Source organism: Schistocerca piceifrons, chromosome 7 (genome assembly GCF_021461385.2).
Source record: "Schistocerca piceifrons isolate TAMUIC-IGC-003096 chromosome 7, iqSchPice1.1, whole genome shotgun sequence".
Taxonomy (NCBI): domain Eukaryota; kingdom Metazoa; phylum Arthropoda; class Insecta; order Orthoptera; family Acrididae; genus Schistocerca; species Schistocerca piceifrons.
Genome location: NC_060144.1, coordinates 35,290,207 through 35,351,154, shown reverse-complemented (window position 1 = coordinate 35,351,154; position 60,948 = coordinate 35,290,207). Strand labels below are relative to the sequence as shown.

Sequence of the window (60,948 nt, the reverse complement as noted above, 5' to 3'; positions counted from 1 at the left end):
GATGTTGTCGATGTTGTTCATGGTCAGCAGAGAACGCTAACACATCGTCCAGGTAGGCGAAACAAAATGGCAGCCCCTGGAGAACCGAGTTTATAAACCTGTGCCAGGTCTGAGCGGCATTACGTAAACCGAAAGTCATAAATTTGCTTTCAAATAAACCGAAAGGCGTTATTATTGCAGTCTTTGGAATGTCGCCATTGGCCACCGGAATCTGTGTATACGCTTTAGCACAGTCCAGAACAGTGAACACCGTGGCACCATGTAAAGCGTGATTATAATCCCTCAGTAACGGTACGGGATATCTGTTCGGCACTGTTCGCGCGTTAAGCGCACAGTAGTCACCGCAAGGGCGCCAAGCTCCACACTTCTTCGGAACAAGATGTAATGCAGAGGACCACGGGCTCTTAGATGGCCGCATTATGTCCTTGCGAATCATGGCGTCAAGTTCTGCCTTCTTCAATCGGTCCGGAGCGAGACGCCTGTAAAATTCCACTCGTACGGGCGACGTAGGCCGAGATTAAGCTCCATCCTCTGTGTGCCATATGTTGCGATGGAAGAATTGTTGGCAGCCGTAAGACAGAAGGCAGTTGGCGTCCGGCAACGATGTATGGCTGTTCGTGGTACGATACTCAGGTCCGACACAGTGTCAATTAAAAACTTTACGCCGGAGCACCTATCGGTAATGAACAGGCGCTTGGAGGATAACTGGCAGTCGGTTGCGCCTATTGTCGACCGCCGGTGGTGTTTGGGTGCGAGCATGGCGATGTGCACTTCCTTGCCTGATCGCCGAATCGTCGGTGGTACCAGCACAACGGTACCTCGCCTTGCGGAGTGGTAGTACCGCCGAAAGATCTGCTTCTCGAACGCCGCCGTCTGTATCGGCTTCTTCTATTGTTGTCGTCGTCACGTGCCAGCAGCGCACTGACCTGGGCGCACAAAAGCTCAACCTTGGCCGCGAGTGAATCACGGTCGTCCCGTGCTACAGACGCGGTACTGTTTGTACTGTTGTCCAACGCCGCGACTGCGCTGACCTGAGCCGGTGTTATCGCGTCCTGAATTCGGTCTGCTAGCTGCGCCAAATCATCCAGCGGCATGTCCGTTTGTGAGGCGATTATGGCTTTTATTTGCGGCGGCAACCTACTGCTCCACAGCGTTCTGAGCAGACTGTCTGGCACAGTAACCGTGTCAACTTTGCTGCGTAGATGTCTCAGGTATTGAGAAGGCTTCCTGTCGCCAACTTCTTCCTGTGTCAGAACCTGACGTATCCGGTCCTCTTGTGACGCAGCCACCCATCGTATCAACTCTGATTTTAGCCTGGCATAAGCTCCAGTCTCGGGCGGTGCTGTGATTATGTCCTGCACCTCGGCTGCACAACGTTGGTCGAGCTGGCTCACAATCAGCGCAAATTTAGTTGCTTCGACCGTTATTCCAGCGCAGCCAAAACTTGCCCCTGCCTGCGCGAACCAGAGTACCGGGTTGTCGGGCCAGAACGGCGGCAAACGGACTGCAATCCTGGAGATGGCCTGCTGTTCGGTCATTATGTGCTCGCTACTTACGTAGCTCACGCCTGCTTCTTCTTAATCACGTCGGTTTCTGCTTGAATCACGTCGGGGTCACCACTTGTCGGGTTCAGCTAAACTGGTGGCTGTCCGACCTTTGCTTAACGTGATTCAGAAGAATAAAGACCTTCAGTTCAGCAACAGTAACTTTATTGCGAGTGCGTATCTGACGACGCCCGGCATGCATGGACTGATTGGAGTTACAAAATTTGCTTCTGGCCTCTACAGAAGGATCCTTAATCCTCGGAAAACTTCCGTAGTTAGTCAAGAGAAAACAGTACTCGTCCACACAAGCCAGGAGGCACGGAACTACTCATTAACTCAAAAAAAACAAGGAATAATAATAATAAATAACAGAACGTATATAAAAGCTAGAAAACACAGCGCCTCTAGAGGCTGGGCGCGGAACTACACTGACGTCGTGTACAGTAATTACGACAGCACAGCAACAGCACTGCACTGGCACACGCGCACACACCACACACACACACACACACACACACACACACACCAGCGAGCTTGAATTAGCGCGCGGCAGCGTCGCTACACACTAATTGGTCGCCACATGTGGTGAAAAAGATGTGTTTTATGTGATGTACTGCAACTGCTGTCTGCACTGCGTATGTTTTCGTCATTTTAGATCTGTCAATTATCTGTTATAAAGCTTGCTGAAGAAGGATCGCAGTTAAAAAATTTTCTGGTGATTCAGCTCCTTTGTTCCATCGCCATGTACGAACTTCCTTTTCTTCTGGACTGTGATCCTTGCTGGGTGATGCTGAAATTTTAAGTCACAATGACTATTTCTAACCAATAAATAATCTCTGAACTACCATTTGCACTTGTTTGTATTTCAAGTCTTCAAGTCTCAAAATGACAGATCCCAATGACTGTAACTCAAAATAGTTTACCCAAACACTAATATATTCCGATACATATCGTCCAACCCTTAGGCCACACATCAAAGTCCTTTTTTAACATAAAAGCGATTAATTTGTTTTGGGTCCCTGTTAACAACCGAAATGCAGTACAATCACCCTAAATAGAATGTAGACATCGAATGGGTTATTCCTGCATGTCCTCATATATAAATAATAATAACAATAATAACAGTTATAGTAATAATAATACCAATAATAATGACAGTTTTGCAGCAGAATCAAATAATTTGCCACTGATAGTTTCACTTGGTACTTGTGATCTGTTGGAAACAGGGGGTTACTCTGACTGTGGGTTTAATCTCTCAAGTGACTTTTCTGCACATGTAGAAAAGTATCGATAAATAAGAAACAACTCTCCGAAAAATTAAATTGTGAAACTAAACAGCAAGATTTATGTAACAGATGTGGTATTAAATTACACAGCGTATTTATTTATGAAGTTTATTAGGTTTCTTGCCACGACAGAGACTACTCATATCCACAGAAAAGCGAGTCAATATCTGTGCTTTCGAGCAAACAAAGTCAGAAAGGGAACATATCCTCCTATCTCAAGGTCTTAGAGGCTAATATGGAAGCGCATGGAACACATTGTAACTTTTCTATTATGCACGACAGTGAGCCAGTAGAGTTTTCCATGCCCCTGTTGGCTGGCTCATGTGGAGATGGGTGTATGGATGTATAAGTTTTCACTACCTGTTGAGCCAGCTTAAATTCAATGGCATGTAACTTATTTGAATGTTGTACCAACTGACATGAGAGTTAGTATAAGTTTCCAGTGCCTCTTGGAATAGTGCTTCAGTTCTGTATGTATTAAGGGGTCTGCTCACGTTCATTATTTATTGACAGTACTATGTTTCAAACCTTCCATTTATAGAAGCAACCTCACATCATCATCGACAATACTGACAAAAATTGCCAGCTGACAAGGTTAAAACGTTACAAGATTAAAATATCAAACACCCAAAAGAAACCATGTTCTGCAGTTGTATTAGCTACTGCCTGCAAGCAACAGAAAACAACGAAAAAGAGGAAATGGGTCCGAGATGGTTGAAAATGAGAAGCGATTGGTTAGATGTTAATTTACTGCATGAAAGCAGAACCACAGACTCGAAAGATTTTATAAATTACTTGCCGATGATGCCTGCATTATGCAAGTCCTTAATGTTAAGAGATAAACAAGAGAAGCAAAATACCTTAATGAGAGAGTCACTCGCAGTCGACGAGAGATTATGAGAAACTTTGAGATTTCTTGTGGCATGCAGGTCATCAGAATGCTCGAAGTTTAACGCTGTAATATCAGCAAACACAATTAGCAAAATTCTATGGAAACCTATGAAGCAATTTTATCAGCTAGGCAGGGATATATCCAAGCAATTAATGTATTTTTTTACGTTTTATATTCATTTGGTGAAGCTGATATACATTTCACGGGCCTCCTGCTAGTCATTGCAGATATATAACGTCTTTTTCGAAGTGGAAGCACTTTTTCCAAACTATTTTATGTCTTAAAATAAATAAAGGAAGCACGGTCGTAGAGAATCCTCCGTTGACCATCATATTGCGGCATATACAATGTTTTACTCATGCATAGGTCTATTAAAAATACTTTGTATTAAAAGACTACTTGCAAAATTGAATCTGAGGCAGATATGCTGGAAGGCGAATTGAAAACATAAACTGTGGACGCTAACGCTGTGTGGTTTGTTCATCGAACTCTATCAACACCTGAAAGAACAAGATTGTCAAACCGTGAATACTTGGCCTCGCACGTTCATTATGAATTGACAATACTGAGAATATTTTAGAGCAATCAATACTGCTCGTCAGTATTTCTATTATTGACAATACGTGAATTCGCGCCCGCAGACATTCAAATACTGACGGTTTGAGCTCACTGTGTTGAAAGTAGACCATGATCTATGATGTGGGAACTAAAACCTGCGAAAATCTTTGCAGCGAAATACTAGTGATGTAAATAATGGCGAGATGTTTGTATGTGCCGGTTTGTAAATAAACTTTGTGTAGTAATGGGAAAGGTAGTTATAAAATTTGTTTTAGTAGCAACTGAAGAAAGTGATACTGTTGTGGTAAATGTTTGGTTGTTGTAAAGTCCGTAATAAATTTTATTTATAAAACTGCAAAGGGAAAAGAGGAACACGTGTTTTAATTTGTTACACTATTTCTAGAACGTTTCGATGGACATATTTATATGATAAGTGTAGAATGTCATGTTTTACCCATTTTCCAGCCACACACTAATTGTTTTTATGTTTACTGCAGAGGGTTAACATGACGTTTTGTTTTATTATGCCATGTTAAATGACGAGGGCTAGTTGTAATGTGGACTGAAAATGTCATTTGTATATTGTGGATTCCTCAGAATGAGTCAAAGCATCACCCAGTGCATATATTGAGGGAAATAAACGAATACGATAAGTATAGCAGCACAGATTCACAGGGACGATCATACTATACGAGTAAACAGATAGAGTTGTGCAAAAAGGCACAAAGAATTATTTTCATATTCCATGTTTGCAAACCAAAATTCTCATAGTTGCAAATGCTTTGATTTAATGTAAGTGTTGTGACCCAAGTTCACAATCAGGGATTAGTACAGGTTTTGTATTTGTTATTTTTGAGGTACTGCTGGAAGTTTGGGTAAATATTGATTACGAATTCCCATAATGGTCATTTTGCATTCAGTCAGTGACATTTTCCTCAGCAACCTATACTCCATTTTATATACTATACATATTTTTCAACATCGTTGCGTGCCTGTTTCGTGACATTGCCATGGCTGTTTTAACTTAGTAAAAAACTCATATCCTTGCTGCTTATATGGTAGTTTCATGTTCATGATGTGTGAGACATGGTGGCACGTGCCAATAACCTGGCCTTTCAGCATTTATGTAACTGAATTGTATTTGTTTTACGAATGTCATGTACACACATAAAAAAAAAGTTTTGCATCATCCTAATTCCCAGAACTCCTGAAGATAGACGTTGACTGTGGATATTGTATCACAGACACAGTCCCTTTGACTGTCCAGAGATGTCACTAAACCCGTCCAAAGATGTAAACAACTGTGCATGAGCAGTGCCAATTACACAGAGGGGTCCGACAGCCGATCAGTTCCAATCATTCCACCAGGAAGTAGGTACACAGCTCATGTTGTCTGTAGTTCAACCATGCCTAGATGGTCAATACCAGGGTTCGATCGCGTCCTCATTGTTATGTTGTGCCAGGAAGGGCTCTCAATAAGGGAAGTGTCCAGGAACTGTCAATGACTTGTCTCACTCGGGCTGCCCAAGGGCTGCTATTGCAGTGGATGACCGCTACCTACGGATTATGGCTCAGAGGAACCCTGACAGCAATGCCACCATGTTGAATAATGCTTTTCATGCAGCCACAGGATGTCATGTTATGACTCAAATTGTGCTGCACCATAGGCTGCATGATGCGCAGCTTCATTTCCGATGTCCACGGTGAGGTCCATCTTTGCAACCACAACACCATGCAGTGCGGTATAGATGAGCCCAACAACATGCTGAACGGACCATTCAGGAAGGCATCATGTTCTCTTCATCGATGAGTGTCGCATATGCCTTCAACCAGACACTCGTTGGAGACGTGTTTGGAGGCAACCTGATCAGGCTGAACGCCTTAGACACATTGTCCAGCAAGTGCAGCAAGGTGGAAGTTCCCTGCTGTTTTAGGATGGCATTATATGGAGCCAACATACGCCGCTGTTGGTCATGGAAGGTGGTGTAACATCTGTATGATACGTAAATGCCATCATCCGACTGATAGTACAACCATATTGGCAACATATTGGAGAGGCATTCATCTTCATGGACGACAATTCATGACCCCATCGTGCACATCTTGGGAGTGACTTCCTTCATGATAACGACATTGCTCGACTAGAGTGGCCAGCATGTTATCCAGACATGAACCCTATCGAACTTGCCTGGGATGGATTGAAAAAGGCTGTTTATGGATGATGTGACCCACCAACCACTTTGAGGGATCTACACCAAATCGCTGTTGAGGAATGGGATGATCTGAACCAACAGTGCTTTGATGGACTTGTGGATAGTATGCCACGATGAATACAGGTGTTCATCAGTGCAAGAGGAGGTGTTTCTGGGTATTAGAGGTACTGTTGTTTACAGCAATCTGGACTGAAAGTCTTGCTGTATGGTGGTATAACATGCAGTGTGTGATTTTCATGAACAATAAAAAGGCAGAAATGATGTTTATGTTGATCTTTATTCCAATTTTCTGTACAACTTCTGGAACTCTCAGAACTGAGGTGATGCAAAACTTTGTTTGATGTGTATTTATGTTTACATTTAATGTTCTTGTCTTTGTTGTGCTTAACTAAAAGGCACACATGAATTTCAGTTAAGACTGCTTTTGACATGTCTTAATAGTTCTTTTTTATCCATACAGAGACACCACCACAAAGAAAAGCAGTTGATCAAAAATTTGGCTTTTGATGTGAAGCTAAATATTAACTATCAGTATGGAAACCAAAGATAATTTTGTGGTATCACCTGGTCAGGATGGAGAGAAAATAACTCAGTCAGAGGAACAGATGTCACCAAACTGTGCCAGTGGTACTTCAGTACAATTAGTGACTGATGATGCTAAACAATCTCTGAAGAGAGTGGGCAGCAATAATGCGGAGGAACAGTGCACTGCAGTAAAACGTGAATGCATACATAACTCCGTGATAAAGTCAGGTATAAATGTTTGTGATGAACATTATCTGTGTGTTAACGTGGCAGGCCTAATAGATGATGGTAATTCAGTTGCACTTGAATGAATACATAAAAATTGTAATGTATGGGGCTACTATATACGATTCACTCCTTCTCAAAACTTTAAATTTCCCAAGTTTTACATGTACATAAGATGAAGTATTCATCAGAAATTAAGATGGTGTCACTTTGTAAATATTATATTCAATTTTATGAAACCTTTGGTCTGTAATTGCTGGCTTCTAGATGTGTAATGTGTTCCATACATTTCAAAACCCAAAAATATTCCCTCTCCATATACCATTTGGTGCTTCTCTGATACTTCTGAAATGTGTCAGGTATAACATTTAGCTATGTTCATCTCTTACCTTCACCATTATTTTATATTTATTGCAAGTATGTGTTTCATTTACTCTATATTATGCACTTGGTGTTGATGGCATTTCAATTAATTTCTTTATGAAAGATAGGAACACGTGTTGCACCAAACCTTGGCATAACATCATGGTTGGGTTTAATGAGAAGCTATCCTTTTAAGAGCCTCCATTTTCTTAGTTAAATTTTTTTTGTTTAAATAGCATAATATGAGTCAATGTTGGTTTACACCACAATGTACAGTTTTCTTAAAGAGTATCCCTAGTTATGCTTGTTATATTCTTAATGGCACGTTTGCTAAGGGAGCCATGCTATTCGTTCGGTCATCTACAAGCTACCTGTGTTAATGACTGACAGTGGGGATTTATGCTTTGTTCTTCCATATTCAACTGAGAGTTGCACCATTGGTTGCAATGCCTTTTTTAACAGAGGAGGTCATAATTTAACCATCTTTCACATCTTTTTCTTTATAGTGATGTTGGCGCTACTATAACAAAATAATGTGGTGACCAACTTAAGACCTCTGCTCAAGAAAACCAACGAAGCTCTCATAATACTAGGTACAGAAAACTGGTCAAAACCTGAAACTGATAGCAGTGACAGGACATCATGTGTAGCATTACTAAATGCCCTCTCAGAAAACTACCTAGAACAGATAGTTCAGAACCCCACTCATTATGGTAAGATATTGGATCTAATGGCAACAGATAGGTCTGACCCCTTTAAGGATGTCAGCATTGAAACTGCTATCTGTGACCATACACCATTGTGATAACGATCACCAAAGTACAAAGTGCAACTGAAACAAGTAAAAAGATATATATGTGTAATATACGGGATAAAAGAAGCTTTTGTGTCATATCTTGATGCACAACTTGAAATGTTCAGCACAGGGCAGGAGCATATAGAGAAACTATGGCTCGAGTTTAAAAGAATACTTGACCATGCACTGGTTAGACATGTATGCAGTAGAATAGTTCCTAATGGGAGAGACCACCCTTGGTATGCAGTCACTGTAAAGGAACTACTAAAGAAACAGAGAGTACAGCTTAATAGGTGTAAAACAAAGCATAGGACTATAGATGGATGCTGAAAGAAACACGTTTGGCTGTCAAGAAAGCAATGCATGACACCTTAATGACTACCGTAGCAGAATATTATTAAATGATCTTCCACAGAAGCCAGGAAAATTCGGGTCACTGTAAAGGCCGTGAGTGGTACCAAAGTTAAGTGTCGAGTCACTCGCAAATAACACAGGACATGAAATTAAGGGTAGCAAAGTAAAATCTGAAATGCATAACTCTGTTTTCAAATATTCTTTTGCAAAGGAAAATCAAGGAGAATTGCCCCAATTTAATCCTTGAACTGCTGGAAAGATGAGTAAAATAAATGTCAGTGTTAGTGATGTTGAGAAAGAATGAAATCATTAAAGTTGAGCAAAGGTCCAGGGCTCGATGGAATACCTATCAGATTCTATAATGAGTGTGCAGCCAAGTTAGCCCCTCTTCTAACAGCAGTCTATTGTCGGCCCGTCAAATACAAAACTGTGCCCAGTAGTTGGAAGAAATCACAGGTCACACCCGTTTACCAGAAGGGTAATAGAAATGACCCAAGAAACTACCATCCAATACCCTTAACATTGCTTTCCTGCAGAATATTTTAGAATATATTCCGAACTCAGATATAATGAGGTCTCTTGAACAGAATGACCTCCTCCATGCAAACTAGCATAGATTTTGAAAATTGTGACCATCCGAAATTCAATTCATACTTTTCTCGCAGGACAGGACATACTGAGAGGTTCAGGTCAATACAGTTAAATAGATGCACTATTTCTTGATTTCTGAAAAGAAAGTGCGCACAACCTGTCAAAAGTACGATCATACAGGGTATCAAGCGAAATTTGCAACAGGATTGAGGATTTTTTGATAGGGAGGGTGCAGCATGTTATCTTGGATGGGGAATCATTGTCACATGAAGAAGTAATTTTGGGTGTGCCACAAGGAAATGTGATAAGACCCTTGCTACTCATGTTGTATGTTAATGACCTTGCAGACAATATCAATGCTAACTTCAGACTTTTTGCAGGTGGTGCAGTTGTCTATAGTGAAGTACTGCGTTACAGAAGCTTCATAATTATCCTGTCAGTTCTTAACAAGATTTCAGATTGGTACTAAGTTTGGCAACTTATTCAGAAATGTAAAAGTGTGCACCTACGGAACCAAAAATCATAGTATCCCATGACAGTAATATCGAGTTACTGTTGGAATTGCCCATAACAATACATCGCTGTAACACATGTAGGGATATGAAATGGAATGATCTCATAGACTCAATCATGGGTTGGTAGACTTCGGTTTGTGGGTACAATACTGTAGTCATGCAATCAGGCTACGAAGGTGACTACTTGCAAATGACTTGCGTGATCCTTTCTAGAATAGTGCTCAAATGTGTGGGACCTGTACAAAATGGGAGTAAAAGACGATATTGAAGGTGTATGGGGAAGGGTTTGTTTGATCCATGGGAGAATGTCACAGAAATACTGAAGAAACTGAGCTGCCAGAAGGACGTAAACTATCTTGAGAAAGCATACTTACGAAGTGTTAAGAACCGGTTTTAAATGATGACTCTAGGGGTATACTACATTTCCCCATATATCACTCATATAGGAGCAGTGCAGAGAAGATTAGATCAATTACAGCATGTACAAAGGCAGTTGAACAATCGTTCTTCTTATGCTCCATGCGTGAATAGAATAGGAAGAAACTGTGATAACTGGTACCATGGAACATACCCTCTGCCATGCACCTCAAAGAGTATAGGTATAGATGTAGCTGAATCATTAAGGCTATTCATATACAATGTGTTACATTTATTTATATTGAAGTTCAGCCACCAGATTGTGCACTAAGCATCAACTTGATTGCTGCAGTTGTCTGATATTGTGTTAAGAATGGCATGTAGTTCTGTCTGCTAGGAAGTGATGAATTCAGTCAAAAACCTGGTCTGATGTTCAGTAAGTTCATATTTTATTCACTAAGTAATAGTGTGGAACAGTATCAAAGACCTTTTGGAAGTTGAGGAACACAGTATCAATCTGTGTGCCACTAGGTGTAGCACATTGGATTTCACAGGTAAACAGTTTGTGTGCTGTGTTGCAACCCATATTTATTTACTTATTTTATGTATCCAGGACTTAGATAACACAAAATAATAAAAATACAATACAAGAAATAAAAATACAATGCAGTAATTGAAAATAACAAAAATAATAACAAAATTCTGCTAGACATGACTGATTTTCTATTAGATGGATCATGAGCTTATGGCCTTATTATTTAGTACATATAGGTCTTCTGCGGTGCAAAGTTCAGGCAGGTTTTTGCAGACCAGAAGATAATTATGGGACCTGCTGCTTATCACATTCACAGAACTGTTCTACATTCATGGAGCACTACTTCCTAAGGTTCATCTTGCATTGTTGACACTCCTGTCCTGAATCAGTGAAGTGACTTCCCTGCCTTGTATGGCAGATGAAATCTTGTGGCAGGCACGTCCTTGACTTGCTCCCCAACCTTTTCAGTTAATGAATTTTGCCATAGCTCTTTTCAGACAGTTTCAGCTACTGCTGACATTGTGCATGAAGCTCTCCTCCCCCCCTTCCCATCTTCAGTTTAGGTTTTTGTGGTTCATGTCCGAAAAGGGGGTGCCTGGCATTGATTTCCTGCTTTATTTTCTCAATTTCTGCAGATATCAGATGATGCTAAACCCATAATTTGATAAATTTTGGTTAAAGGCAGATAGCCGCAATGCATCTAGTTTCATTTATGCTGTATCCACCTATTTGGCATTTGTGGAGTTTTGCTAGACAGGTGCTGTGTATTTTGCTGTAGAGAAGCATAAAGCCATGGCAAATGTACAGAACACATTTGACTGTCAGCCATAGGTAGTGGCAGTGACATTACGGTATATTAATAATTTTTACTTATGGACCGTCTGACAGCAACTGAATAAAACACAATTTTAGTGCCATACGTGTTTCGCCTTTATTTTCTGCAAGGCATCATCAGTGGCAGGTTGCGTGGACAATTTCCTACATATTACGCTCCTGTTGCATTTTTGGTGTTGTTCTTCTTCTTATGAACGCCAATTTGCGTTTTTTTCCCCCATTCCACAACACTATGCACTGAACGCTTGTTTTAAAGCAATGTTTTGGTTTCTCAGTTGCTGTCAGACGGTCCATAAGTAAAAATTATGAATATACCGTAATATTACACGCAACTGAGGAAGACAGGACTATAAAAGTTGAAGTGGCAGTGAGTTTATGTATGATGATGTTCCAGATAACTTCCTGGCACTGATGTTTGAATGTGAGACTACTGTCCAACTTTACTCCCAGTAATTTTGGAGTACTGTAGTGGTGTAATTATTGCCTTCTCCAAGTAATATTTAACTTCTCCCTTGTTCCTGTTTTGCATTCCTGGTTTGCCTTCTCCCAGTAATATTTAACTTCTCCCTTGTTCCTGGTTTCTCAAATGGAAGCCACAGACCTACATCTTTCTTGGGTTTCATTTGAGATGGTTATCATCATAATATAATAAACTATATTGATTTATGTGGAGATCATAATACATCAGTGTAAAATGTGCTGCATGATTTCACAACGTGTTGGTGTCAACAATAAAGACCTGCAATTATGTGTCTCGGGCGATCCTTCTTGAAAACCTAAATAATTTGCACTTTTTTGCAGTCACTTTGAATCCTTCGTTACTCCACCCAGAAAACTAAGACAGGGAACAAGTTCTTTTGCATAATCTGTATCGGTGTTGCACACATCAAGGCTCTGTTGACTGATTTTAATTGATTTTCTACTTCACAAAGATTTAACTTAATTTTTACCATTTCAGTGTTTGTGGTGAAATAATTCTGGAAGAACAAATCTAGTATTTCAGCTTTCTCTCTGTCATCTTTTGTTTTGGCGCCAGTATGTTCATTAAGCGATGGAATAGATGATTTTGATGTGATAATTGCTTTGCCTAAGGCCTTAACATCTTAGGATTATGTATTGGATTGATTGTTCAAGTCTTACTTGCAAATTCATTGAACACGTCTCACAGTGCTCTCCTGATGGACATTTTGAATTTGTGGTTCGTTTGACAACAAGGCTTTGTCTTTGCTATAGTTTGTGATTAAGCTCTCCTTGCTTTCATTGCTATTTTCTTACATTGTTGTGAACCATGGTGGGTCTTTCGCATCTCTCACATGGTTGCTCAGCATATATATGTCTAAAAATGTCGTGCAGCACCTTTAAGTTTTAATTGATACTCCATAGCTTTGTTCTCAGAGATGATGAATATTTCATGCTGTCAACTCAGGTAACACTGTTACACAAAAAATATTTTTTCTCAATAGCAAGAAGAATATGCAGGATGCCCATAAAAATGTCCCAGCTAGAAATTTAATAGTATCAGCTGTAAGTGTTGTAGAGTATTGATTCAAGGTTAAAATTAAAGAGTAATTCAGGCAATTTTAGATAAGTGCATGCATGAGTACTGCTTTGTTATTTTCCTGCTTTCCGAGTGAAGTGTTCGGTGGGAAGAGGAATTTCTTGATTGCGTGGTGTTCAGTGGGAGACCGCTTTTCATCTAAGTGAGAAGGTAAATATCCTTAATGTTTGTAACTGGGTGTCAGAATAGCCTTATGAACTTGCACAATGTCAAACAGATTCCCCAAAATTGAATGTTTTCTATGCTGTATCCCAAAGTCAAGTGTACAGACAATTTTTTTTCCTGAAGCTACTGTAACAGGGGGGGCGCTTGCCTGGATAGACTTTGTAATGATTTGTCAGAGCTGAGACACAGAATTGAAGAAGCTATTGCTTCCATTACATTAGACTTGTTCACCAAGGTGTGGGAAGAATTGGATGTTAGGTTGGATGCATGCCATGTAACTAAAGGTGTATGTATTGAAGATTTTTAAGAAAAACTAGGTTGGTTTACCTACAGTATTGTTTATGATTTGTAGTCAGTAGTGTAGTCTAAATTGAACTGTTATATTCATTGAAACTGGGATACTCTTTTATGGATATCCTGTACACTACTCATTGAAGATAATTGTCCTAATTCATTCTGTACCAGTTCAGTTTTCATGTAATCTGCCAAAAGAGACACACTCACCATAAGATTTCTAAGTGCAAACAGCAAAAAAATGTCAGCTCGTGAAGGGATCAAAGAAATGAGTAGATAAGAGTAAAGGAAAGTAAAGAATCACATCTAAAAATATTTCCTTCTTGATTTCCTGTGATAGTTTGCCTTAGAAACAACACTAGGACCAGCATAGTTGTACAACATTGTGGTACTCCATTTGCTTTTACATTTGAGAAATGTCTCAGTGAAACTATTCTCTACGTCCATCACTAATGGTGCCAAAGTTGTGACTATTCAAGAAATGTCATTTGAGTGACATGTTACATCCTGTATGGTTGTGTGATCTCAGTAGTTCTTGTAAAATATCGAGGTAGTTCTCTACCCTGTGGTTGTCTGAAAAGTTGTAGCAGACACTTGTGAAAGATAGCCGTGTCGTTTTCAAGGAAATGTTCATGAGACATTAACTCCCTTTTATGTGGTCCTACAAATATTCCTTCGTTTATTTTCACTTCGCCTATCCTTGGAAATTTGTCTCACAAACATGTAAATCCCCATGACATTTTGTCCATAGTTTTCACAAAGTTTTTATTAAGACCCATAGCTAGGTATACATTTTTGGAGGGAACTCATCTGTCCAGCCAATAGTTCATTCTAAGCAGGCTATGTAACTCATAATAGTAGTTTTTCTGTCTGTAAGGTCCAACTCACACCAGCCTGCATGTCGAGAGGAATTGCAGTTACCTTGAGATCTCCACACCTATGTCATTCATATTTCTCATACTGGATAAGTGTGAGTAGCATTTTAAAGGTCTTATTTGTTTCCTTCAGATTAACTGCATGAACAATCAGAACAGAAGGAAATGTGGAGATGTTGTGCTTTCTCACTAACTTTGCTGGAATCTGTCAACAAGCACCACTCATTTACATCTAAATCATGGCCAAGAATCTTCATAATGGACTCAACATCATTACAAACAACTGTGTCATCTTCCTTGGCGAAATGTTGTTCGAAGAAAGTCTACAGTCAGTGGCGTGTAGATGCTGAGATCATGCAATACCAGTTGGAGGTGACTTTGACCTACTGAGTATAGACTGGGATGTCTGAGTATACTACAATCCCCCATGTAGCACTCATATAGGGACTGTGCAGAGAGGATTAGATTAATTACAGCATGCACAGAGGCAGTTGAACAATCATTCTTTGTATGCTCCATGCAAGGGATGCACTCAGTCAGTCTTGCGAAGTGCTTTTGAACATGTTCTCCAAAAACTGTATTGAGCATCAAGTTTTGCAGCTCACACTCAATGGAAATATCTTTGACCTTGTAGCTACAAAGAGACCGGACCTTATCGATAGCATCAGTATAGAAATGGGGATTCGTGAGTTTGATGTTATCATAGCAACTGTGGTTATGGAAGTTAATAAACCTGTCAAGAAGGCTAGGAGACTGTTTCTGCTAGAAAGAGCAGATCAGCAGTTGTTAGCATCTCACTTAGACAGTGAATTAGATTTGTTCAGTTCCAGTATGAGAGACAGAGGGAAATAGTGGGCAAAGTTTAAACAAATTGTAATTAGTACTGTGGAGAAGTACATACCTAGTAGGTGGATTACGGACAGAAAATACCCACCATGGGTTAACATCTACATCTACATTTATACTCGGCAAGCTACCCAACGGTGTGTGGCGGAGGACACTTTATGTGCCACTGTCATTACCTCCCTTTCCTGTTCCAGTCGCGTATGGTTCGCGGGAAGAACGACTGCCGGAAAGCCTCTGTGCGTGCTTGAATCTCTCTAATTTTACATTCGTGATATCCTCGGGAGGTATAAATAGCGGGAAGCAATATATTCGATACCTCATCCAGAAACATACCCTCTCGAAACCTGGACAGCAAGCTACACCGCGATGCAGAGGGCCTCTCTTGCAGTCTGCCACTTGAGTTCGTTAAACATCTCTGTAACGCTATCACGCTTACCAAATAACCCTGTGATGAAACGCGCCACTCTTCTTTGGATCTTCTCTATCTCCTCTGTCAACCTGACCTGGTACGGATCCCACACTGATGAGCAATACTCAAGTATAGGTCAAACGAGTGTTTTGTAAGCCACCTCCTTTGTGATGGACTACATTTTCTAAGGACTCTCCCAATGAATCTCGCACCCACCTTACCAACAATTAATTTTATATGATCATTCCACTTCAAATTGTTCCATACGCATACTCCCAGATATTTTACAGAGGTAAGTGCTAGCAGTGTTTGTTCCGCTATCATATAATCATACAATAAAGGATCCTTCTTTCTATGTATTCGCAATACATTACATTTGTCTATGTTAAGGGTCAGTTGCCACCCCCTGCACCAAGTGCCTATCCGCTGCAGATATTCCTGCATTTCACTGCAATTTTCTAATGCTGCAACTTCTCTGTATACTACAGCATCATCCGCAAAAAGTCGCATGGAACTTCTGACACTATCTACTAGGTCATTTATATATTGTGAAAAGCAATGGTCCCATAACACTCCCCTGTGGCACGTCAGAGGTTTCTTTAATGTCTGTAGACGTCTCTCCATTGAGAACAAAATGCTGTATTCTGTTTGCTAAAAACTCTTCAATCCAGCCACACAGCTGGTCTGATATTCCGTAGGCTCTTACTTTGTTTATCAGGCGACAGTCTGGAACTGTATCGAACGCCTTCCGGAAGTCAAGGAAAATGGCATCTACCTGGGAACCTGTATCTAATATTTTCTGGGTCTCATGAACAAATAAAGCGAGTTGGGTCTCACACGATTGCTGTTTCCGGAATCCATGTTGATTCCTTCAGAGTAGATTCTGGGTTTCCAGAAATGACATGATATGCGAGCAAAAAACGTGCTCTAAAATTCTACAACAGATCGATGTCAGAGATATAGGCCTATAGTTTTGTGCATCTGCTCGACGACCCTTCTTGAAAACTGGAACTACCTGTGCTCTTTTCCAATCATTTGGAACCTTGTGTTCCTCTAGAGACTTGCGGTACACGGCTGTTGGAAGGGGGGCAAGTTCTTTCGCGTACTCTGTGTAGAACCGAATTGGTATCCTGTCAGGTCCAGTGGACTTTCCTATGTTGAGTGATTTCAGCTGCTTTTCTATTCCTTGGACTCTTATTTCAATGTCAGCCATTTTTTCATTTGTGTGAGGATTTAGAGAAGGAACTGCAGTGCGGTTTTCCTCTGTGAAACTGCTTTGGAAAAATGTGTTTAGTAGTATTTCAGTTTTATGTGTGTCATCCTCTGTTTTAATGCCATTATAACCCAGAGTGTCTCGATATGCTGTTTTGATCCCCTTACTGATTTAACCTAAGACCAGAACTTCCTAGGATTTTCTGTTAAGTTGGTACATAGAATTTTACTTTTGAATTCACTGAACGCTTCACACATAGCCCTCCTTATGCTAACTTTGACTTTGTTTAGCTTCTGAGAGGTTTTGGCTGCGTTTAAATTTGCAGTGAATCTCTCTTTGCTTTCGCAGTAGTTTCCTAGCTTTGTTGTTGAACCACGGTGGGTTTTTCCCATCCCTCACAGTTTTACTCGGCACGTACCTGTCTAAAACGCATTTTACGATTGCCTTGAACTTTTTTGTCAGTGTCAGAAAAGAAATTTTCGTTTTCATCTGTCAGGTAGACTGAAATCTGCCTCCTATTACTCTTGCTAAACAGATAAACCTTCCTCCCTTTTTTTATATTCCTATTTACTTCCATATTCAGGGTTGCTGCAACAGCCTTATGATCACTGATTCCCTGTTCTGCACTTACAGAGTCGAAAAGTTTATGTCTGTTTGTTATCAGTAGGTCCAAGATGTTATCTCCATGAGTCGGTTCTCTGTTTAATTGCTTGAGGTAATTTTCGGATAGTGCGCTCAGTATAGTGTCACTCGATGCTCTGTCCCTACCACCCGTCTTAAACATCTGAGTGTCCCAGTCTATATCTGGTAAATTGAAATCTCCACCTAAGACTATAACATGCTGAGGAAATTTATGTGAAATGTATTCCAGATTTTCTCTCAGTTGTTCTGTCACTAATGCTGCTGAGTCGGGAGGTCAGTAAAAGGAGCCAATTATTAACCTAGCTCGGTTGTTGAGTATAACCTCCACCCGTAATAATTCACAGGAACTATCCACTTCTATTTCACTACAGGTTAAACTACTACTAACAGCGACAAACACTCCACCACCGGTTGCATGCAGTCTATCCTTTCTAAACACCGTCTGTGCCTTTGTAAAAATTTCGGCAGAATTTATCTCTGGCTTCAACCAGCTTTCCGTACCTCTAACGATTCCTGCTTTGGTGCTTTGTATCAGCGCTTGAAGTTCCGGTACTTTACCAACTCAGCTTTGACAGTTTACAATTACAATACCGATTGCTACATGGTCCCTGCATGTCCTGACTTTGCCCCGCACCATTTGAGGCTGTTGCCCTTTCTGTACTTGCCTGAGGCCATCTAACCTAAAAAACCGCCCAGTCCATGCCACACAACCCAGAAATTGAAACCCTACCGCCCTATGGCACAAATTCGGAACATGCAGAGAAAGCAAGGGCTATTGCACTCTTGATTCAAGAGAGAATGTGCAAATGATGACAGTAGAGATTTGCGTGTCTGTGGAAAGATGTATGCATGAAGCATGCAACTACCACCATCATACCTTAGCAAAAGAACTGGCTAAGAACCCAAGAAAATTAGGGTTCTTTCTAAAACCATTAAGCGAGTCTAAGGCTTCCATCCAGTTACTCATTGACTAGTCAGGTATAGCAGTTGAAGAACAAAAGCCGAAGTTTTAAATTCTGCGTTTAAGAAATCATTCACGCTGGAGGATCATAGAAACATATTGTGGCACCCAGTCCCATAGGGACGATATAGTAATAAGTATCCCTGGCATAGAGAAACGACTGAGAGAATTGGAAACATGACACCAGGTCCGGATCGAAGCCCTATTTGGTTTATTTGGTTTTACAATGGAAACTCTACAGCTTTGGCCCCTTACTTAGCTTGCATTTATCGCGAATCTCTTGCCCAGTGCAAAGTCCCAAGTGACTGGAGAAAAGTGCAGGTGACTCCTGTTTAAAAGAATTGTACAGAATTACAGACCAATATTCTTAACTTCAGTTTGATGCATAATTATAGAACATATCCTAAATTCGAATATAATATATTTGCTAGAGACCAAAAGTTCGTCAGAGACAACAGTATCGTCTGTTGTGCCCAAGGGAAGTGTGATAGAACTGCTGCTATTTTCTATACACACAAATGATCTAGTGGGCAGGGTGGGCAGGAATCTGCGGTTGTTTGTTGATGGTGTTGTGGTGTGTGGGAAGATGTCAAAGATGGGTGGCTGTAGGATGATACAAGATAACCTAGGCAAAATTTCTATGTAGTGTGATGAATGGCAGCTGTTTCTAGATGTAGAAGTGTAAGTCAGTGCAGATAAGTAGGAAAAACAAACTTGTATTGTTTGGATACAGCATTGATAGTGTTCTGCTTTAGACAGTCACGTCATTCAGATATCTGGGCATAACGTTACAGAGCGATATGAAATGGGATGGCCATCTGAGGAGTATGGTTGGCAAGGCAAATGCAAATGGTTGGTTTATTGGGAGATTTTTAGGAAAGAGTGGTTGATCTGTAAATGAGACTGCATATAAGATGCTAGTGCGGCCTATTCTTGGGTACTGCTCGAGTGTTTGGGATCCCCACCAGGTCGAATTAAAGGAATACATTGAAGAAATTCAGAAGTGGGGTGGGTAGATTTGTTTGAAGGTAGGCTTGAATAACATGTGAATATTATGGAGATGGTTTGAGAACTCAAATGGGAATCCCTGGAGAGAAGGCGACTTTCTTTTTGAGGAACACTGTTGAGAAAATTTAGAGAATCGGCATTTGAAACTGGCTGCAGAATGATCCTGCTGCCAGCAACGTAACATTTCGCCTGGAGACCATGAAGATAAGATACAGGAAATTAGGTCTCATAAGGAGGCACATAGACAGCTGTTTTTCCCTTGCTCAGTGTACATGTGAATTAAGAAAGGAAATGACAAGTAGTGGTACCGTGTACTCGTCACCACACACCATACGGTGGCTTGCAGAATACATATGCAGATGTAGATTCAGAAAAGTACCATGGCTGTCACATAAACATTCACTTTTATACCATAGAGAAGAAAATTCCATCCTTTCAAATTTTGAAACTGTAAGTTCAGCTGTTGCTTTGACAAATTTAAGTCATAAACAAGATTTTTTAGATCACCCTGAGACAAAAAGTGTGGCACATTTAGTTCCCAGTAGCCTTGGGTCGTCATACATACCTCCTTTACTGTATTTGTCTATATTCACTGTTATATGCTTATGAGGAACAGGTATCAGCAGTTTTTCACTGTGACATACAGAGCAATAGCAGGACGTATATTAGGATATTTCCCAGTTTTCCTTGTCTGTGAGGTGGTTACATATATTTTTGGTAGACAAGAGCAGCAGTCTGTTCTATTTTTGGCAGACAAAAACAGCAGTCTGTTCTGTGTTCTGTTAGTTCTCTCCAAATTATGGGAACAGCAAAGGACATATGTTGTGATTCTTTTAACCAGCCTCTCAGAATGTAGTATATGGCAATAAAGCATGTGTGATGTTCCTAGTTCTCATACTTGTTGCCAGCCTTACATCTGAAATAATATTTTTATTGTCTGTGAACTGAGAAGACAGAGGAATTCCCACTTTGTGTACCCAGCTATGTCACAAGAAGGATCTACAGACTGTTCCACAAGCTTGTACCGACCCTTCTGTAGCATTCCTTTTGAATCATTGGCACCCTTACAGAGTTTATTTTCCACTAAATGCATTAACACTACACGACATGTAGAAATTAGTAACTAACATGACTAACACAATAAATACACATGATCAGAATCTATAAGGGCCGTTCAAAAAGAAACAAGCCAGAGGCATAATTGCAGAAACCAGTACCTGTATGTTAGAAGTATTGACCTGGTTGTTGAGACACTTGTCCCACTGTGACACAATGTGGTGAATGGCTGTCTCATAAAATTCCTAGGGCTGTGATGTTAACCAGTTCTGCATGTACAGCTGGACGAGGTTGTCCGAGGTGAATCGTTTGCCACTCAGAGCCTTTTTAAGAGGACCAAAAATGGTGTAATCACAGGGAGAGAGGTCCGTACTGTATGGAGGGTGGCCAAGAACCTCCCATTTGAATTTCTGCAGGAGTGCCGCGACTGTGTTGGCCGTAGGAGGCTTTGCATTGTCATGGAGTAGAATGACCCCACAGGAGAGATTGCCTGGTCATTTTGATTTGATCGCTTGGCGAAGGGAAGTCAAGGTTTGCGAGTTACACTGGGAATTCACTGTTGTCCTGTGCTGCAGGAAGTGAATCAGAAGGGGGGCATATTGGTCAAGGAAGAATGTCAGCATAACCTTTTGTGCAATTGTGTGGACGACACCATTCACACTCGTTGTAACAAAAATTTTGTTGACCATTGTAACCAGCAATTTGTTTCCTCTTGCATTTGCTTAGTAAAGTTGTCATTAACACAAAGATTGGTTTGAACGTTTTAGTGCTTTACTGAATGTAAGATTAGTGTTTAACATCCCTTTGACAATGAAGTCATTAGAGACTGCACAAGCTCAGAATAGGGGAGGATGGGAAAAGAAATTGGCAGTGCCCTATCAAAGGAACTATCCCAACATAACCTGGATAACTTTAGGGAAATCATGGAAAACCTATATCTGGAAGGCAAGATGGGGGATACAAATTGTTGTCCACCTGAAAGTGAGTCCCGTGTGGTAATAACTATGCCACCTTGTTTGGTGGGCTTTACTGGAGGTAGTACATATTCCATTGCCTCCATCCAACCCAGCCAGTTTACAGGCCTCAAAAGATAGGCAAGAGAACTTCTGTGAAGTTTGCAAGGTAGGAAAAGAGACACTGGCGGAAGTAAAGATGTGAGGGTGAGGCATGACTTGGGCATGGGTAGCTCAGTCACTAGAGCTCTTACCATGAAAGGCAAAGGTCCCAGGTTTGAGGCCTGGTCTGGTGCACAGGTTTAATCTGCCAGGAAGTTACATCTTATTTCTGTTGCTGGGTTAAGTGGACAGTTTTGCGAGACAGTATTCACACCCATCTTCACCGAGAGATATTTGGGTGAGCATCAGTCACAATTTTTCAATGGCCTACAATTAGTAGGAAAAAGATTGTGGACAGTTGTGATTAAGATGCAAAAAGAGACAGAGAGAGTTGCAACTAAAATGAATATTTATTTACTCTGTGACTGGTTTTGGGCATCACAGTCTAAAATGAGTTGCTATACGCAGCACACTGGATTGAAAAAGACTTATGAATGATGATATTTTGAATATCTTTACAGAGCAGTTGAATGAATATGTATACTGAATAGGAATTGCATCATTATTAATTTGATAAACTTAGTTTGTTTTAACTGCAGTGCTTGAATACATTTTATTTCAGCTGTAGCACAGATCCGTCACCATTCACCCCCCCTCCCCCACCCCCATGTGTTTTATGGACTCCATTATTATTGATGTGGCCAAAGCTTCAGTAATTCTAGTACCTCAAAACAAAATTTTCACCATTAATTTATAATCACAACCATGTCTCATAATGACCAGAACTAAAGTATACAGTTGTTACAGTAAGGGCTTCAGTTGAAATGTATGTTTGTATGATATATCTGAGATGCTAACATTGAAATGTGAAACCCAGTCTTGACACTTATATTCTAGGAACCATGGATAGAAGATGTGAAAAAGTGTATCTGCTTTGCTGGCCATTAGAATGGCAACACCAGGAAGGACAGCTAATAACAAAAGTTTACTTATTGTATGTATGTAATTAACTTTGTAGATGATTTGAGGGTGTACATGATGTGAAATTTAGTACACAGAGCTACAACCTCTGGCAGCAATGACAACTCTAACCAAACTGGGCTTCAGGTGGAACTGGCATTGGATGAGAGATCTGGATGTGTCATTCCATGCTGCTTCTACTCTTTGCCTGACTTTTATAAGTTATAGTGGTTGGCAAGTGCTGCCATGCCAGTCTCTTGGCAATCCATGCTCAGATATTTTCCTGTTGCTGCAACAATGGACCCCATGCTGACAGTCCATAGTGCTCTACAAGTCATCACACTGTTTGTGAATACTAGTCTTGTGGCAAACAAGCCTGTTTCCTGACTCAAGATGGGTAATGTGATTGTACAGTTCTACATGGCTGAGCTAATGGTACCTTTATCCTCTCAGGTGCTAATCTCATAGGGCCACTAAGATCCTGTGTGGTGTTGAATATGGTCCTCCTCAACCTATTGATTCCATATTTGCATGACAATTGTGGAAGTACTGCTAACGCGACCTGCAATATGATAAATTGCAGTCTCGGTTGGATTGGTCAAGATCCTGCCACTTTTGAATTTTAGTGCATACTGGTACACATTTCTTCTTCTTAAGTAAGGAAAACACAATCTTCTCACAAACAACCAACACTTGAATTTGATTTCTGAATGGGAAACAAACTGCATAATCTTTTCTTATCTAGCAAAACGAGGATAATGGAATGTAGTCGAAGTAAATCAGGTGATGCTGTGGAAATTAGGTTAGGCAATGAGACACGTAAATAGTAGACGAGTTTTGTTATTTGGGGAGCAAATAACTGATGATGGTCGAAGTAGAGAGGATATAAAATGTACGGTATTTACTTGAATCTACGCCGCACTTTTTTTCTGGTTTTTGTGATCCAAAAAACCGCCTGCCGCTTAGAATCGAGTGCAAAGTAAGCGGAAGTTCTGAAATATGTTGGTAGGTGCCGCCACAACTAACTTCTGCTGTCGAATATATGTAGCGCTACACAGGCATGCTTTGCAGGTACAAAGGTAAATACTGGCGCCAAAACCTCTGCGTCAGTAAATAACTTAAAAAAAAAATGTGGAAGACGAGCTTTTTTCTCCGCCCCGAATTTCGACCACTGCATTTTCATACATTATCCAACAAAGTAAATACAAATTCTGTATTGTTCATCTTCGAATGTAGCAGCTTTTCAATGTACTACGAAAATCCGACTGGCAAGACTGTTTGCGATGTTTGTCATATGGCCAATTCTACGTTTTGAATTTTTTGCTACCTATGAGAAGAGATGGTTGCTAATGGGAACTTTTATGAATTGTGAATCACAATCAGTATTCTCTTCACCGTAGGAATAATACGAATATAGACATTTTGCCATGTATTCTTTCGTGTTTGCTGCTATCTCATTTAAATCCTGTCTGCCTAATAAACTACGAAACTAGGGTGAGACAACAGCAAACGCGGGAGTATACACATATCATGTCATGTTTATATTCGTATTATTCTTATGCCTAATAGTGATACAGTCAGAAATGAAGCACGGCAATTGACTAGATTTTTAAATTGAAGATGACTCTAATTTCTGTGCAGAAAGTATTGTACTAAAGAGGCGTCTGCAAAGATTTTTAAACGGAGAAAATTTTTCGCTAAACTCTCGTTCAGAACATCTTCTATCATACACAGTTTATTATTTGGTTCTTGATGCTCATTATCAAAGAAAGCAGCAGTGTAAATAACAACAAATAGCAGTCTCTTGCCATTGTTTCGCCGCGAGCGGCGACAGGTCTTAAACACTCATCATCAGAATGCGATAAACAATGCATGACACAATACAGTAATGCATTTTCAGCTTAGAGTGACGGAAACACCTATAACAAAGAGAACGGCACTAATCACATCAAAGAAAAATAAGCAATCAATTCAAACCAGACGAAGCGCGTGAAAAACGGAAGGGTACCCGTATAAATACGGATGGAGCACCTGACGCATAGCAATGGCTACCTGGTAAAGCTTAACTGCTAAGCTTACGGCTCGAACCAAACTACTGTAGCTGTATCGTCATTCATTCGACCTAAATTGTGTCTCATATTGCAATGGACCAACTTTGTTTCGATTTGGAGGTGCGGCCTAAAACTTTTCTCTCCCCTTGAATTTCGAATCTCAAATTTCAGGTGCGGCTTAGATTCGGGAAATTTTTTTTCCTTTATTTCGAGTCTCATTTTTCAGGTGCAGCTTAGATTCGAGTAAATACGGTAGACTGGCAGTGGCAAGGAAAGCATTTCTGAAGAAGAGAAATGTGTTAACATCGAGTATAGATTTAAGTGTGAGGAAGTCCTTGCTGAAAGTATTTGTATAGAGTGTAGTCCTGTATGGAAGTTAAACATGGATGATAAATAGTTTAGACAAGAAGAGAATAGAAGCTTTTGAAATGTGGTGCTACAGAAGAATGCTGAAGATTAGATGGGTAGATGACGTAACTAATGAGGATGTACTCAATAGAATTGGGGAGAAATTTGTGGCACAGTTTGACTAGAAGAAGGGATTGGTTGATGGGACATGTTCTGAGGCATCAAGGGATCACCAATTTAGTATTGGAGGGCAGGTGGAGGGTAAAAATCATAGGAGGGGACCAAGAGATGGATACAGTAAGCAGATTCAGAAGGATGTAGGTTGCACTAGGTACTTTGAGATGAAGAAGCTTGCACAGCGTGGAGTAGCATGGAGAGCTGCATCAAACCAGTCTCTGGACTGAGGACCACAACAACAACAACAACAACAACAACAACCACAACATGTACAGAATGCAGATGACGTAACCTATTTACTTCAGGTGGTTGTGCTGAAACGCTAAAGCATATAGGACATTTTGTGCCAATTAGTTGTTGCATTCTATTTTCATGGTGTTACAATTTTAATGCCCGACAGTGTAGATTTTATGAAGGCTTTCAGTTCAGTGCCTTACTGAAACCTATAGCAGATTCATTCATATAGGGCATCCAGCAAGATTTTTCTCTGGATCGAAAATATCTTGAGAGATCAAAAGAAAATGATCTGGAATGGAGCATGTTCCATTGATACAGCACTAATTTTGGGTAAGCCTCAAGATTGTAATTTCGAAACCTAGCAAGTTTCTTTCTTTTGTGTGTGCCTATCGACAATTCAACACTTCTGCTTTTTGGTGAAAGGTCTCCTTTAATCCAAAAGTATTTACATTGTACAAGAACTTTCCTACTATATTTTTTCAACTTTAACACATATTTACACAAAGTTTAACTCTCTTATGAATTACTTGATTGTGATTGGCAACTACGCTAGTATGACAGACTAAGAGAAGTATTGTTGGACTCTGATGTGCTGAAATGCTTCTGATACTGTTCTTGTGCGCTAAATATGCTAAATAATTCAAACTTCGATTGTAATTGTAATAGGTGTATTGCAGTGATTTAAAAGATTTTTGAAAACAGAAAGTGCCACATAATTTTTATTTATCTTTAAGATCGATGGTCTTGATGAAAATTCATTGTAATTGATCCATTAAAGTCACGGTTTCTCCATTTTTGTGTGACCGTGCAACTTCTGTACTCATACAACTCCTTTGTAGGACTTTTACTTGCTCTTCTCTACTTGCAATCCAGAGACTGCTGTCAAAACTCTCGACACTTTGACCTTCAGAGACACAACTAACACAGAAAGCTAGTGAAATACAAAAAAAATGTGAGGCAACATAACAGAATGTTTTTATTGCCAAAACTATAGACAACTTGACCTTCAAAGGAATAACTAACATATGGTGTAATATTTTTAAGTGTCCTGTTTTCTCATTGCAAAAATTAATATTTATAGAAATTTATTTGATTAAAATGAACATTTTAATTCATATTCCAGTTAGAGAAATTATATACTCAAAATTAAATATATAGTAATTTAACTGAACTTCACACACGAAAACAACAAAATGAACTGACTGGTACCGCTTCAAGTGATGAATGAAGAAACTGGCACCCAAGAAAAATGGATTCTTATACCTTTAAAAACATCACACTACCTAATTTAATGGTAAATGGTTAAATCCTCTACTGAACTAAAACTGTTGCCAGTAGTTACTGAGTAAAAGTGATGTAGCTATTTTACAAAGTGTTCCAACAATCTGTTCCTATGATTACACTCCTTTGATTAATATAGATAAAGCATACCCATTTGTGATAAAACAACATGAAATATTATATTAAGAACTTGGTTACATTCTTTGAAAGCTGGTAGGTATTCCATTGAAGGCTGTGGAATGTGTTGTGCCAGATGTTGAAACACATCATTAGCACAGAAACTATGTTACAAAAGTGAACTGGAGTCTTTACTTCTAGTATTTTAAGATGCATGGTTGTGATTGAAGAGAAGGATATTTTCATGGACTCAGAGTTCATAAAACGTAAAGGATGAGTCTGAAGAACTCATACACTCCTAGCTATCTGGAGTCTGAAGAGATTTTTAGTCCTTTACATTTTTGCTGAAGCTGTACTTCATTTTCCTGTATAATGATGTTTTCTTTCTGCAGTACTTCTTAAGGCTTTTGTTTCTTTCCCTTGTTGATAGATCATACATCAGAGGAAGGCAGGATTCCCATTAGTTGTTAATTTGGGCTGAATTTCTTCATTACGTTCATCATCAAGTTTAGCCTGTTCCTATTATTATTATTATTATTATTTTTAATTATTATTGTTATTATTATGCTGAATTCAGGAAGTATATTAAGTAGCTGGTTACAGATATTTCACTTATGTCGTCATCACCATTTCCTTAATACCCATCACATATATTTTTCATTCCATTTGTAAGCTGAATGGTATCAGCATTTGCCATGAATTCCTATCTTGTATTCCCTTGTGGGTCCGGCCCTAGGTATTCCTGCCTGTCGTAAGAGGCGAGGAAAAGGAATCTCACACCTTTCGGCCTTAACACTTACCATGCTAAGCCCTTAACTGCATGCCACTCCCTGTGTGCTGACTGATTTTTCCTATTTTCAATAGATTTTAAATAGCTGTAAAGGACGTTTAGTTAGAGATACATAAAAACTACAGGTGTGGTTTAAAACTTTAAGGTTTCAACTTTACATGGGTTAACAGTCATGTGTATGGGGCGTATACTGTTTCCAAGAAGTGATGCGGATTTCTCCTCGCTTTTGCGAAAATAAATTTTTGTCAAAAATTTATTTTTACTACTTTATTCAATTTAAAGAAGAAATGAATTTTGGAAAGTGATTGTTTGACACTGAAAAGACATTTGTTATACCATTTGCACATAAAGCATAGCTACATACACATAAGCTATTTTGCATAGTGAACCACAGTGTGATAAAGCTTGAAGCACAGGGTGACACGCAAACCTACAATACACTCACTGCACTCATAAGAAGTATCTTTCCTCCCAGCTTTCCCAGTAATGTTCTTTTGTTTTCCACTACACACTACACAACGTCTTTGTGCTTTCTTCTTCCCTTCTGCCATTTCCACACGGTTCGGAAAATGTTTCTGTGACAATCGAGCAACCGTTGCAGATCCATGAGAATCCTCAATTCTCTCTCCTCTCTGTAACACTAACGCAGTGCAGACCTCCTGTATAAACTTAGCAGTGCTCAGTTTCTTCTCATTGATGCAATTGTGCAAAATACAACCATTGGAAACTGCCATAATTATACAGTGGAAGGCAAGCTTTCTCCACCACTTCACTGTTTTGTGATCAAGTGCTCCATATGAAAGACGCTGATCAAAAAGGTCTACACCAGCTTTATGTTTGTTGTAATCCAGCACTGCCACTGGTTTCAACTTTTCATTGCCTTCTCTTGTAGCAACAGGCATCATTGAGGATGTGTGCCTGGTACTTATCATCCACACATCCCTCTTGTCTTTCCATCGCAATGCTAGCACATCGTTCTTGCGGCAAAATATTTGTTCACCCTTTTTGAGTTTACCCTCTTTGAGAGCCTTGGGCAATCCTTTTCTGTTTGGCATTACAGTCCCTACAAGACCAGTGTTGGCTCTAGCCAGTTCTTCGGCTGGTGTAAAATCTGTCAACATATACAGTGTGGCCCTTACTTTGGAGTGAGCCGAGCAATCGCTTTACCACTGCAGAAGCACTGTTGTCCAGTTTATCGTCCCTTCCGTGGTAAACTTCAAAGTTGTATGTGTACCCAGTTTTGGATTCTGCAAGAATGTATTAACTTTCTTTGAAATTCCTTACCAAATCATCCAGAAGAGGCCTGACCTTATGAAGGGCATCAAAGTCTACTTCACCTTTCTTGTTTTGCTTTGAATTGTCATTTATGTGGAACATAGACAAAATATTCAGAAATCTGTCCCTTGGCATAATATTGGGGCAAAAATTGCAGCTAACCACTGGATCACTACACCAGTGACTGGCCATACTCGGCCTCTCACTGATTGACATGTGGAGGATAATAGCCAGAAACATCTTTGTTTCAGCAATTGTTAGCGTCCTCCACTGCTTGAATCTAGAATTGGGCCCTAATTTGTTTTGTGCTCTCAGTGTGGCCAGCTTCTGTCTATCATATAGGTTTGTTTGTTCCTTCATAATTGAAATAACCCAGTCATTTATAAAATCAGAAAAAAAAATCTAAATATTCACTAGACTGACCGAGTCCTACATTATTTAGCACACCACGCGACCCTGTAAATAACAAAGTGTTTGGTGTTTGATCCACTATAGTCCAGTCATCCTATGAAATGTCACTCAATCTTGGCCTCTTTTGATGATGAGTGGGGGGGAACACAGGCGGTGGCTCACCTTCATCTGATGACAAATCTGTGTCTGAAATAATACAGAATGTAACAGAACAAATCGCAACATGAACTGTCTTGTTCTGCATCGATTTAGTAAGATGTTAGACTTACCTGGACTATCGTTATTTTCCGGCATTTTGTAATCACTATCACTATTGAAATCCGAAAAATCATCATCAGTAGGTTCAGCAAGTACTTCTTCAATCATTTTTTGAAGTTTTGCATCCTCATCACTCGCCATTGTGAGTAAAAAGAAGATCAACAAGCTAAAACCAAAATACTAGCGCCAAAATCAACGGTAAACAAACGACAGGACACCACAGAACACGTAACATACGCGTGAAAAACACACGTGCATTCATTCGGAAATATCGAATTACCTCACTAGGTGCTGCGATCTAGCGCTAATATGATGAACTACAAGCATTACAGGACCAACAGGTTGTAGCGGGAATGCTAACAATGCGTTTGAAACACTAAAACATTGTGGAATGCGGCGGGACGTAATATTACGGCGGCCGCATTTTCTTCGTTTCCTCCTGCGACGTAATATTACGGCAGCCGCACGGTAAGTGTTAATGTGATGGTTCCCTGTAGGGTTTGACCTCCATTTTTCAAAATTTTCCCAAAGAGCGAGCCAATTGGGGAAGGTTGTTTTACATGGTGCATCGTGTCCATTGTGCATTGATATCTTTAGCCCACTTTTTTGTTGTGGCATTGCAGTCCCGCTCATCCTCCATCTCTTGAGTGAGGACATCTTCCTGTGTGCATTTTCCTCCACCCACTATGCAGTGTCGTCTTCTGCGCCGACGAGGACCATGGAATTCTTTGCACCTCATATCCAGCACGGTAGCCATTGTTGTGGGAACGCCATTTACCCTGATGCCTCCGCCGTTAACTCCCCAAGTATGCCATGAAGTAGATGCCCATCTCCCTGAGGTATCAGGACTCCCGGCAATGGCCATCCTGCCAGGTGGCCTTTGCTGAGGCTGGGTGGTGCCTGTGGGGAGAGCTCCTGGTCGGAGTGGGTGGAATCAGGGCAGATGACATGTCATGAGCGTAGTACATCATCTCTTGTTGGTTGTCCGCTGCCAGCAGTCTCTAAGCAGGCAAAGTCTAACTTCAGTGCTAAGAAATATGACCTCAAATCGTTCCCCTCCCTGACCGCACCATGGGAGGAACGCCAGGCCGGCACTGAAGCTTATTTGCCCCGGTACCTCATATGTACGAGAGTTGATGGGGAATCTTTCATGTCCATGAGGCCTGGGAGCATTTGGATGACAAGTTTGGGGAGGTGGAGGACTTGTCCAAAATGCAGTCTTGATAAAAACAGCGTCCTCTGCCCATTCATGGGCATTACTCACTTGTGACAAGTTGGGGGCTGTTTCTGTTACCATCACGCCCCATACGAGCTTAAATATGGTCCATTGTATTATATTCCACAGTGACCTTCTTTTGCTGTCTGACGACGAGCTGTGCATCACTTTAGAATGGTGAGGTGTTTATTTTGCCCAGGACGTTCATTGGGGTCGGAGGGATAATCAGGTTGCCACCGTTGCCTTCATCTTGGCCTTCAAGGATGACACGTTGCCCAAGAAGGTTAAGGTGATGGTCTACCGCTCTGACGTAAAGTAGTATATCCCTTATCAGATGCGGTGCTTTAAGTGCTGAAAGTTCAGCCATATGTCTTCCCTCTGCACTTCCTGCGTCACATGTTGATATTGTGGATGTCCAACACATCCCAATACTCCACGTTTCCTGCCTCCCACCTGTGTCAACTACGGAGAGCATCATTCACTTGCTCACCAGACTACACGATTTTACAGAAAGAGAAAAATTGTGGAATACAAGACCCTGGACCGACTGACCTACACTGAGGCTAAGAGAAAATATGAGCCCCTACATCCTGTGGCTATGACCACCTCATATCCCCCTCCCCCCGTTGCTCCCGCACCACCTACCTCAGGAGCACTGCCCCCCCCTTCCCCCTCCTCCCCCCCAACCATCGTGGACACCAGGCCCCAATCCTGAGCCCGAGAAGAATAAGTCTTCTTCGGCTCCTCTCACCTGGAAGGGGTCCCTTGGGTCACTTCCTTCCCAGGTTTCTGCTAGTGGGAAAGATGATGCCCACCAGTGGCTGAAGAACCCAAAAGCAGCTGGTTGTAAGGCTTCACACTCATCTTCAGTTCCGGAGACTGAATCAGTGAAGTCCTCCCAGCCAGGGAAATCCAAGGAGCAGTGAGAGAAATCCAGAAAGAAGGTCCCCAAGACCAAGGGAATTGGGGTGGCACTCACACCACCACTACCTACAAGCTCTGCGTCTGCGGATGAGGTGGAGATTCTGGCATCTGCTGCGGACCTAGATCTCTCTGGACCCTCATACACAATGGATTTAGACTGCTGAGGCAAAAAGTTGGTTGCAACAGGTGACCCTGCAGCGTAAACTGCCTCGTTGAATGTTCCATGCCTTCCCAGTCTCATGATGACGTCATCCTCCAGTAGAATTGCGGCGGTTTTTTCCACCGACTGGCCGAGCTATGGCAAATGTTAAGCTTTGCACCTGCTTTCTGCAGGAAGCTTGGTTCCCGACAATGCAGACCCCTGCCCTCTGTGGCTACAAGGGATACTACAGGAACCATAGCGACTATAATTGAGTGTCAGGTGATGTTTGCATTTACGTTTTAAACTCAGTCTGTAGTGACACTGTGCCCCTTCAAAACCCTCTTGAAGCTGTGGCTGTCAGAATAAGGACAACGCAGGAAGTAACTGTCTGCAATGTATATCTTCCTCCAGATGGTGCAGTACCCCTGAATGTATTAGCTGCACTGATTGATCAACTCCCTAAACCTTTCCTACTTTTGGGAGATTTTAATGCCCATAACCCCTTGTGGGGTGGCACCATGCTTACTGGCAGAGGCAGAGATGTCAAAACTTTAATATCTCAGTTCGACCTCTGTCTTTTAAATACTGGAGTTGCCAGACATTTCAGTGTGGCTCATGGTAGCTACTTGGCCATTGATTTATCAGTTTGCAGCCCAGGACTTCTCCCATCTATCCACTGGGGAGCACATGACGACCTTCCCCATCCTCCTGTCACTCCGGCAGTGTCAGGCCCATGGAGGCCTGTCCAAATGGACTTTAAACAAGGCGGACTGGGAAACTTTCACCTCAGCTGTCACTGTTGAATTCCCCCACACGGTAACATCGATGTGATGGTTGAGCAGGTGACTACAACAATCGCTTGTGTGGCAGAAAACACAATCCCTCGCTCTTTAGGGTGCCCCCGGCGAAAGGCAGTCCCTCGGTGGTCGCTGGCAATCACTGAAGCAATAAAAGAGCGTCGGTGAGCTCTACAGCAACATACGCAGCGCGCGTCCCTGGAGCACCTCATAGCCTTTAAACGGCTCCGTGCCCGTGCTCACCAATGTATCAAACGACGCGGAAGCAGGAGTGTTGGGAGAGATATGTCTTGAGCATTGGGTGCCATACGTCACCTTCCTAAGTCTGGGCAAAGATCAAACGTATTTTCGGGTACCAGACCCCAACAGGTGTTCCCAGTGTTAATATACACTCCTGGAAATTGAAATAAGAACACCGTGAATTCATTGTCCCAGGAAGGGGAAACTTTATTGACACATTCCTGGGGTCAGATACGTCACATGATCACACTGACAGAGCCACAGGCACATAGACACAGGCAACAGAGCATGCACAATGTCGGCACTAGTACAGTGTATATCCACCTTTCGCAGCAATGCAGGCTGCTATTCTCCCATGGAGACGATCATAGAGATGCTGGATGTAGTCCTGTGGAACGGCTTGCCATGCCATTTCCACCTGGCGCCTCATTTGGACCAGCGTTCGTGCTGGACGTGCAGACCGCGTGAGACGACGCTTCTTCCAGTCCCAACCATGCTCAATGGGGGACAGATCCGGAGATCTTGCTGGCCAGGGTAGTTGACTTACACCTTCTAGAGCACGTTGGGTGGCACGGGATACATGCGGACGTGCATTGTCCTGTTGGAACAGCAAGTTCCCTTGCCGGTCTAGGAATGGTAGAACGATGGGTTCGATGACGGTTTGGATGTACCGTGCACTATTCAGTGTCCCCTCGACGATCACCAGTGGTGTACGGCCAGTGTAGGAGATCGCTCCCCACACCATGATGCCGGGTGTTGGCCCTGTGTGCCTCGGTCGTATGCAGTCCTGATTGTGGCGCTCACCTGCACGGCGCCAAACACGCATACGACCATCATTGGCACCAAGGCAGAAGCGACTCTCATCGCTGAAGACGACACGTCTCCATTCGTCCCTCCATTCATGCCTGTCGCGACACCACTGGAGGCGGGCTGCACGATGTTGGGGCGTGAGCGGAAGACGGCCTAACGGTGTGCGGGACCGTAGCCCAGCTTCATGGAGACGGTTGCGAATGGTCCTCGCCGATACCCCAGGAGCAACAGTGTCCCTAATTTGCTGGGAAGTGGCGGTGCGGTCCCCTACGGCACTGCGTAGGATCCTACGGTCTTGGCGTGCATCCGTGCGTCGCTGCGGTCCGGTCCCAGGTCACCGGGCACGTGCACCTTCCGCCGACCACTGGCGACAACATCGATGTACTGTGGAGACCTCACGCCCCACGTGTTGAGCAATTCGGCGGTACGTCCACCCGGCCTCCCGCATGCCCACTATACGCCCTCGCTCAAAGTCCGTCAACTGCACATACGGTTCACGTCCACGCTGTCGCGGCATGCTACCAATGTTAAAGACTGCGATGGAGCTCCGTATGCCACGGCAAACTGGCTGACACTGACGGCGGCGGTGCACAAATGCTGCGCAGCTAGCGCCATTCGACGGCCAACACCGCGGTTCCTGGTGTGTCCGCTGTGCCGTGCGTGTGATCATTGCTTGTACAGCCCTCTCGCAGTGTCCGGAGCAAGTATGGTGGGTCTGACACACCGGTGTCAATGTGTTCTTTTTTCCATTTCCAGGAGTGTATATAGCGTGTTATCTACCAATGCAAACGCGATTGCCGAGCACTTTACTGAGCACTATGCTCGAGCCTCTGCGTCGGAGAATTACCCCCCCCCCCCCCTCCAGCCTTTTGCACTCTCAAATGCCACAGTGAATCCTATAATGCCCCAATACAGAGTGGGAGCTCCTCAGTGCACTTGCACATTGCCCCGACACAGCTCCTGGACCAAATCGGATCCACGGTCAGATGATTAAACATCTCTCATCTGACTACAAGCGACATGTCCTCATGATCTTCAACCGGATCTGGTGTGCTGGTGTCTTTCCATCGCAATGGCGGGAGAGCACCATCATTCCAATGCTTAAACCCAGTAAAAACTCGCTTGATGTGGATAGCTATCGGCCCATCAGCCTCACCATTAATCTTTGTAAGCTGCTGGAATGTATGGTGTGTTGGCGGTTGGGTTGGGTCCTGGAGTCACGTGGGCTATTGGCTCCATGTCAGGGCGGCTTCTGCCAGGGTCATTCTACCACTGATAATCTTGTGTCCCTCGAGTGTGCCATCCGAACAGCCTTTTCCAGATGCCAACATCTGGTTGCCATCTTTTTTGATATACGAAAAGCGTATGACACCACCTGGTGACAACGTATCCTTGCCAGATTATACGAGTGGGCTCTCCGAGGCCTGCTCCTGATTTTTATCCATAATTTCCTGTCGCTTCGTATTTTCCATGTCCAAGTTCATGCCTCCCATAATTCCACCCATATCCAGGAGAATGGGGTCCTGCAGGGCTCTGTATTGTGTGTATCTCTATTTGAAGTGGCCATTAATGGTCTAGCAACAGCTGTAGGGCCATCAGTCTCATCTTCTCTGTATGCCGACGACTTCTGTATTTTGTACTACTTCTCCAGTACTGGTGTTGCTGAGCGGTGCCTACAGGGAGCCATCCACAAGGTGCAGTCATGGGCTCTAGTGCACAGTTTCCAGTTTTCGGCCACAGAGTCGTGTTTTATGCACTTCTGTCGGCGTCGTACTGTTCATCCAGAACCAGAACTTTACCTTAATGACGATCCACTCACTGTAGTGGAGACATATCGATTCTTAGGACTGGTTTTCGACGCTCAACTGACTTGGCTTCCTCACCTTCATCAGCTTAAGCGGATGTGCTGGCAGCACCTCAGTGCCCTCCGCTGACTGAGCAACACCAACTGGGGTGCAGATAGCTCTACGCTGCTGCAGCTCTACAGACCCCTTGTTTAATCCTGCCTTGACTATGGGAGTCTGGGTTATGGTTTGACGGCATCCTTAGTGTTGCGTCTACTTGATCTAGTGCACAACTGTGGCATTCGCCTAGCAGCAGGAGCTTTTAGGACAAGCCCGGTGACCAGCATCCTTGTGGAGGCTGGAGTCCCTCCATTGCTGGTTAGGCGTGCACAACTGCTGGCCAGTTACATTGCACATGTTCGTAGTTGTCATGTGCATCCGAATCACTGTCTCCTTTTACCAACTACGACAGCTCATCTTCCACATCGGTGGCCCAGGTCAGGGTTTCCAATTGCAGTTCATGTCGGATCCCTTCTTTCTGAACCGGAGTCCTTGCCTTTACTACCTATACTTCAGCTCCATTCGTGTACACCTCCATGGTGTACACCCAGGCCGTAGCTTCGCCTGGACGTTTCTCATGACCCTAAGAACTCAGTTAACCCCACGCGTCTGTGCTGCCACTTCCTGTCGATTCTTGAAATGTACTGGTGGTTTACACCTATGGCTCAATGGCTGATGATCACATCGGCTTCGTGTACATCCATGGAGGACATATTGAACAGCATTCGTTGCCCGATGGCTGCAGTGTATTGACTGCTGAGCTGGTGGCTATATCTCATGCTCTTGAGCACATCCGTTCATGCCCTGGGGAGTCGTTTCTTCTGTGTACTGACTCCTTGAATAGCCTAAAAACTATTGACTATTGCTACCCTCGTCATCGTTTGGTAGCGACCATCCAGGAGTCCATCTATGCCCTGGAATGGTCCAGTTGTTCAGTGGTGTTTGTGTGGAACCCAGGTCATGTCAGAACCCTAGGAGATCGGCTTCTCTGCAACTGACCTGTACTCAGTACTACGCCACAAGGTTTTGCAGCTTTGGGAGATGAAATGGCATAACCTCAGCACGCGCAACAAACTGTGTGCCATTAAGGAGACTATGATTGTGTGGCAGTCCTACATGCGGGCCTCTCACAGGGACTCTGTGGTTCTCTGCAGGCTCCGCATTGGCCATGTTTGTGTGACACATGGCTACCTCCTGCACCATGATGACCCACTTCAGTGTTGGTGCGGCGCCTGGCTGACAGTGGCCCATATCTTGGTGAGCTGTCATTCTTTGGCTGCCCTGTGACAGACTCTTCAGTTACCGGACTCGTTGCCATTAATTTTAGCTGACAACGTCTCATTGGCTAATTTAGTTTTACATTTTATACGTGACAGTGGGTTTTATCATTCTATATAAGTTTTAGCACGTCTTTTGTCCATTTGTGTTCCCTACTCTTATGCTTTTAGGGTTGATGTTTTAATGTGTCGCAGAGTGGCTAGCTTTTCCTTTTTATTCTCGTGGTCGACCAGCCATGGTCATCTGCTTTCTTGTTTTTACTTCTTCTACCTGTTTCTTGTTTCTTTGGTTTTCTTTTCCTGTTTTGTCCATGGTAGTGGTGGTTGTCCTTCTGGTTCTTCCTTTCTCCTGTTATTGTGCTGTACGTCTCCGTTTTCTTCTTTCCTTTGTGCAGTTATCTTACCTGGAGCAAGGGACTGATGACCTCACAGTTTCACAGTTTGGTCCCCGCCCCCCCCCCCCCCTCCTCCCTCTCTTTTAAACCAACCAATCTCTCTTGTACCAACCACTTCACCTTAGAGTGGTACTTGCATTGAACTTCCTCATTATATTACGATGTATTCTAAAATCTGTCTTCCCCCACAGTTTTTATCCTCTACATCTGGCTCTAGTACCATTGAAGTAATTCCTTGATGTCTTAACACATGTACTACCATTTGTTTCTCCTTCTTGTCTGTGTTTTCCATATGTTCATTACTTCACCAATTTTGCAGACAAACTCCTTATTCTTTATCTCAATAGTCCACTTAATTTTCAACATCCTTCTGTAGCACCACACTCTAAACACTTCCATTGTGCTCCAAATGTACATTCTCACAAAATCCTTCCTCAGATTAAGGCAGATGTTTGGTTCTAGTCGACTTCTCTTGGCTTGCCTTGCTCTCTTTGCCTTTGCATTTTATGTCCACCTTACTTTGTCTGTCGTGAGTTATTTCGTTTCCAAGGTAGTGAGTTTCTTAACATTGCTTGCTTTGAAATCCCCAATTTTGATGTTAAGTTTATCACTAACCTGATTTCTGCTACTACTCATTACTTTTGTCTTTTGTTGGTCTACTCTCAGTCCATATTCTGCACTCATTAGCCTGTTCTTTTGAGGCAACATGTCCTGTAATTCTCCTTCACTTTATTAAGGATAGCAATGCCATCAGCAGATCTTGTTATTGATACCCCTTTCACCCAGAATTTTAGTAACACTCTTGAACCTGTCTTTTATTTCCATCATTCTTTTTTTGCTGTGTAGCTTGAGTAGTAGGGTCGAAAGACTTCATCTCTTGCTTCCATGGCAGACACCCTTTTCAATCTGAACGTTTCATTCTTTCTTTTCCATTCTTGTTTTTCTCCCTAGGTTCTTTTACACATCGTATACATGACTCATTTTTTCCTTATAGCTTACTTCTATTTCTCTCAGAATTTCAAATATCTTGCTCCGTTTTCCATACTAAAATACTTTTTCCAGGTAGACAAATCCTAGGACTTTGTCTTGATCTTGCTTCTGTCCTGCTTCCATTATTAATCACAACATCGTAGATGCTCTCTGGTTCCCTTACTTTTTCAGAAGCAAAATCAATCGTCAGCAATGTTTGTGTTTCCAAATTCTGTGATTGCCCGTTTCAGAGATGTTCATTGCTTTTCAATTGAATTGCCTGCTGTTTTGTTCCTCCAGGCTTTTTCCAAGTATACCTCCTCCACTTGGGGTTTTTGAACAGTGTATTTACTATTACCTCCTGAAATTTATTGAAGGACTCAATTAGGCTTTCTCCTCCCACACTCATTACTACCAAGCATTTATTCTCCCATAACCCTTTTCTTTCATTCCTTCCCCTGCCTCTGTGTTCCAGTCCCCCATGGTTATTAGAATATCATCTCTGTTTTCATACTGAATTATCTGTTCAGTAGACTCAAATACTTCCTGTGTCTCTTCATCTTCTGGTTGAGGTGTAGGTATTTATACATGCACTGTTGTTGTTGATGTTGGTTTCCTGTTGATTCGGATTAGAACAATCCTATGACTAAACAGTTTTCAGTAGTTCACTATGTTCCCGGCTTCCCTGTGCATAATGAATCCAACTCCCATTATATCATTTTCTGCTGCTGTTGATATTACCCTACATTCATCTGACCAAACCTCTTTATATTTCTATTTCACTTTACTGACCCTCTTCTGTACCTAGACTTAGCTTTTAGATTTCCGTTTTCAGTAGGTACCCTACTATGTTTAAACTTCTGACACTCTGCACTTTTACTGATAGTATGTTAACTGTTTCATTAGTTATTCTGTCTTTTTATCTCCACTGTGGCAGTCCCCTGCTGGTTATGCAAATGGGGGCTAATATGGAAACTTTTGTCACTGGAGAGATCATTATGACACTTTTTTAATTACAGACCACAAACTAGGCATCTTACTACTTTCAGAGAAGTACTAAGCATTTTAACACAACAGCAACATGTTTTACACTTAATGTTCGTCATTCAGGAACAGTCCAAAGTATGGTATGGTCAATAAAGAAGATGGTGATCACTGCAGTTAAACTTTTTTGTATTTTTTTCTCCATCGTGATTAAAAAAGTATGTGCACATTTACAGGGTTTTGTGATATCTAAGTATCCTCATTAGTCACTGAAACCAGTAATTATGTCTAAACTTTTGCTCTTGAGATCTGTGAATAAATGAAAACTTGTTTTCAGTAACTTATGTATTGCCATAAAAAGTACAGCTGTTAATAAAGTGCATTTTAAGAAGGACTTGAAGTATACATTGCTGGCCAGTTACTTCTGATCCACTCATGATTTTCTCAACAGATTATTGATGTATATACGGGGTGATTCAGGAGAAATGTCACACAATTTGTGAAGTGATTCTACATATGAAAATAAACTGAAAAAGTCTTATGAACATGTGTCTGATTTTCAGTTGTTACAGAACTTGTGTGGATTGTAGTCTACGCACCTCCATGGAGGAATATGAAGATGTGAATATTACCAAAATACTGTGTACAAAGGTACTAGGAAATTTTTGCAACATGACGCAACAATAAATCGCAGGAGGCTGATAGGTGCTGTGTTCTGAGAATACTTCATACTTGCATTGTAGCCACGTGACAAGTCTGTGGGCACAGTCATTCTCTATGAGGGTCAGTTTGAAGTTCCTGCTATGGCATCGTGGTCAGGAAGTGAGATTCGCACAGTTTTGCGGTACAACTTCATGTGTGGCTTAAACATAGACCAGTGCTTTGAAGAAATGACTCTTGCACTCAGATGTGTGTCCACATTGTACAACTATATTCAGGTGGTACAGAGAATTTCACTCTGGAGGACACTGAGGAGATGGGAAGCCCACGATCATCAGTTGTGGAGGGAAAGTTTGATGCTATGAGGAAAATGCTAGACTAAGACAGGCAAGTGACCTATAAGCAGATAAAGGATACCTTAGGGCTGAATGCACCAGCAATTCATTCGATTCTGTGTGATCTTATGCAAGTAAAGAAACTTTGTTGTTTTTGGGTGCTGCACAGACTGACGGAAGAGCAGATGGCACGACATGTGACTTGGTGCTGGGGAGATGTTAAAAGAAGTTTTCTAAGGGACAATCTTAGTATGTAAATAACATTGTGACAGGTGACAAGAGTTGGCTGCACTGTTTTGAAGAGCCGAATAAGACTCAAAACAAAGTTTGGGTCTTTGAAGAAGACGACACACCCAGAAAATTCTGATCGGTAAAGAAGAGAATGATAGCTGTTTTTTTCAAATCGAGTGGAATTGTGAAGTGTGTTGTTTTGGACACACAGAAGACAGTCACAGCTAAGTGGTACACTGAGCAGTGCCTGCCCAAGGTCATCCAATCTTTGAAGAACATGTGACTGAAGTCAAGAATGGACATTTGGTTCCTCCATCATGACAACACTCCACCTCACCATCCCGAAGCATGCACTAAATATTTGAAGGGTACCGAACTGAAACTTCTTGAGCAATCTCCTTACAGTCTAGACCTTGCTCCTTGTGACTTTACACTGTTCCCACATGTGTAAATGAAGCTGAAAGGAATACAGTTGTCAAGTGATCAGGACCTCCTGAGGGCTTGGGACAATTAGTGTGCCATACTCCCTACAGAAACTTGAGTGAACAGGTTTAGGGATTGGTTTTGGAGGATGGAGAGGTGTATTCAGTGTTGCGGAAATTGCTTTGAAAAAATTAAATTAATAAAGCTGCATTCCAAAACTTTCCTAGTACCCTTTGTAGGTGCTGTTGTTGGTGGAATAATGGTGGGACAGATATCTACATCTAAATCTACATAGATATTCTGCATATCACACTTAAGTGCCTGACAGAGGATTAATCAAACCACATTATTCCAAGCTCAGACAGTGTGCAGAAAAAACGGAACACCTATGTGTTTCCATGCAAGCTCTGATTTCCCTTATTTTATTATTATGATCATTTCTCCTTATGTAGGTTGGCATCAACAAAATATTTTCGCATACAGAGGAGAAACTTGGCGATTGAAACTTCGTGAGAAGTTTCCTCTGAAACAAAGAACGCATTTGTTTTAATGATGTCCATCTCAAATCTTGTATCATGTCTGTGGCACACTCTCCTCTATTTCGGGATAATACAAAACATGCTGCTCTTCTTTGAACTTTCTTAATGTACTCCGTTATTCTTATCTGGTCAGGATCCCAGACTGCACAACAGTTCTCCAAAAGAGGACAGACAAGAGTAGTGTAGGCAGTCTCTTTAGTACCTCTGTTACATTTTCTAAGTGTTCTGCCAATGAAACACAGTCTTTGGTTTGCCTTCCCCACAACATTTTTATGTGTTCTTTCCAATTTAAGTTGTTTGTAATTGTAATTCCTAGGTATTTAGTTGAATTTATGGCCTTTAGACATGACTGATTTATTGTGTAACTGAAGTTTAACAGGTTCTTTTTAGCACTCATGTGGATGACCCCACACTTCTCATTTATTTAGGGTCAAATGCCAATTTTTGGACCATACAGATATCTTTTCTAAATCACTTTGAAATTTGTTTTGATCTCCTGATGACTACTGGATGATAAATGACAGCATCTTCTGCAAACAACCTATGAAGGCTGCTCAGACTGTCTCCTAAATCATTTGCATAGATAAGGAACAACAGAGAGCCTATAACACTACCTTATGGAATGCCAGAAATCACTTCTGTTTTACTCAATGACTTTCCATCAGTTACTATGAACTGCGATCTCTCTGACAGGAAATCACAAATCCAGCCACATAACTGAGATGATATTCTATAAGCACACAGTTTCACTACAATCCACTTGTGTGGTGCAGTGTCAAAAGTATTTAGGAAATCTAAAAATATGGAATCAATTTGAAATCCCTTGTCAGTAGCACTCAACACTTTGTGTGTGTAAAGAGCTAGTTGTGTTTCACAAGAACAATGTTTTCTAAATTCGTGTTGACCGTGTGTCAATAGACCGTTCTCTTTGAGGTAATTCATAATGTTCGAATATATGTTTGGAAATCCTGCTGCATATTGATGTTGATGATAGGGGCCTGTAATTTAGTGGCATACTCCTATTATCTTTCCTGAATATTGGTGTGGAGCTATTGTTATCAGCATACACTGAAAGCCCAGGTAGGTCTTGTGTCAGGAAATGTGCATCTGCTATGGCTGTCATGTACTTTTGGCAGGAACATAGGCCCCATAGCTGGGTCATCAGTCATACCACACAAGACAATCACTGTGAATCTAACCTGGAATCTTGTTTCCCTAGTCTCATGTGGGGTTCTCCATTGCCCATTATGAGAACTGCGTGTGTCCATCATACCCCTGTGATTAAATGTAGCCTCATCTGCAAATAAAATCTAGTGCACTACATGTCTGCATACAGCCAACCATTCACAAAATTGTAGTCTCCTTCCTGAGTCAAACCCTCTGAATGTAACATATGCCACATTCATGGTAGTATAATACTGAGCTGATGGCTAATGGGCCATGTACTGATGGTGGGACTCTGTAGTGCCATTGCAATAATGTCTGCCCTTTCTTCAGCTGACTGGATGGCCGCACATTCTGATACATGTACATGGAGTATTGCTCTGGATTCACATAATATGTGAAAAATACTGTGAAGTATGCTCATGCAGGCAGTTCATCAGTCAGGAAAAGTCTCTGGTGTTCTGTCACAGCTGCACAGACACCACCATTACAGTACCCGTACACAAATGACATGTCTGTGTCTTCTGCATGGGTGAATGTATACGACTTATTGGTATTCATGGACACAATGTACTTGCTCAGTTAAGCAACACTCAAGCACGACACACACATGGCGTCACGACTGCTTGTTGATACAACCGATGATTGCACACTGAGTACACTTGCAGCTGTTGCTTCAGTGCAACATCACAGTGCTGCCATATCTTGGAGAACCCTCACACCTCCCGTAGGATGGAAATGTCATCTGTCCTACCATTAGTCTGTCCACCACAGCACCTACATGGTATTTCAGTAACTAATATCCACACCTGTTTTCATATTCATTCACAGATTCGTGTACCCCCTCAGCCCACTCCAGTTCTGTTACAATTGAAAATCGGACATATGTTCATAGGACTTCATCGGTTATTTTCACTTTTTGAATTACCCCACAAATTATGTGATATTCCTCCTGAATCACACTGTATTTTTGATAATATCATGTAATGTGAATTCTTTGTTACGCTTTAATATCATTAATCTTAAACACTATAAATTGTTCACTTGATGATGTTTGGCTATTCGTGTATTGAAGTGTGTGTATATTTTAATGTTTATTGCAGTTATTGTATTATTTTAGAAATGAAAAAGGGGCTCTAATTTTATTGATAGTCTCGATTACCACTTCCCTTAGATTCTGTGGAGTGCAACTTCTTGTGCAAAATATTTATTGTATAATGTTTTTGTCTGATGCCCTCATCTGTGAAGGTCCCCTTACTTAGAAACAGCACATCTAATTTAATGTAGTTAACAATGAAACATACAGTGCAAGAGAAAAGCCTTTGGATGATCATAAGTTTTTTGCCCCTCTAAATTTGCAATATTTGTTTTATAAGGTTTTATTATTACTCCAAAAAGTTATGAACACAAAACATTTACTGCATGTAGTAGTAGTAGTTGTTGTTGCTTTGACAGTTCTTTGGTGTTTTATGGGACATATATGTGTTTCTGAAATGTAAAATGTTTCTCCTTTTCTTTGTTGGCAGAAAGAAAAGTAAAAGATATTTTGCCAATTGAAAAGAGTGTGGATTTGTCTGTACCACAGTTGCCGCCGTGGGAACGCTACTTCACCAAAAGAATAGTTGGAGATATCTGTCTGCTGATACATTCCAACCGCATTGCAGTGGTGACACTTCTTCCCACTCACCCTGTTATTGCAAACGGCAAGTCAGTTGTCTCAGTGGATTTTGCCAAACGGGCTGATAATTCTGTCCGTGGGAAAGGAAAGAGAGGTGCTCAGGCACTCAATGTAGATTCAGCACTTTGCGAACTCTTGTGCAGTGATGACACCAAATATATAATACGTGCATGTATTGGAGGAAAATTGATCGAAGTTAATTTTCGTCTGATGAAACAGCCACAGCTTCTCACTAAGCGGCCTCAGGCAGAAGGATATATAGCAATAATGTTACCATATGAACCACGTAAACAGAAGGAGAGACCAGTATGTGATACTCTCATAGATGCGGAAGTTGACTAGTTGTTGATTGCTTGACATGTCTTAGTGGCTGTGATGTATGTGTGGTTTCAGGGAGAGGTAACGTTTTCAGTTTTAATTTAATGTTATTTGTACTTGTGCAGACAGGAAAACAGTTTTTGTACAATAAGCCTGTGATAAATAAATAAATAAGACTTTTACTTTTACACCTTTTTTGATTAAATTGTTATTTCTTTATACTTGAAATTAAGTTATTCACTGTATTTAATGTTTTGTTCAAACCATTCCATGCCATCACTTTGTGATAACAATTGTCTTCCAAAAAACCCACTGGAATAATTAAGTACAGTAAGTTCTTTGTTACTTGAATTAAAGCTGTCCCAGAGACCAGACCAGCATAAGAAAACTTGCCACGGTGATAAAATAAACTGTTTGCAGAACATTTGTGTCTTTTTTTCCCAACAAACAGTTTGTTTTTGTATTTATGTAAACTTGACATTTGGTTTGTGTCTCTGTTTTCAATTGATGGATTGTGGCTATCCTTTGTGCTAAACAAAACACACAAAATAGGAGGATGATACAATCATTATTCAGTGTTCTAAGTGGTGAAACAAATACTGAAAATAATATGGGAAAAATACTAAAAATTGAAGTAGCAACGAATTTAATAAATGAAAGAAAATGTGGTATAGTGTTGGAAATCTGATTTGTAATTCAGGTTCATAGAGTATGAGAAAAGAAAAACTGTTGCGCACTTAAATTGAGCCATGATGGACTGGTCAAAGATTCAATCTCCTTCGCCCAATCTCTGCTACAATGAATATCTCATTTTGCTACCAACCCCTGAGCCCAAAACCTACTGAAAGCTATCAGTGAATCTTGCATCTTCCTGTCCATACTTCGATCTGTCTGTGTCCTACTGCTACTCAACCATGTGCTGGTTAACAAATTCATCCATTACAAACTAAGTGGTAAGAACTGCAACTGTAAATTAAAATGGAAAACAATTCTCTTTTTAGTGGCAAGCATTGCCGATTTCTTGCAGCAACACAGGAGTTGGTCTAGAGATTAGGTTGTGTTGTAAGTTCAGGAAGAATAATATGAGTCTTACATTGTGACACTGGTAATATTGTAAGCTTCTAAGTGCACAACATGATGTGACTGATATACAGTGAGAAGAACACATTAGGGAGTGTATTTACAATACATCCCTTGATCCCACAGTCCTATTCTCAATTGGCTGTTGTCCGTGTCTCACACCCAGCTCCACCCCTGTTCCCATGCCTCCTAGTTCACTGCAATAATCGGTGCTCTCAGTGGTCTCCCTCTTTCTTCTATCAACTCCTCCCCCCCCTCCCCTTTCTGCCCTACAGCCGCCAAACCCACTGTAACAGTTTATAGTCTGCCACATGCAACTGTACCAATGTGGCCTCACTGTTGAAACTTTTCTGCCATGCTCCCTTGCAGCCTCTCCCTCCCAGCCACAAGCTTCCTTTGCCTCCGCCTGTTCCTTCCACTCACCACTTCCTGGCTCCATTTGTCTGTTCTATCCAACACAACCTTTCACTCCAGCTGGGCTGCAGCACTAGGAAAATGTAGTTAGTCAGCAAGTGTAGCCATGTGTATCTTTGTTAGCCATCTCTGAAGGCGGACATCGTACAGAATCTGTGCAATATTTCCAGTCTTTTCTTTATGTGCCTATCGACTACTCAAAGCTCCAACTTTATAGTAAGGGGAAGCCCTTAGTCCTTTGCAGGTGGGTATGTAATCAAAGTGTTGAAAAAATGCAACTTGGCTTTCAAATAAGAGTTCCTCGTGAGGGCACACAAGTGGACATGTAAAAAAAAAAAAAAAAAAGAGAGAGAGAGAGAGAGAGAGAGAGAGAGAGAGAGAGAGAGAGAGAGAGAGAGAGAGAGACTGCTATTTACCTCGGAAATCTTGTTCTCTTTTTTGTTTAGTGGAAAAGTCATTAAATGTCCATTACATTTCATACTGATTATTTATTTACACAGCAGTAATCTCTTCTGATGAAACTGCTGCTGCTGATCAAGATGATGAAACTTTTGATGCTGCAGCAGAACTGTACGGAGGACATCCTACGCCCGTGACAGAATTGCCAAAACTGCACCTCCCATAAAACTATCTTTTTGCAAACTTTTCTATGCATATTTATCAAATTTTAATTTTGTAGGCAGATTTAATAAAAATGAAGCACAGCAAAACTATCGAGTGAGGTTTAATACAAGAATTACACGGCTTAAATGTTTAACAAAGAACGTTATGACTTTCAATGCTTTAGCATATATTGGACTTTCATTTGAATTAGCATAAAAGAAAAACACCTAATACTTACGTAAAGTTCTCTTTCAGTTGTCTTACGACACCAGATTACCCGAGCAATGTAGCTGGTGACTAACGACAGAGTATATGATTTTTTTTATACGAGGATTCACTGTATGTGAACAGAGTGTAGCTGTCTATGAGCACAATGACTAACAACGCCTCTAATATTAATCAGCCACAGAAGGCTTATTAATGAATTCTTATTTATTTACACAGCAGGTCGTATCAACTGACTCTTGGGAACAGCAATAGTACTGGCTGGAGGGTCAAGTAAATTACGTACCCCTCCATCGTTTTACTTACTCCCTCTACAGCTGTGTGCTGCCCAAGACCTAAGTCAGCAGAAAACAACAAGAATTGGAAGCATTCAGTCAAGTAGAATATTTGCTTCAGCACTCGAGATCCCACAATATCGCAATGAAGTAGCAGGAAGAACTCCGTTGTTGATCATGACTGAACTGTGTAGGTGGCAGCTGTGTGAATCAGTCGCACTGCTGTCACATAAACTATGGTAATGACAGCTGCTTGTTTGGCAACAACTGGATAATAAGTTCTTTCTGTATTTTTTGCTAATTGGTGGTGGGTGAGTGTGCATTTCCTTGCACGTGAGTTGTGTGGCTGCAGGCTTGGATGGTGTTGCCTGCCATGGAAGGGAACAGAAATCTTCTTAGCAGCTGCTTTGCGGAGAGACCTGAGCAGGTAGTGTAAAGTCATGTCAAGGAGGAAGGGGACAGTCGCCAGGGACCTGAAATGCATTGTTCCGGCCTGTCATGTGTAGAGCTAGCTAGGCAACTTCATGGCGAGGTGACACAACAGGGAGGCTTTTAGGAAGCTGAACACTAAACTCGCTGGAGAAAAAAGTGTGGATGTGGCTGCAGCTGGCCATGCGTCATCAGGTCTGGTGCATTGATCTCTATTGGCCAGGGCCTGGATGAGAGGCTAGAATGTTGAACGAATGTAATGAAGTCTCCTGCACAGAGCTTGTGACTTCAGTGTCTTCAACATGGGTGGCCTTAATTTTGATAGTGAGAGATGATATTTTTTTAATGATTGGATCTGGGAAGAAACATGTACTTTTTGGTGGGAAGTTGTGTAAGAGGGAAATCTTCTCATTGGTTGGAATCAAATGCCTAATATTGCTATTGTTACATGAACCGAGATGGTGTTGATATATTGAAAAGAGGGGAGAGGACAGAGACTTTTAGGACAAGGAATAGTAGTCAGTGGAGTTGCTGTAAGGAGAAGCAGTTGTCAGATCTGGGTGTGGCGGAGACGTAGTTGTGAGGTGACAAGTGCTTTTGTGCAGTACCTGAGGTTGCGTGTTTCTTTACAGGACAATTACTGTTATTTGGACAGGTGTACTTTGATTCCAGTGGGAACACCACTATTTGAACATTGTGTCTGTAATTGATAGTGAATGTGAAAGCCAGTATTACTGTGATGCATTGTGAACAAGCAAGATAGGAATAGAGAGTCCCTCGGCACGATCGTGAATTCTTATTAGAAAGGGAGTATGCAAGTCCGTGGTGCAAGTCAGTACATTGCAACTGGCTGCATCTCACCAGGTTTGGCGGCGCTGCAGTGGTGGGTAAGGCTTCAGCAGCAGCATCTTGCAGTCAGCAAATTATGATAAAGTGATGCAGCTCCATACTAATTTGTTAATGTGAGGAATTTATGGACACCATCAAGCAGGTGACTTGCTCCAGCTCTGGCGTTACATTCTGTGAGAGAGTCTATATCTTTGATCTAATGCGTTCAGTCAGTAATCCAAATGGCAGTTAGGTGATGGTCACTGACCCAAATGGCAGATGACAGTTGTGTGATAGTTGGCCAATTTATGGTTGAACAGTTTGAGTAAATCAGGTCCTTATAGAGACACATGCAGTTAAAATCTATTTTGTCTACATTGATAAGAATTACCTGTGAATCTACTTGTTTTTTAATGAAGATTGTGTGAAATGAATGTTTTAGTTGAATTCAGCAATCTGTTCTGCATGAGAGGATGCAGTTACTTATATTATGAAATACTTTGTTGAGATATGACTTGAGTCAAGTAAAATTTCTCTAACAGTGAATGGGCATTTCTGGTTAATATTCTGGAGACTTTTGAGTTGAGAAAACCTGTTCATGTGGTAGAGTTTTTTGACTAATCATAATATACACTGGAGCATAGTTTAAATCACTCAATCAAACAACCACAAGAATTTTAATTGAAAGTGTGGACAATGTTTTCCAATTTATAGTATGGTTAGAGATCACAGCAGTTGCCACATTGAATGTCATTTAGCGTCATCCATGACTTTGCACACACAATAAATTGGGGTTGAGTCAATATGTAAAAGAGCAATTTTTTGAGTGGTTGGACATATATTTAACAAACATTGACAGTATAAGGTGAGTATATAGTTCACTATTTTACCATTTATAGTGGACCTTGCCAGAAGAAGAAATAACTACTAGAATACAAGTAAGTGACAAAACCAAATAATCATTAGCGTCATCTCTCTTTCTGTTATTCTGGAAACTTAAATTCACATCTAATATTCTTTCCACCATTGCTTCCAAATAGCAGTCTTCACTACTAGTTTGGCCAACACTCCTATGGATTCATTTATATGGTGTCTTCTAATACTGAAGACATAATAGCTCAGTTCAAAATGTTCAAATGTGTGTGGATTTCTAAGGGACCAAACTGTTCAAGTCATTGGTCCCTAGACTTACACACTACTTATACTAACTTATGCTAAGAACAACACACACACCCATGCTCGAGGGAGGACTCGAACCTCCAGCGGGAGGGGCCACACAGTCCATGACATGGCACCTCAAACCACGTGGCCACTCTGCGCGGCAATAATTCAGTCTATTTAAAGGAGTTCACATACTGTTCCTCACATTGTCCAACTGCATCACTCGATTGAGCAGTCTCAGTCTTTTATGCAGTCCCACAAGAGTATATTATTGATAACATCGCCATTGAACACAAGCTGGGCCACTTTGCCTTCCAAATCACAGGAAGCAGTGTCATGCAGCAGAATGCACATCAGTTCCACTCAGCTCCCGTATTCAGGTCTGTCTGACAACTAACTAACGACTCCTTTGCTAGAAGTCCCACCTGCCTGCCTCACGCAGCTCAATGCGACACTGACTGTCCCAGCCACTGTTGAGCGCAGTTCTCGCTTCTGTCTTGGGATAGGGCTAGTGTCCACCACAGGTTACTTGACGCCAAAGATGTGCTGACTGATGGCAAAAGGGAAGGGCTAGAATAGAAGGCTTTGGCATGATACAGACAGGAAAAAGTGGTGAGCTAGACATATGGATGGTAGATGGCTGAAGGAAGATTTTTCTTCTGGATTTCAAAAAATAGAAGGAGACATCAAAGGCAAACTAATGGAAGGTTGGTAGATGGATGGCAATAGAGTATATACAGGAGCAACAGAGGTTCATACCATTGAAAATCACAGTGAGTAGAAATATCCAGAGGAGGCTTTAATCTGGCAGTGGATGTAAAATAGCTGATGACGATGATCTGTTTTATGTTAGATTCTACAATAATAGTGATTATGTTAGTCTGCAGGCTTTTGTGGCCATTGTCACTAAAATTAAAATCTTCTCGGTTGTTAGTATTTTCTTCTAAAATAATCGACATTTCGACCCCTCTGCTGGGATCTTCTTCAGAATGTTACTGTGTCCACTACTGCTAGAACACTGTCGGAGACCAGTGTTGCATTCTCTTATAAAGGGAAATTTTCCTGCGTTTGTGCTGGAGAAGTGGAGAATCAGTCAAAATTCTCGTGACTGTTTTTGGTGGGCCAGTCATAGGCTAATGTTCTCGCACTGATGCAGAAGAGGGGTGTTATTGACTGAACTCTTATGGATACTATTGGTGACCCAAGCAGTGAGATAAGAGAGAGAGAGAGAGAGAGAGAGAGAGAGAGAGAGAGAGAGTGTGTGTGTGTGTGTGTGTGTGTGTGTGTGTGTGTGTGTGTGTGTGCACATTTTGTTAATGCGGGTTGCAGGGCCAAACCTATTATTCTCCTTTGATTGACACGTACTTAACCTATTGTTCTGCTAAAAGGATCCATCCTTTTGATTGAAGGGGCGTGAACCTATTGTTCCCCCATCCCCTCCCCCTCCCCCCCACCCCTCAGGAAACCACCACCCTCGCTGCTAAAGGTACACTTTCAGGTCTGAGTTATTGGAATAGCCCCTCTCACTCAATCAATTTGACTGACTACTTAATTAAATTGATCAATTAATTAACCTCTCCCCCTCTGGTTAACCCCCTCCCTCCCACTCAACCTCCCAGAAATGGTGGGAAAAAGACTCTGTTGATTGGTCATTTGGAGGGAATTCAGTTGTAGTGTACGGAATATTGTTTAAACAATTTAGACAATGAATAGAATATTGTGTGGTTGAAACTTCCTGGCAGGTTAAAAGTGTGTGCTGGACTGAGACTCGAACTCGGGACCTTTGCCTTTCGCAGGCAAGTGCTCTACCGACTGAGCTACCCAAGCACGACTCATGCCCTGTCCTCATAGCTTTACTTCTGCCAGTACCTCGTCTTCTACCTTCCAAACTTTACAGGTGCTCTCCTGCGAACCTAGCAGAACTAACACTCCTGAAACAAAGGATATTGCGGAGACATGGCTTAGCAACAGCCTGGGGGATATTTCTAGAATGAATTTTCACTCTACAGCGGAGTGTGCGCTAATATGAAACTTCCTGGCAGATTAAAACTGTGTACCGGACAGAGAGTTGAACTCGTGACCTTTGCCTTTCGCGGGCAAGTGCTCTACGGACTGAGCTACCCAAGCACGACTCACGCGCCGTCCTCACAGCTTTACTTTTGCCAGTACCTCGTCTCCTACCTTCCAAACTTTACAGAAGCTCTCCTGCTGACCTTGCAGAACTAGCACTCCTGAAAGAAAGGATATTGCGGAGACATGGCTTAGCCACAGCCTGGGGGATGTTTCTAGAATGAATTTTCACTCTACAGCGGAGTGTGCGCTAATATGAAACTTCCTGGCAGATTAAAACTGTGTGCCGGACCGAGACTCGAACTCGTGACCTTTGCCTTTCGCGGGCAAGTGCTCTACCGACAGAGCTACCCAAGCACATTTGGAAGGTAGGACACGTGGTACAGGCAGAAGTAAGGCTGTGAGGAAGGGGCGTGATTCGTGCTTGGGTAGCTCAGTCGGTAGAGCACTTGCCCACGAAAGGCAAAGGTCCCGAGTTCGAGTCTCGGTCTGGCACACAGTTTTAATCTGCCAGGAAGTTTCATATCAGCGCACACTCCGCTGTAGAGTGAAAATTCATTATTGTGTGGTTATTTATGGCAGAGTATGGAATTAGTTTATTTATTTAGTTGAAGAATTTGTCCGGAAATCGATTGCTGTGTATGGAATATTGTTTAAACAATTTAGACAATGTGTGGAATATTGTTTATTTAAACAATTTACTGGATCCAAGGCACTGTATGGAATATAGTCTATTTATTTATTTAAAGAATTTTTCAGGAAACAGATCACCACCCCCACGACCCCATCCCCGTCACCATCGCCCCCTCCCCTCTCCTACCTGGCTCTGTGGTGGAGAGGAAGCATCTCACGAAGGGAAATTCAAGGGTATATACTTTTATAAAAAAAATCAGTTTGCTGGGCTTGAATTTTTCTTGCTCATCATTCTCCGCTGTTTGGAAAGATACATGTCTTGTGAGAAGTAATTACATTGAATGCATTTTTTTTATTCCGATTGGACAAGGTTTACCATCATGAAACACACATCACATGTAATTACACAGTTAATAATCTTTCAGCCGCGAAGCACACATTGCCTGCTCTCCCCTCTACACTGAACCGCACAGGCCGCTACCGCACACGTTCCCAGGAGTTGGGATGCACCAGCAGCCCCTGCTAAGTGACAATACGGACGTCAGCTTCTGAACCATGCACAGGTGTCAGTTCGGGTCCCACAATGATGATATTGCGGCATCCCTATGATACATGATACCTGAGAAAGACCTGTCGAAATACGTGTTCACCTAAGGCACTGTTGCTGGTGTGATGACGCATAGCTGTGGGTCCAGCGCTGAGAGAGAAATGTTTGCATACTGGATCACCGTCAGTAAGATATTTGCATAGTGGTTCACCCTCGCAGGTGCAGCTAAAAGGTTCTTAATGTTATACTGACGTCACATGTCGCCCTATAGAAATCTGTTCCAATGCTTCCCAGAATAGCACAGGCTGCAGTGTGCCTAGAGTTCCTAATGGGACAGCCCACCCACTACATATCAGTTCCTTCCCAGAAATCGTGAAGTGTCGCAGAAATAGTTAACGGTCGCTTTTGTAGGAGCTTTCGTGATGTCTCAGCTTGTCTGAATGGAAATTCATGTCCTAACAGGACCTGTTTGCAAAAGTAGCCTCGAATAACACTGAATGCATTCTTCCTGATGATCCTGTCCCTCACTGAATTTACCCATCAAACTTCTGATGCTGCTAGTGTGGGATCACCGTCCACCATTGTTTTCTGCAGATGAGACTTTCAGTGGCAGAACTATTTTGAACAGATCGTCATATTACCCTGACAGTTAAACTGCACAGAAATGGCCTGCAGATCATCAAATACATCCCACGTACTCACTGTGCCGCAGTGCAGCGCCGACGGACTAAATTGCCGCCATAAATACATCTACATCTACGGCCCAAGATCACAGTGCGTAAGCGCGTGTTAGCCAGAGAGAGGCCAGCCGACCGTGGCTGACACCTCACCCCAGTTCAAAAGCTATCAATGCGCAAACACACATCATACTGAAACTTACACGCGACACACGCTGTCCTGAAGGCGACTCAACACAAACTATTTACCTGTCCACGGGGAGCCACAAGCCAAATCATATCAGAAGATGGGAGCTTTCTCTGACTCTCTGAACTGTTGTACAAAGGGTGGGCAAGAACCAGCTCGGAACAAAGGCATCCGCTGAGATGCTGTTTCCGGCCCCGATCTGTGTGCTTGCTGCTACGCTTTCTTCAACCATCTCCAGACTCATGAGAATATTGGTAATGAGGAACATATTTACCAGTGTAACTACAATTAAATAGGACTGCTGCTCCAGTCTGACACTGAGGAATGTAGTGGAAATGTCTCCTCTTGACGGCCGTGGTTCGGGGAACAAATTTCAATATCTATAGTGCACATAATTTTCTTCATAAAAAATAATATTTCTTTCCCCTTATGGCTATCAGTGTGCTGAATCTATAACTCCCTCGCAATAGCAGACACAGTCGTTTTCTCTGAACATACCAGAACCTAAGCTACGCTAACTTTAGACTGCGACATATACGCATTTCAGACAAACAGTGCAGTTATCATTTATATGTGTACAGTGCCCGAAAAAATTATGGTATGCCTGCACTCATACCATCTATGAGTCTTAATTCTCTTCAGTCCTAGGAAAGTGTCTGACTTTTAAGTTCTCCAGTCAGTGCTCCCGGAAGTCACTGCATCCTGACAAGACTCTCTCAAATAAGTGTTATAAAGCACAGGCGTCCGGCACTATGTGATAATGAACAATGCTCCTGCGGACAAAAGGGTTGGAAAGACACTACTGATAGAGGTTGGTTTACTATAATCGATATTACTGTCAATATTGCAACAAGGAAAATGGTAGGATATGCTTAGGGCTACTGAAGAGGAGACGTTTAGTGGCAGTGGTAGTGCCCGTCCTGTTTTTACACTATAGCATGTCCATTTGAGTCCCTTCATTGCTATATTTGTGGAGCTGTTTACAAAATGAATCTATCATCCCTTACATCACCATGTCAAATCTATCCTTCCCTTACGACTAGACATACGTACTTTTTTTTTGCGTGATTGGTATTTTGATTAGTTCCCACAAATGTCTGGTGACATGTGGGAACATGAGCCACAGTACCTTTACGTTCAAAAAGCAGTGTAACATTTCTGGCTATCAGTTATAGGTGTATAAAGAAAATTATGATACCTCCACACTTGCAACAGCTGGATGTCATTTTCATACTGCAGAAAAGCCTCCCACTATCACATACTTGTCAAAGAATAAAAGATGTAATTACAAGTTAAAAAAGTCCTAGCATCTTTCCAGTTTATCGATTTCACCAATTCCACAAAATCTTTTCGTATTTTCGATACTTGTAACTCCAGCCAACACACAGTGGCGTCTTTTATGTACAGTATTCAGACTGCCAAGATGGTGTCTGTGTCAGCAGGTTCCATGCATAGTGACCACCACCCAGATCGCATAAATTTCCCCGGACTAAGAAATCATTGTGAGTGCGATATATACTACGTCCATTCAGAATTAGTTTTCACGGGGTGAGCAGATCGGTGGTGAAACCGTGAAACTGTTGTAGTCTAAGCACATTTTTAAGTTCCTGTTGCTAAGCACCGTATCTGTTTAGCACTTTGGAGCAGGGAGAGGATCACAGTGAGACGGATCTGTTGTTGCAGGTGGCAAAACTGAGTTTGTTACAAGAAAACAAAAGAGACTGCTAGAGCATTATACAGAGATTTCATTTGTTACATGTGTGAGAAACAGTGACCTGTTTATATCCTGTAACATCTGTGTGTGGAAGCTGAATTTTGAAAAAGGAGTACCATGTCATGCAGAAACGTCCCATAGAAATGCAAAAAATGCTTTAGTCCAAGCGCACAATAGGCTTTTGTTTGTCCCCTTCAGAGCATCAGCTGTATGTAACTGAATAATCACTATGAGTCTGTCGTCATTCAGTTTATTCAACTTAAAGTGTGTGCAGATGTTTGTGAATAAGGTATCACCGTAGTTCTAAGGAGTGGTAGTGAGTGTAGTGTGCAAAGTATGGTCATGCTTTAGTTACCACTATGAAAGGGGGATAGTGACTGCGCAACTCTGCTTGTTCAGCAACAGAGCTGTACCCACACATTAGAAAAAATATTCTAGGGCTCTTACTTCCTCAATATGTTGCGACAATTAACCCTGAGGACTACGGATTCAGCAGGAAAAGAGAATGTTACTGCGTACAGCATGTCTGAGCGGCTGAAATCAAATGTGTGTAATGTGATATCAAATTTTTATATGAAACTGATAAAAGAGTCCTCCTTATGTTAATGATTTTGATTACTACATGTTCCCTACACAACTTGTATCATTACTATGTGATATATATTGATATATATTTTACTTGCCACCTCACACATTTAAAAGTACTATGACTCAAATGCACAATACCACACTGATGGACCGCCATCAATTAAGGTGGATTGTAATGGGTGTATAGCTGAAAAGATCAATAATAATATCTGTTCTGTAGCCAAGTAAGATGCTAATACTTTTTTAATGACCTACTTCTTTACTTCATGGTTTCTATGGTGATGAGCACAGACAGATAATATTTAAAGATATGGCATACACAGAAGATGCAGGAATGATAGAGACATTCTAAGCAAACATTGCATTCAAGTATGTGATGTGTGCTAAGACAAGGAAGTGTGCAAAGTGGTTAATACAGATCTACCCTGGAATTCACTGTGATGATCCTGGCATACCCTATAAAGATATGGTGACAACACTTCAATTATTCATCCATTATATACGTGAAGGGGAAGAAAAAGATCTCATGGATGAGTCGAATCTTTAAATTTGCTGCTATTCAAGACCTGGAATCCTGTGGGTGTCCTTCTCTCCCTTGACTTAAGAAGAAGAAGAAGAAGAAGATATATGAAAATAGTGTTGCTGTGTCCAAAGAAGAAAAAGTAGAAGAATATATCTGAAAATAGTGTTGCTGTGTCTGCTTATGAAAATGTAAAATTACTTTTAAATTGGATGAAAAGTAAAGGAAATGTTACCCTACAAAATCTGTGTTCTTTTTTTTTTTTCTTATCCCTGTTACCGCTTTGACAGAGTACAGTTTTAACCACATGCTATGTCTGTGGTTTTCTTCAAGCACAGGAGATAAAATTTTAGACATGTCAGCTATATATCTTGGGAAGCAGACACAGTCACATGCCTCATGCACGATAGGTGTAATTCCATGCAACCATTCTATATATTTTGTTATGTTCCATTTTAAACTTCATCTCCTTAATATCACTCGTCTTCAGCAAAACTAATGTCATTTGTGACCTGCACAGGCTTTGTTAAAAATAGTGACCGAGGGCTGTTTTTCTTTCAATTGTATCTCTGCATTAGTTTTTAGTTTAGATTTACAAAAAAAAAAAACAAAAAAAATTCCGACCAGCATTACTGTTATAGCATGTAAGTTAAAAGTATTTCTGCACTGAATAACAGAGTCAGTTTATACCTCAAGAATACCATATTGTAACTCAAAAACTACATTGAACCTCAAGAACTATATTGTATTTGTGTGAACTGAATAAATGAACAAAATAAAATCTGTCACCATACGTCTTTGTTATTGATATTTACAAAAACCCATATCCCCCATTGCAGTATGTATGTATATGTATATATAATATACATGAATACATACTTTGTTATTGATAGTTACAAAAACCAAATCCCCCATTGCAGCATATATACATATACATACATACTGCAATGGGGGATATGGTTTTTTGTAAATATCAATAACAAAGACGTATGGTGACAGATTTTATTTTGTTCATTTATTCAGTTCACACAAATACAATATAGTTCTTGAGGTACAATGTAGTTTTTGAGGTACGATATAGTATTCTTGAGGTATAAACTGACTCTGCTATTTCAATGCAGAAATACTTTTAACTTACATGCTACAACAGTAATGCTGGTCGGATTTTTTTTTTTTTTTTTTTTTTTTTTTTTTTTTTTTTTTTGTAAATCTAAACTAAAAACTAATGCAGAGATACAATTGAAAGAAAAACAGCCCTCGGTCACTATTTTTAACAAATTAACCTGGTTTCAACACTGCTAGGAGTGTCTTCCTCAGAATTTAAATAAAAAAATGGTCTATATTCTATAACATGGTCACAGAATTATGACTAAAAACGTATGATAGGGTGAACTCAACTGGAAACATCAAGAAAGACTGGCTGTACTTATATGTCATTTATAAAATAATCTGGAAGAAATGGGCTGTTACTTTGTTTCGAATTCATTCAAACATGGGCAGTTGAAAACAGCAGCTAAGTTATCAATGTGCTGTCATACCGTTAAACATCGTCATGTCTATAAAATCAATAGACCATTCTTTCAATCAATCAATCAATCCAAACTGTTTAATGTTTCCGAAGCTGCAAAAAAGGATGACGTGGGACATAACATAATCATCAGCAAATTGTACAGTCATTCTTAGCCCCCGACACTATTAACCAAATACACAGTGATGCTTTTTCCGTTTTTTAAATGTATATATAGCTGCAGTTGTTCGCTACTAAAAGCAGCATTTCCTCCAATATTTTACTTTTCTAAGCTTAAGAGAAGTAGCCCGCTTTGCCCCGAGTCCTCTGTCCCAAATTAAGTCCACTTTTAGTATGAAAGAAGTGTTCCGGTTTGTCAGGCAGAAATTAGGGCAGCCCTAGATGCATAGAAAGCTGAACGTAAAGTTTTCGTGAAATCTTCCAGATTGTGCTTTACTCAGCTAAATGATACTTAATATCTGCTCTTTCCCTCTTCCGCAAACAAATATAGCACTCACAAATTACACATTCTGCTTCACATTCACGCCTCCCTCGTTTTATGAAGAACCATTCGTCTGAATATTTTTCTTGCAATGAACACTTCCACTTCGGCACTTTGAGTTCACTTGAAGCAATCACACACCTTATTAACAATTTAAGCGCGATACTACTCAGAGAAACAGGGAATCACGTTGCTGTAAACCTCAAACTAAAGTGACGTAAGGGACACTGATGGTGGTCCATCAGTCTGGTATCGAGCACTCGAGTCATAGTGCTTAAAGCGGGGCTCATACTTTGAAATGCGTGAGGTGGCAAGTAAAATATATATCACGTAATAATGGCACAAGTTGTGTAGGGAACATGTAGTAGGCCTGATCTAAAGCATTTACGTGACGAGGACTCTTTGTCAGTTTCATATAAACATCCGAGAGCACATTACACACATTTCTTGATTTCAGCCACTCAGACACTCTGTAAGCAGTAATATTCTCTGTTCCCGGCGAATCCATAGTCCTCAAGGTTAAATGTCGCAACATATTGAGGAAGTAAGAGCACTAGAACATTTTTTCTAATGTGTAGTTACAGCTCTGTTGCTGAACAAGCAGAGTTGCGCAGTTACTATCCCCCTTTAATAGCGATAACTAAAGCATGACCATACTTTGCACACTATGCTCACTACCACTCAGAACTATGGTAATACCTATTTCACAAACATCCTGCACACCATTGAAATTGAATAAAATGAATGACGACAGACTAATAGTGATTATTCAATTACACACAATTGATGCACTGAAGGGGACAAACAAAAGTCTATTGTGCACTTGGAATAAAGCATTTTTTGCATTTCTATGGGAGGTTTCTGCATAAAATGGTACTCCTTTTTGAAAATTCAGCTCCCGCACACACAGGATATAAACAGGTCACCGTTTCTCGAACATGTAACAAACGAAATTTTTGTATAACGCTCTAACAGTCTCTTTTGTTTTTTCATAACAAACTCAATTTTGCCAGCTGCAACAATAGATCTGTCTCGCAGTGATCCTCTTCCTGCTCCAAAGTGTTAACAGGTACGGTACTTTGCAATAGAAACTTAAAATGTGCTTACAGTACAACAGTTTAGCGGTGTCTCCACCTGTCTACTCGCCCCGTGAAAACTAACTCCGAATGTACGTAGTATATATTGCACTCACAATGATTTCTTCGTCAGGGGAAATTTGTGCGATTTGGGTGGTGGTCGCTATGCATGGAACTTAGTGACACAAACACCGTCTTTGCGGTCTGAATACTGTATATAGGAGACGCCACTGTGTGTTGCCCGGATTTACAAGTACAGAAAATACGAAAAGGTTTTGTGGAAGTGGTGAAATCGATAAATCAGAAAGATGCTAGGACTTTTTTAACTTGTAATTATATCATTTATTCATTGACAAGTATGTGATGGCGGGAGGCTTTACTGCAGTGTGAAAACTACACCCATCTGCTGCAAGTGTGGTGGTATCATAATTTTCTTTATACACCTATAACTGATAGTCAAAAATGTTGTGCTGCTGCTTGAACATAAAGGTACAGTGGCTTATGAACCCACATGTCACCAGACGTGTGTGGGAACTAATCAAACTACTAATCACGTAAAAAAAATAAAAATACGTATGTCTAGTCGTAAGGGAAGGATAGATATGATGTCGTGACATAAGGGATGATATATTCATTTTGTAAACAGCTCCACAATATAGCAATGCAGGGAATCAACTGGACATGCTATAGTGCACAAACAGGACGGGCAGTACGGCTGTAACAAAACGTCATCTCATCGGTAGCCCTAAGCGTATCCTCACGTTCTCCTTGCTACAATATCAATATTGACATTGATTACAGTACACCAACCTGTATCAGTGATGTCTTTCCAGCCCCTCCATCCACAGGAGCATTGTTCATTATCACATAGTGCTGGACGCCTGTGCTTTATAACACTTATTTCAGAGAGTCTTGGCAGGGTGCAGCGCCTTCCGGAAGCACTGACTGGCGAACTTAAAGGTCAGATACTTTTCTAGGACTGAAGAAAATCGAGACACGTAGCTCGTGTGAGTGTGGGTATACTGTAATTTTTTCGGGCGCTGTTCACATATAAACGATAAGTGCAGTGTTTGCCTGAAATTTGTATATGTCGCAGTGTAAAATTAGTGTGGCTTATGTTCCAGTATGTTCAGAGAAGATGACTCTGTGTCCTATTGTGAGGAAGGTGTAGATTCAGCGCATCAATAGCCATAAAGGGAAAGAAATAATTTTTTTTATGTTGAAAATTATGTGCACTATAGATATTGAGATTTGTTCCAGAACTACGGTCGTCATGAGGAAACATTTCCAGTACATTGTTCAGTGTCAGACTGCAGCAGCAGTCCTATTTAATTGTAGTTACAATGATAAATATGTTCCTGGTTCCCAATATTCTTGTGAGTCTGGAGATA

The 60,948-nt window shown here is 41.3% G+C and overlaps 1 protein-coding gene across 4 annotated transcripts; it reads left to right on the top strand.

Annotated features, from left to right (window-relative positions):
• Nucleotides 1–4,402: 4,402 nt before the first annotated feature.
• On the top strand, nt 4,403–44,709 carry LOC124804860 (protein Abitram). Of its 4 annotated transcripts, none has more exons than XM_047265215.1 (3): nt 4,403–4,533; nt 6,954–7,246; nt 44,052–44,709. In XM_047265215.1, exons 2-3 carry the CDS (start codon nt 7,027–7,029, stop codon nt 44,543–44,545), a joined length of 714 nt encoding a protein of 237 aa, XP_047121171.1. In that variant the 5' UTR covers nt 4,403–4,533; nt 6,954–7,026; the 3' UTR covers nt 44,546–44,709. The 4 variants fall into 4 exon arrangements, with proteins under 4 accessions (XP_047121171.1, XP_047121175.1, XP_047121174.1 ...); XM_047265219.1 differs by having other exon boundaries at nt 4,426–4,489; XM_047265218.1 differs by having other exon boundaries at nt 4,430–4,499.
• The last annotated feature ends 16,239 nt before the right edge of the window (nt 44,710–60,948 follow it).

Bases quoted from the DNA above. Each gene is read 5' to 3' on its own strand.
- LOC124804860 (XM_047265215.1), top strand. From the start codon at position 7,027: ATGGAAACCAAAGATAATTTTGTGGTATCACCTGGTCAGGATGGAGAG. The intron at 7,247-44,051 runs GTATAAATGTTT...CTTTGTTGGCAG, and splicing joins TAACTCCGTGATAAAGTCAG to AAAGAAAAGTAAAAGATATT.